Here is a 72,089-nt window from a genome sequence, read left to right as displayed (position 1 = left end):
CCCACGTCCCCCTTCAGCACACAACGTCCCCCGTTAAAAGCTGCCGTGTCCCCCTTCAGGAAACGTCCCCTATTAAAAGCTTTAAAAGCTCTAGACGGGATCCTCTAAAAGCTTCTTCCTGTCTCTAAGAAAAAGCGAGATCACCCAGCCCAGTGCAACACACCGCATCTCCCCGGAGACACATGCTGGTTTTGGCCTTTTCTTTTTTAAGTGCAGTTTCTGGGACTTCCCTGGTGGCCCAGTGGTTAAGATTCTGTGCTTCCACTGCAGGAGGTGCAGGTTCAATTCCTGCTCAGGGAGCTAAGATTCCACATGCCGCAAGACAAAGCCAAGAAAGATAAAAAAAGGGCAGTTTCTAAATAGACTTTGTAATTTTATGAACTAAAATGTTTACTGCAGTAGGCAAATAATGACTCAGTACAAAGCAACATTATCATTGCCTCTGTGATTAGTATATTCAAAAGTCATTTATAAATCAATCATTTTTCTGCTGCTATACATTTTAATTTCAAAAACATTTTGTTGTTCTTATGTTCTCAGACCGCATTACTGATAACACATTTCAAAATTTATTAGTCCTGAAATCTTCTATCCAAGGACTTATGTATCTATAAATATGCTAATTCATTTATTCATCCATTTTCTTAGATGAACTTACCAAGATGAAATTCAAGATGAGTTTACTCTGAGATTTACCAAAGAAATAGATGGCAAAAATTTCTTCAGTAGGAGCTTATAGGGTAGAAATGAAATAATGTCATTTTCAGCAACATGGATGAACCTAGAGATTATCATACTAAGTCAGTCAGACAAAGACAAATACCATATGATATCACTTATATGTGGAATCTTTATTTTAAAGACGATAAAAATAAGCTTACTTACAAAACAGAAACAGAATAACATGTCGTGGTCCGTGCGCAGGTTGGAAAAGAATTTCCAGACATGAGGCAGAATGAGAGGAAAATAAAGTTTATGAGATGGAGACACTCTGAGCACGGCAGGCCAGCTCAAGGGAGAAGCAACACTGAACAGGGTCCTTAGTCCACTTTTACACCCAGGGTACAAGGAGTCGGACAGGGGGTCTTGCGGGTCATTTGCTGATTGGAGGAGGCATGTATACTGGGTGGGGGAAGAGTAAGGCAAATACCTTCTCCCTACGGAGTAGGAGGGGAGACAGGTTACACTTTTCCATAGTAGTTACAACGTGGGGGAGGGAAGGACGACGAGGGTCAGGTTCCTGCATTCCAAGACCCTCCTTGGTTTTATCTGCTCTTTTGTCCTTGGGTCACCACAGAACAGACTTTTAAAACAAACTTATGGTCACCAAAAGGGAAATGTGGGGGTGGGGAAGGGTAAATTTAGGAGTTTGGGATTAACATTTACACACTACTATATATAAAATAGATAGCCAACAAGGACTTACTGTGTAACACATGGAACTCTACTCAATATTCTGTAATAACCTAAATAGGAGGTGAATCAGAAGAGTGGATGTGTGTGTACGTGTAACTGATCCACCTTGCTGTACATCTGAAACTAACACAGCACTGTAAATCAACTATACCCCAATATAAAATAAAAATTAGATTTAAAAAAATAAAAGGGACTTCCCTGGTGGTCTGTGGCTAAGACTCCATGCTCCCAATACAAGGCTCTGGGTTCAACCCGGGATCAAGGAACGAGATCCCACATGCCACAACTAAGACCCAGCACAACCAAATAAGTACATAACATAGATAAAATAAATAAATGTTAAACTTTTCAAAAAAATCGTTGGGTTGAAAAAGTAAGAAAAAAATTTAAAACAGAGCTGACAGGGTATATAATATGAAGAAATCATAATTTTAAGCGCTGTGTTTGCTGTTCAGTCACTAAGTCATGTCCAATTCTTCGCGGCCCCACAGACTCTGCAGCACACCAGGCTTCCCTGTCCTTCACCATCTCCCGGAGTTTGCTCAAATTCATTTCCATTGAGTCAGTGATGTCATCCAACCATCTCATCCTCTGTTGTCCTCTTCTTCTGCCTTCAATCTTTCCCAGCATCAGGGTCTTCCCCAATGAGTCGGCTCTTCGAATCAGGTGGCCAAAGAATGGGAGTTTCAGCTTCAGCATCAGTGAAGCTGATATTATTCTGAATATTATATATACATCATATATATGATATATATATATATATGTATATATATATATATATATCTCCAGTGAATATTCAGGGCCGATTTCCTTCAGGATTGACTGGTTTGATCTCCTTGTTGTCCAAGGGGCTCTCAAGAGCCTTCTCCAGCACCACAGTTCAAAAGCATCAATTCTTCAGGACTCAGTCATTTTTATGGTCCAACACTCATATCCATACATGACTACTGGAAAAATCACAGCTTTGACTATAACTTTAAGTCAGTATTTCCTAAATTAGGTCTTCTTACACTACAGAAGACCTGTGTCTTCCTCCACAACAGATCAAAAACTCACATAACATCAATCTGTAAAAAGGCTTTCAAGGAGCACATGTATTTGTCAGACTCTGGGTCACAACCTAATGGTGGACCCTAAAATCCATTGAGTCTATAGGAATGAGCATTTTATATATTTTTTAAACTAGAATGTTTCAGATGCAATAAGGCTAAGTATTGCTATGGAAAACCTGATTTCAGTGCAGGGTGATGATACCAAATGCACCTCTCACTGTGGGTTGGGGGGTGGCAGATGGGGCAGGTGGCCAGAGAGATTGCCAGAGTCTAGAAAGCCAGGCTTGAAAGCCCGGGTCACTTTTGGTCCAGCTGACGCTTGGCCTGGATGACTGAAGCTATCCAGTAGCCATGATTCAGTCCTCTGACATTATTTATGAAACGTATAGCCATACAGGAGTCTGTGGTAGCTGCTATGGCCATGGTATAGCAGAGAATCCAGCTGATAAGTGATGTTTTGGTTTACGTGGTACAAAACAACATTTTACCTAATTTTATTCTTCAAAAGTGTGATGGAACCTCAGTTTTGTTTGGGGCTCAATACAGGGCAGACCCTTACTACTCAAGACCTGGAACTGGGAGCTGGGCCTCACTGGAGAGCTTATTAAAAAGACTTCCAAGCCCCATTGCAACTCAATAAATAAGACTCTGCATTTTAACAAGGGCCTGGAGATTTGTGCATGCGTCTAATTTTTTTTTTTTTTTTTTTTTTTACTTTTGGCCTGGCCAAGAGGCATGTGGGATCTTAGTTCCCTGACCAGGGATGGAACCCCACCCCTGTGTTGAAAGCACAGAATCTTAACCCCCAGACTGCTAGGGAAGTCCCCCATGCATGCATTTAAAGTTTGAGGAGCTCTGATTTGGAAATACTGGTCCCCTTTAACTGACACTTAGCTTTGCTAGAATTTTCACTGGTCCAGTGTGAAATTTGTCCTTTGTTGGCAAGAACTGTGTTTCACTCTGATTTTATTCCCTTCCTACGTTTTAGGAAATGAAGGTGATTGTGATGGTGGATATAGTTCTGTTTTGTTTCATGTGTTTAGCAGACAAAAATAAAACTTGGGTAACAAGGCCTGACTTTTTGTCATCATTTTTCCTACCCCATGAACCCAAGGTGGCGCTAGTGGTAAACAATCTGCCTTCCAAGGCAGGAGACACAGAGATACTGGTTCAATCCCTGGGTAGGGAAGATCCCCTGGAGTTGGAAATGGCACCGCACTCCAGTATTCTTGCCTGGGCAATCCCAAGAACAGAGGAGCCTGGCGGGCTACATTTCGTGGGGTCGCAAAGAGTCAGACAATACTGAGTGACTCAGCACGGCGCCGCACAAGAAGCATCAGGGGCTTCTCAGGTGGCGGCAAAGGAGCACCGACCGGGCAGGAGATACGGGAGCTGCAGGTGATACAAGAGATGACGTTCTGAGTCCTGGGTCGAGCAGATCCCCTGGAGGAGGGCCTGGCAATCCACTCCAGTATTCTTGCCTGGAGAATCCCACAGACAGAGGAGCCTGGCAGGCTTCAGTCCATGCCCTCACAAGAGTCTAACTCTACTTGGTAATGAAACCACCACCACCAAGAACCATCAGAAGATGACGCCTCCATGGCCTGAGACACAAACATGTCCAGGTTTGCTTTCTCTGACACCCTCTCCTGAAACGGGGAGGGCCTGTTATGAGCAGGAACCAGGGAGGTGACGAAATCACGCCCCTGGGTAATAGGAGTGACTTTCCTGAAAAAGTGGAGCATTAGGATTCTACGATCCTCGAGAAAAACAAAAGCAGGGACTGGCCTGATGAGAAGGAAAGAAGCCTGAAAGGCAAGCAGACCCTGCAGACGGCGGGAGTGGCCGCGGCCCCAGGACGGAAGCCCACCTCCCAGAAAAGAATGAGCTCCCTGCATCCGGACAAGGCAGGCAGGCCCGCCCTCCCCCACCCCCCACCCCGCCCCCCGCCCCAGTCCTGGGATTCTCAGCATTCCAGAGCCCACCAAATAACAATGGCAGTGTTTGTGGCATCTCAGATCAAGCTTGGAAACTTTTAAATGTCAAAATGAATGATGTGAAAGACTTGTGGGAGCAGCGAAGAGGGAAAAGCTGAGCTGAGAAAACCGAGAGGCCAGGGGCGCCAGAGGGGCCGCTGGTTAACACGTCTGCGGGGCTCCAGAGCCTTTTAATAAAAGGGATACTCAGAAGCAGAAAAACATCTTGAGCTGTCACGAGAGCCAGTGATATGGCAAAAACGAGAAGATTTATGTGGTCCCGGGGGGATAGCTGGGCGCATGTTACTGACTCACAGAAGATCTACTGTCTGGGCCTGGGGATGGGCAGGAGCTGCTGATCTGCACCGAGGACGTGGCAGACCCAGCTGACCCAGACCTGGGGTCCCAGTCTGAGGACACCCCCAGCCTTGCTCAGAGCAGGGGGCCCCACGACTCTGTACTTCCCCACATGGAAGGCCAGGTTTGTCACTCAATTCCACCACCCACATCGGCCCCTCCAGAGAACAAGGGCCACTCTGGCCTCTCAGAGCCCCTCATCCGCTGGGTGGGGGTGCCCCTTGTACCACAATGGGGAAGCCAGGGCTCCAGCCCCACTCTGCCTGCCTCCCTGGTCAGATTAAGCATGCCTCAACAAAGACCAAGAGCAGTCAAATAAACATTAACTATTAAAAAGAAGAATAAGGAACCACAGCAGAGTAGACCCTCTGGAGATCAGGGACCACCTGCTCCTGGCTCTCAGGAAGCCATGTGTCCCCATCTAGGAGAAGCAATGTGGCAAATGAATCATTCAATGTACGTGGCCTGGGGATGGGTTTCCAAGGAAAAGGGGTTGAATACTCTTTCAGAATATAAGCTGAGCTCGGTTCAGTTGCTTGCCCTGAGTGAGGTCCACAGCCTGTCTCTCCATGGTCCAGACCCACACACAGCCAAGTCCAGATCATCTCCACACCTCTGGTTCTCCCAAAGTCAGGTTTCCCAGTGAATTCACTGAAAAGTCATCTTATCATAGAATAACATGAGGAGCGAGATGAGGATATATTTTACTCTACAGGATCTGGTATCTAGCACTCACAGGCGACTGGCAGGCTGGCAGCCCTCAGCCACCTGCAAGAGACAGGTCCATCCACTGAACAAGCCTGAGTGTGGGGGTACCACTTGGGTCCCCCCAGACCACAGGTCAGCACAGGACAGCATCTTCCTGATGGGAGGCTCGGCGTCTAGCACAGTCAGTCTGAGTAGGGAATGGATGCGAGAGGCGGGCACAGGCCCCTCGTGAGGCCTGAGACAATGAAAGAGGTGAGCAAGTCATCCCGCCCTGGGGTGGAGAGTGGATCTCCGAAGAGGGGAGCATAGGCTCGGGAGCCCCACCTCCCTCACCCCTCATCACCCCCTGCTGGGGGACCAGCCTATGATGCCTGAATTGATCTGGGGTTCTCCAGCAGCAGGTAGACAAGTGGGACGAGCCCGGGACCAGGTGAGCCTCGGTCTGCTGCTCACACTTATCTGGCCTCAGAGAACAAGCCCTACCGTGTGTACCAACCGCCACACCTGCAAAGTGAGGACCAGAGGACCCAGCAGTGCCCAGGCATCAGAGCCAACACCATCCTAGGGAAAGCGCCCCGCACAGCTTCCTGCACGCAGCAGGTGATCATAAGTGTTCATGCTGCACAGCCTGCTGGGCCAGTGGTTAAGAATGTGCTACCAATGCGGGACACATGTTCCATTTCTGGGGAAGATCCCGCCTGCCGTGGAACAACTAAGCCTGTGCGCCATAGCTACTGACCCTGTGCCCTGGAGCCCAGCAGCTGCAACCGCGCAAGCCCGGGGGCCCAGGAGCCTGCGCTCCACAACCAGAGACGCCCCCACAGCGAGCAGCCTGAGAATCGCGACAAAGAGTGGCCCCTCTCGCCGCAACCAGAGAAAGCCCTCCAAGCGATGAAGACCCAGGGCAGCCAAAAACAAAATTTAAGTAATGAATTACTAGCGGCTTAAGGCGGTTTCTCCAGTGAGGCGATGCCGACACGTCTTGCTTGAAAGAGCACCCCTACTCAGTCAGCACCTGGGAGTTCACCGCGGGAGGTGGGGGGCCGTGTGAGGGAGAGGGGTGACCTCGGGCGGTCTGACGGGGGGTGGCAGGGACCCTGCCAGGGAGCAGAGAACGCAGGAGGCTTCCTCCGAACCCCTCGCCATCCATCCTGCCAGGGCAGATGAGGAGAGGGGGCAGGGGTCTCCCACCTCGGGTCCAGCCCCCACCCACCCCACATCCTGGTTCCTCAGGGACACCCCCCTTCCCGAGAGCTCCCCCCCTTATCGTGGGCACTCAGGAGCGCCAGCCCGACCTCTACAGAACCACTGCCACACGCTGGCAGATGCAAGGAAGTCAGCCCAGCGCCTGGAGGACACGCCCACGTGTCCTTTGTTTACAAGATGTCAAGTCCAAGCAGGACTGAGGCCAGGCCTGCGGGGAACAGGAGGAAGGTCACCACCAGGGGCAAGGCAGGGCGGCCCCCTGCGGGGCCAGGGCTCCAAGGCCTGCTGCTGAGGAATGAGACTGGAAGGCAGGACTGTGGCCCAGCAGGAGGTTCTGATGGGCAAAGCGGGGAAGAAGCTGCCAACAGCCATGGAGACTTCCAGAAAGACTCGGGTCTCTGCCAGGAAGCAGAGCGGACCCTCCACGATGCCCAGCTCCCTCATCTCAGGGTGGACTTCCAGAACTAGCCCAAAGGGACCAGAGGGGAGCCCCCCGCTCCCGCCACGCTGACCCACACCAGGGCCGCCCCGGGGAGCCTCCTCCGCAGCCCTGCCCTTCTGTCCAGCCTCACCGCGGGGACAGCGCAAGGGCACCCGGAGCCCACACCGGCTCAGAGCTGGGCTGCTCAGCATCCCTGCCCACGAGCCCGACTTGTTGAGAGATATGGTCTCCCCCAGAGGACCAACAGACCTCGTGGGAGCTTGAAGCTGTGAGCGGTCCTGCCATCCTCCCCGGAGACTGTGGAACCGACAGTCTTTCTTCAGTGACAGGCCGGAACAAAGCTGCTGCCAGCATAAGAGCTGAGGGGTGGAATACTGCTCAGCCATAAATTAGAATGAAATAATGCCTTTTGTATCAACACGGATGGACCTGGAGATTATCATATCAAGTGAAGTAAACCAGACAGAGAAAGACAAATACCATACAATATCACTAATATGTGGATGCTAAAAAAAAAATGATACAAACGAACTCATTTACAAAACAGAAATAGATTCACAGCCATAGAAAACAAACTTATGGTTACCGAAGAGGATAACTGTGTAGGGGAATAAGTTAGGAGTTTGGGATTAGCAGACACACACTGCTATATATAAGGCAGGTGAGCAATAAGGACCAACTGTACAGCACAGGTCACAATAACCAATGTCTTGTGATAACCTATAATGGAAACGAATCTGAAAAAGAATATATATGTGTGTGTGTATATATGCATAACAGAATCACTTTGCTGTATACCTGAAAGTAATACAATATTGTAAATCAACTATACTTTGAGTTTTTAAACAATGAGCTGAGAGAGACAGCAAAAATTGATAGAAACACTTCTACATCCACCCGCATCTCTGTGAGCTTTCTGACATTTTCCCAAGAAACTCCTTTTTCCACTTACGTTAACCAGGTTTGATTTTTGATGTTCACAACGAAAAACTCAGACAAGTCAAGCATGTTACCACACTGGATTCCCATAACAAGCTCCCACAGCAAGCCTACCTGAACAATACTATTTTTTGCATTTCACACATAAGCAAATGAAGGCAAGGTCTCCAGAGCTCGGATCTGCTTCTAGACCTTCTGTCTCCAAAGCCCGCTGTCCTCCCTGTGGGACTAAGGGCCTCTCTGCGGCCACCTTGCCTCAAGCGTAAAGTAAGGAGACGGAAGGAGACCCAGCTGAGCTCCCAGCCACGCCCGCCATAGGATGCAGCCGTGGTGAAGGAAGCCAGCAGGGGAGGAGAATGGTCCAGAAGGCCCACAGCTGCTGGAGGGAAGTGGCCGTGACCCGGTCTGTCCAGAGCCAACGCTCGGTCTCACAGTGGTGACCCTCAAATCTTCCTTGTTCACCCCTTAGCTCCTTGAGCATGTTTCTCTCTTGGCCCTGGGCACGTGTGACTACGATCATCTGCTTCTCTTCCGTGTCTCCAGCTGGGCTCCGAGCTCCGTGAAGGAGAGAGACCACTTGCTGCAATGACTTGGGTACAAGCAAGCCTTCTCTCAATGTTTGCTAAGTGAATAAAACAAGCAGTGATGTACCTGAGTATAGAGGTCTATTAATATGTGCGTGTGTGCTCAGCCACGTCCAACTCTGCGAGCCCATGGACTGTAGCCTGCCAGGCTCCTCTGTCCATGGGATTTTTCAGGCCAGTATACTGGTGTGGGTTGCCATTTCCTCCTTCAGGGGATCTTTCCGATCCAGGGACTGAAACTGCGTCTCCTGAGTCTCCTGCATTGGCAGGCAGATTCCTTACCTCTGAGCCACCTTTGTACTCAGGGCATTAAATCGGTGATGGAGGTGCAGTACCTAAATCTGGCACTAGATGGAACCCAAGCTCACCAAGAAGATGCTTCTGAGACAGGTGGGAGGTGTGGGGTTTGGGTTTGGTTTGGTTTGGTGGAGAGGTTTTTTTTTTTTTTTTTTCTTTTTTTGATGTATTTCTCTCTTTTTATTTTTTTAGAAATCATTCATTTGTTTATTTTCGGCTGCGCTGGGTCTTTGCTACTGCGCACAGGCTTTCTCTAGCCATGGCAGGGGGGCTGATCTTTAATTGTGTGTGCAGGCTTCTCATTGCAGTCATTCCTCTGTTGCAGAGCATGGGCTCTAGGTGCCTGGGCTTCAGCAGCTGTGGCTAACGGGCTCTAGAGCACTGGCTCAGTAGTTGTGGCACATAGGCTTAGCTGTCCCACCAGATGTGGGATCTTTCCAGACCAGGGATCAAACCGATGTCCCCTGCACTGGCAGAGAATTCTTCACCACTAAGCCACCAGGGAAGCCTGGTCCAGGGGTTTTAAAGAAGACTGTGGCAGCTCCCCTTAACTGAATAGCAGTAAGCTTGCATAAATGATCCAGTCTCAGTAGGACATAGTGTATTAATCAGGGTTCTCCAGAGAAACAGAACCAGTAGGCTATGTATAGAAATGGATTTATTATAAGAAATTGTCCCCTGCAACTGTAGAGGTTGCCAAGTCCAAAATCTGCAGTGTGGGCTGACAAGCTGAAGACCCAGGAGAGCCAAAAGTGCAGATGAATTTCAAAGGCCATCAGCTGAGGACGTGCCTGGTCGTCCAGAGGCTAAGACTCCATGCTCTCAATGCAGGGGGCCCGGGTTCCATCCCTGGTCAGGGAACTAGATCCCACATGCTGCAACTAAGAGGCCACATGCCACAACTAAAAGAGCCTGCATATCACAACTAAGGCCTGAAGGAGCTACACAAATAAATATATATATATTTTTAAAGCCACCAGGCGGACACTCCTTCCAGCTTAGGGAGTCAGGTCTTCTTGTTCTATCCAGGACTTCAACTGATTGGGTGTGGCCCACCCACATACAGAGAGCAATCTGCTTTACTCAAAGTTCACCCATTTAAATGCTAATTTCATCCAAAACACCTTCTAACTGACACATAACATTAATCACCACATAATACTCTTTGAACTGTTGGTCCAGAGTGGCTGTGACCTTGCATGGAGACCTGCCTCTCTCTCAATGAATGCAAAGTGCTGGAATAAAGACCTGTTTCCTCTCCTCCCCAAATCCAAAGTTTAGACTGACCAATGTGTTTTTCCTGCAGGGACCCCACCCCTCCAGAGAAAGCAATGCTCGGAATATGAACCATGACAGTGGTTATAAGCTAACTGTCTGGGGGCGCCATCCTAACCTACGGGGCTTGAGTATACTATTTGAAAATTTTCAGTCAAGGTTTAAGAATTAGTTGATAATCCCTAAAAGCCTGTGAATTGACTGTAAGAAATTTAATTGGAGATGAGTAAGTGGGAAGACCAAGGAGAAAGTTCACTCTCTCAGCTGCTCAAAGCTAAAATCCCCAGCTAGGAAAGCTCTATGAGCAAATTCACTAAACGGAGTCACGTTTACCTTCCTGTTGTCAACTGGAAACATTTGCTTGTTTAAAGGAAGTCTCCTGCGTTCAGTGTGATCGTTATAACCTCTCTACTGAAGGCAAGTGCAGGGTGGAGACCCAGGCTCAGCAGTTTCATAAATGACCTCTTGTTAGGTGAGACACAAACTCACTTTAGCTGCAAAATTATTTTCTTTCACCATAAAACTGCAAATGGTTCTGCCATCAGTAAAATCACTCATGATCCTTCTGTATTGGTATTTTTAAACAACCCTTCTCAGAAAAAACCAGTGTTCATACATTGTCAGCCCAATAAAAGATATTTTATTTAAAGTGAAAATTGCCCATGTGCAATAGACTCATTAAAAATCACTGGGGTAAAAAACCATGTTAAATCAAATGAGATAAACTCTACTTTGCCATCCAATTTTTAAAATAAGACTTCTGACAGATACCATTAGTGAGCTAGTGGGGCTTCTGTCTTGAAAGAAAGCCACTGTGGCCTGTCCCTTGGTCCACCTGGGTGAGAATGGATAAGACAGCAGAGAAAAGGTTCTGTATAGTGGGGATGCCCTTCTATCACAACACACAACCTAGGCATAGTGTTATGTATGATCCCCCAAGAACAGACTGAAATACACTATCGAAAACAGTAGGGAGGTTCCTCAGAAAACTAAAAATAGAATTGCCATTTGTTGTTTGTTGTTCAGCCACTCAGCAGTGTCCAACCCTTCGTGACCCCAGGGACTGCAGCACGCCAGGCTTCCCTGTCCTTCACTATTTCCCAGAGTTCGCCCAAATTTATGTTCATTGAATTGCCATGTAATCCAGCAATCCCCCTTCTGGGCATATACCAGAGAAAAGACACATAATTTGAAAAGATACATGCATCCTAATGTTCAGTGCAATAGCCAAGACATGGAAGTAACCTGAATGTCCATCAACAGAGCAATGGATAAAGAAGTGCTACATATGCATGGAATACTACTCAGCCACAAAAATGGATGAAATACCATTTGCAGCAACATGGATGCAACTAGAGATTATCATACTAAGTGAAGCCAGCCCGAAAAAGACAAATACTATATGATATCACTTATATGTGGAATCTAAAATACGGCACAAATAAGCTTATCTATGAAAACAGACTCACAGACATAGAGAACAGACCTGTGGTTAAGGAGGATGGGGGAGACAGAAAGATGGACTGGGAGTCTGGGGTTGTGAAAAACAAAACAGACAATAAAGACTGAAATAAGGCCGAGACCAGTTCTGAGCAACGGTTCTCTCCGGAGGTGAAGGTGACTATTGCCCTATCACATCCATTCTCTGAAGTAAAATGAATAGATCCTCGACAGACCATACAACTCCAAGTTAAAATACTAAAATCCAGACTATAATAATAACACAAGGACTTCGCTGTGGTCCAGTAGCTAAGACTCCATGCTACCAAAGCAGGGGGCTTGGGTTTGATCCCCGGTCAGGGAACTAGTTCCCACATGCCACAACTAAAGATCCCACTTGCTGCAACTAAAACTCGGCACAGTCAAATAAATACATTAAATGTTTTTTTTAAAAAAGAGCAACACACTTGACAGATGATCCAGTAATGGTTCCAAATCATTCCATTTTCATTGTCAAATTGTTCCCCTATCTGGCTTTTCCAGGAAACAAAAAACTGGCAATTAAAAAGGTGCAAAGTCTTCCCTGGCGGCTCAGGGGCAAAGAATCCCCCTGCCAATGCAGGAGACACAGGCTGAAGCAATTTAGCCCCTGAAAGTGCTGGTCGCTCAGTCGTGTCCGACTCTTTGCCTCCGCATGGACTGCAGCCCGCCAGGTTCCTCTGTCCACGGGCTTCTTCAGACCAGCGTCTGCTACTGAGCCCATGCTCCGCAACAATTGGGGCCACCGCGATGAGAAGCCCGCACCCCACAACGGGAGAGCGGCCCGCGCTCGCCGCAACCAGAGAAAAGCCTGAGCAGCGACAGAGGCCCAGCACAGCCAAAAATACATAAATCAACAGCGCGAGTAAATAATAACGACCAAATAGAAAGGGCACGTCTAGGAGAGAACAGGGCCCAAGCAGGAGTTAAGGCCAAAAGGTGGCCCTCGCTGCCCCGCGTGGTGCTACCCTGGAAACCGAAGGCTAATGGGAAGCAGGCACCGGGGCGGCTCGTTACCCAGGCCGCCGCCGGGCGCCCCCCGCCCCGCACGTCTGCAGCCGCGGCCCCGGGAGAACCGGGAGAACCGGCACGGACGCCAGCACCACGCCCACCCCGGGCAGATGGTCTTCCTCCGGCTGTCAGCACAGGAAAAAGGAGGGAGTGTGAAACGCTCGGGATCTGTGAGAAACTATGTGGTCTGGGCAGAAAATCCCTGAAAATCGTTTTGATGCAAAAGACACTGGGCCGCGGGGCCCAGGGAGAGGAATCCTCCTTCCCCGCCGCGTCACGTGCTTCCTGCAGCCTCGGGGGTGCTGGCGGCTGACCCAGTGCGTCCTTCTGTAAAAGTCCAGGGAGGGTAGGTGACTCGAAAGAGAAACTGGACTAAACTCCAGGTCTCTTGACCCTTTGCCTCTGGTTGGCCCTCCAGGGGTGGTGGATTTTTAGCCTTTAGTTTTAAGGTGAACCCCTCTCTCCACCAGCATACAGAAAAGTTATCACCGCACTAGTCCAAGCCCCTGGAGGTCCTAATGGTTTCCAACTCCACCGACTATATAAAGAAAGGTCAACAGCCCATATGGTGGCTTCAGGCAGGGACAGGAACAAGGAAGGACATGTCTTAGCAGCATGAGAAAAAAGGTAAAGATTGCCCAAGAAAGACAAAAAGTGAAACAGGGAGTTCCCTGGTGGTCCAGAGGTTAGGACTCAGCTTCTCACTGCCAAGTGCCCAGGTTCAATCCCTGGTCAGGGAACTTAAATCCCACAAGCTGCACAATGTGGCCCCCACCCCCCAAAAAAAAAGTGAAACAGTAAGAAATATTGGAGGTGGAGAGATAAAAGAGCGGAAGAACACAGTTTTAACTGAGCATTGGACCCTCAGGAAAGTTTTATCATCAGAGTTGTTGATCCTAACTTGCTGTTAAATCCTGATGAGTTAACCTGTCCCTTTTTGCTCTGGCTGCCAGGAAACTCAGAACCAAAATCTGGGTTTAACTAGAGCAGCTTTCTTCAACCAAAGGATATTGCTTCCTGCATCATTGCTAATCCTTTCTGAGAGGAGGAGGCCAGAGCACAAATGATTTTCTGGTTATGCTCCATCTATTTCCCTCTTCCGTTAAACAGGCATCAAATTACCTCTCAGAAACCACCTCTCCTCCTAATCCATGTGCTCAGTTCCCACCTCCATCTCAGGGAACACGAACAGATCAGCTGCTCTATCCTTCTCACCCCAGCTTTGGTTTTGAGGGGAGTGTGTGAGCCAAGAAGATGCAAAGAACATTTTGCCAGCAATCATGGACCAGAAATCGTTCCCACTAGAGCTGATGTTGGAAAGATGCAAGTCTAAAGCCGCCACAGCTGTGCTGTGACCACAAGGGAGCATCTGCCTGAAAGTGGAGCCCACTCAAGAGGGAGACCTGCTGGATGAGAGAGAGAAAGACCCCCAGGCCCTTCGGTAGCCAGCATCCACCCCTGCTTGGGAAGCCACAAATTCCCCATGCACTACAGTGTGATCTGGACTTAGTCACAGCAGAACAGGTCGGGAAGATCTCCTGGATGTGGCATGGCAACCCACTCCAGTATTCTTGCCTGGAGAATCCCATGGACAGAGGAGTCTGACGGGCAACTGTCTATGGGGTCACAAAGAGTATAAATAAGAAAAAAAAATCACCCCAAACCCCATAACTTCGAGATGATGAGTTAATGGACTATCCCCTAAATTTACTTTGAAGACAGGGAAAAACCACCATCCCTGAGCACCTTCAAGCTTCCCTGGTGGCTCAGCAGTAAAGAATCTGCCTGCAATGCAGGAGACCCAGGTTCGATCCCTGGATGGGGAAGATCCCCTGTAGGAGGACATGGCAACCCACTCCAGTATTCTTGCCGAGAGAATTCCATGGACAGGAGTCTGGCGGGCTACTATCCATGGGGTCACAAAGAGTCAAGCTTGGGGCCACACGACTGAAGCTGCTTAGCATGCACTCATGGAGTTATCACATTTAAACCGCACACAGGGATGGGACTTTCCTGGTGGTGCAGTGGTTAGGATTCTGCACTTAGACAACAGGGGACACGAGTTGTATCCTTGGTTTTGGAGCTAATGCGCCACCTGGCCAAAAAAGAAGAGTCATACAAGGAGAGATTTTTGCCCAGCTCTGTTTAGCTTTAGAGGATTGTCCGAGCAGGGCTTTGACTTGGATTTAAGAAATATTTCCACCTTCCAAATCCCAAAGCCATAAATCTGTGCTCCTGGAAACCAGACACATGGTGTCGGAGATGCTCCCGACTCCGGTTTGGCCAAGCACCAAAGGCATTTTGCTACAACAGCTGAGCTGATTGAGGGCTGCCTGCCTCCCAGCAGCAGCTGGCTTCCTTTGGAATCGGCGTGGAGGCGGTGCTGAGCTTGCCAAGCTGCTGCGATGCATCTTTGCACAGCCCTGGCAGGTAAGCTGTGGGGCCCTTGCCAGGAGTCCAGGCCCAGGTGACTGAATCAATAACACCGTCAGAGTCCTGCTGCCACTAGTTATCACGATAACTAGTGCTGGGCTTTCTCTAGTTGCAGGGCGCAGGCTTAGTTGCCCCCGGGATGTGGGAGCTTAGTTTCCCAAGCAGGGATCAAACTTGCATCCCCTGTATTGCAAAGCAAATTCTTAACCACGGCCCACCAGGGAAGTCCATTATTATTAACATTTTCAAATGTACAGAGAGAATAGAGAGAATAGTGTAGCAGACACTCACGTGTGCCCTGCTTCAATTTCACAATTAACATTGTGCCAACTTTGCTTCATCTATTTCTCTTCTTGCTGAAGTAAATTATAAACATCCTATTTCACCTCTAAAAATTAAATTTCATATATATGGATATATATGTAGATTTATATAAAATGAAATGGTTATCATAATAATCCCAATTATATATTAAAACAGCTAATAAAAATAATTTTCAAAATTGTCAAATATCCAGTTCATATTCAAATTTCTCCAAATAGTACAACATTTTCCTTTAAAGCTGTTTTGTTCAAATAATCAAGGACCATACAATGTATTTGGTGTTTTATCTCTTTTCTTTCTTTTTCTTTTTTTTGACTGTGCCACACTCCTTGTGGGATCCGAGATTGAACTCCTCCCCGCTGCAGTGGAAGCACAGAGTCCTAATCACTAGACTACCAGGGAATTCCATCTCTTAAATATATATATATATAATTTTAATTGGAGGCTAATTACTTTACAATACTGTGGTGGTTTTTGCCATACATTGACATAAATCAGCCACGGGTGTACATGTGTCCCCCATCCTGAACTCCCCTCCCACCTCCCTCCCCATCCCATCCCTCAGGGTCATCCCAGTGCACCAGCCCTGAGCACCCTGTCCCATACATCGAACCTGGGCTGGCGATCTATTTCACATATGATAATTCTTAAATATATTTTCATCCAGGACTTTCCCACCTCCAACCAGCCTCTTTCTTAAAGATACTGACTATTTGAAGAAACTGGTCAAGTAAAATATCCCATCTCTAGATGTGTCTGATGGCTCCTTCAGAGTGCATTTTGTTCTTTTAATTTCCTGTTCACATTAGACACCTAAGAAGGCTAATGTAAAATAATAGCTACCATTTATCCATTTAGAGCCCTGGTGATTCAGTTGGCAAAAAAATCCAGCTACAGTGCAGGAAACCTGGGTTCCATCCTTGGGTCAGGAAGATCCCCTGGAGAAAGAAATGGCAACCCACTCCAGTATTCTTACCTGGGAAATCCTATGGACAGAGGGGCCTGGTGGGCTACATCCATGGGGTCCCAAGAGTCAGACACGACTCTGACTAAATCACTATTGCCACCACCATTTATTCAGTTATTAAACACTTGCTATTTGCCAATGGCTTTGTTCATTCACTCATTTGCAAATATTTATTGAGGACCAATTAGCCTTGAGGGCTTCCCAGGTGGTACAGTGTAAAGAATCCACCTGCCAATGCAGAAGACACAAGAGACACAGTCTATCCCTGGGTCGGGAAGATCCCCTGGAGAAGGAAATGGCAACCCACTCCAGTGTTCTTGCCTGGAGAATCCCATGGACAGAGGAGCCTGGTGGGCTACCGTCTACGGGTTCACAGAGTCAGACACAACTGAGTGACTGAGCACACACAAAATTAGGTTTGAAACCTTGGGGACATAGTAATGAATAAAACTAAGGTGCAAGGGGAAGCCAGCCCTCACGGAGTTTACATTTTTGTGGAGGAGATGGGCATAAAATAGATAAATAAGAAACAAAATATATAGTATACATATGGGCTTTGGAGAAAGGACCACAGTGATAGTTGATGGGGTGAGAAATGATGGGTTCTGCATACACTAGGAAGAGAGCGTCAATAGGATTTCCTGACAGATGGGATGTGAGGGGTGAGAGAAAAAGAGGGCTCAAGAATGGCTCCAAAATGTTTGGCCTAAGCAATCAGGTGGCTGAAGAAACTATTAACCAGAGTAGAGATGATCCCAAAGAGAACAGACCTGGAAGGGAGGGTCAAAAGTTCAGGGCAGGGACTTCCCCACAGGCCAGTGGTTAAGACTCCACCTTCCAACTCAAGGAGCACAAACTAAGCTCCCACAAACCACAGGGTGTGGCCCAAAAAAAAAAAAAGGTCAGGGGTGAGGTCCAGGCTGGTGATGCTACTCAAAAACACTCAGAATACATAGATGGCGTTTTCAGCCTTGAGACTGGATGACATCAGTGAAGTTCGATTAGCTAGAAAAGACATCCAAGAGCTGAGTCCTAGAGACTGGGAAACTGCTGGTGCAGCGTCTCATGGCCGGGAGGACAAAGGGAGAAGGGAATGAGCGCGTCAAATGCTGTCGATGGGCAGCAGAGATAAAGCCTGAGAACCAACACCAGGATTCAGCAGGAGGAGGCCACTGCTTTCCTTGGCAAGAGCAGCCTTGGTGAATGGGCCAGGGGAAGAAGTCTGATAGTCACCAGAACAGGAGAAGCAAAGGCAGTGGGTAAGGACAGCACTTGAGAGATGTTTTCTATGATACAAATGTGAGAAGAAAAATGGGGAGCTGGCTACAGGGCATGAGGAGTCAGATTTTTTGTAAGATGAGAGAAATTATACCATGTCTGTGTGCCAGTCAAGTTAAGGAGCGGAGAGGGGAAACTGAGGACGCAGAAGTCCTGCTGGGTAAAGTCCACGAGTGATCCAGAAAAATGGACATCAGAGCAGTGTAGACAGCTTACCTCCAGGAAGAGGGGGAAGGCAATAGTATGAGCACAGACGCCATAGTCTTAATTCTCTTTCTAAATTCTCCTTTTAAGAAGACACTATCGTCCTTTTTGGATAGGAGGCAACTGAGGGACCTCCCTGGTGGTCCAGTGGCTAAGACTCCATAGTCCCAATGCAGGGGACCCAGGTTCGATACCTGATAAGGGAACTAGGAGTTTGCTGCACTAAAGATTCTGAATGCCACAACTAAGACTGGAACAGCCACATAAATAGTTTTCTAAAAAGAAATAAGGCAATTGAGCCTCACAGAAGATAAAGTCCCTAGTAAGTGGCAGATCTGGGACTCAAGCCCAGGTCTCTGACTCTAAAATCTATGTTTTTGCACATTGATTATACAGAATTGGGAGTTTAAGAAAATCCCTGTCTCATCTTATTCATTTGGCATGTTCCCATATAAAATTTTAACTTATGGGGATCTAAAATAAGACTTGACAAAATGTCATCCTGGTACATTTTCCAGGATGAACTCTTCCCTGTCTAAATGTCCTAGCATTTTCCTTTCGCTCTTGGTGATCGCTATACATTATGGAGGGCTTCCCTGGGAGCTCAGATGGTAAAGAACCCGCCTGCAATGCAGGAGACCCTGGTTCCATCCCTGGATCGGGAAGATCCCCTGGAGGAGGGCATGGCAACCCACTCCAGCATTCTTGCCTGGAGAATTTCATGGTCAGAGGAGCCTGGCGGGCTTCAGTCCGTGGGGTCACATAGAGTCGGACACGACTGAGCGACTAAGCACGGCACATACATTATTGAGTCACATTTCCGTGCAAGGGGACGCCGAGGGCCCGAGCCCAGAGGCTCTGCGGCGATTTACTCCAGGTCCCCGGCTAGCGGGTGGCACAACTCCCCAGGAGGACCACCGGGCCCGGGACAGGGCATGGTCGAGTGCTTTGGCCGCCGGCAGAGACGCGGCCACCAGGTGGCGCCAGAGCGCTCCTTCGCCTCCGCTTCCACCTCCACAGGATTCTCCAGGCGCTGCGCATCACTCAGCCCCCGCAGGCCGCGGGTGGCTTCCTATCCCGGGTCCAAGGCCCCCGCCCCGGCGGGGACCCCGAGCGCGCCGCCAGTGGTCCTCTCCCTCCTCCCGACTCGATCAGGCCGGCGTCTTTCTCTGCGAGCGGGATCACTGGGCCAAGGGTAGCGCAGGAGTCGGTGGATGTAGGGAGAAGGCAGGAAGAGGTACTTGATTTCCCCTGTGGAGCAGCTGATGGCTGCTAAATCGTCTTCAGATGAGCTCACCTGTTACTTCTTTTGTTCCATGGTGACACGCCACCACTGCCCGAAAGACCAGCTTACAGACACTTAAAACAGCAGTCTGTAGTTGACAAGTCCATCCTTGAAAAACTCATCACTGAGACAAGTTAGGTGAAAGAGCTCCCTGAATATTATCTGCAATTAAACCAACCTAGAGCGCACCCCCCAACTCCCACGCCCCCACCCAGAGGGCTTCCCTCATAGCTCAGTTGGTAAAGAATCCACCTGTAATGCAGGAGACCCTGGTCCGACTCCTGGGTTGGGAAGATCTGCTGAGGAAGGGATAGACTACCCACCCTAGTATTCCTGGGCTTCCCTTGTGGCTCAGCTGGTAAAGAATCCACCTGCCATGCGGGACACCTGGCCCCTGGGTTGGGAAGATCCCGTGAAGAAGGCAAAGGCTACCCACTCTAGTATTCTGGCCTGGAGATTTCCTTGGACTGTACAGTTTGTGGGGTCGCAGAGTCCGACAGGAGTGAGCGCGATTGTCACTTTTTCAGACCCCTTTGACAATTGGTTAAGGGAGATGCTTTTTCCTGACTTGAGAGTGTATCTGCCAAGTGCTTTTCAGCATGGAATAAACTAAAAATTTTTCATCATAAACTGTTTTATAGTCAGAGTATATTATTTATGATAGGAGTCTTCCAGGCATACTGTAGATCTAGAGCTGATGTTTGCAGGGCTGGCTTAGATATTTCCTGGAATAATTTTTATCACACATCTTAAGTCACTCTGAGGAAGGAGTTGATCTGAGTATCTTTGCTTGGGGAAATGATAGCAGAGGTAAAAGGGTATAATATAATTGAGGAGATGTCACCTTTACTATGAGAAGTATTTCATATTGATTAGCACCCCTGGGAACCCATTAATAAGTTCCCTCTGTTATTATTATTTACTAATAACAGCCTTTTCTGTCCAACCCCATACATTTTTGTGTGGAACCTATGTCTCTTTAATGAACTCTTTTAGCTTTTATTGAGGTGTCCATCTTGTGCCAGAAACTATTCTAGGCACTGGGGATATAGCAATGAACCAAAATAGTAAAAAAAAAAACAAAAACAAAAACACAACAGTGCTGTGTTCCTCTCCTACCAGAGACCATCAAGTTTTTAGCCATGCATCCTGTCAAGATACTTACTAACTTACTGTCCTCAAAGCATCATGACGAAGCATGATCATCCGTGGTTCACATGGCTTAGGTACAAACCAGGAAGATAAGCCCAAACTCATTTTAACCACTAACTCAGGTGATTCAGAACAACGCACCTCACAGTTCTGTGCCTGTTAATACCCTCTGGTAACATGCTGCCTTCCTCACAGCTTCAAGAATTCAATGATAAAACATCCAGAGCTGTACAAACATTACACAAATGCAGATTTATGTCCTTTACGTTATGATACAGTATTTAAACAGAGCATAAGATAAGCTAAAACAAGGGAACACTTGATTACTGGTGATTTTTTTTTTTTCTTTTTTTACTGGTGATTCTTAAAATCAGTCAAAAGACATGTAAGATTAGGCCAGAACTCCCTCCAACAGAAGGTATCATTTACTTTCAGCTCTTATAAATCTCTCTTAAAGGGATCAGAGTTGAGGCACGTTGTCAGCCCTGAAAAGAAACCCATGAACCCATGAGCTTTTTTTTTTCTAAACCCATGAGGTTTAGGTGTCCTCCAGGTAGTAGACTCCCTTGGAGAGTGGCTTTAGGCAGATCTTCTGCAGAAAAGGACTGGCTCGCCCAAACATGGAGAATGAAAACCAGCCTTGCCAGCCCCAACAGCGCTGATTTGACAAAGCTCAAGTCCCCTGCGGATGGCCTCTTGCCTTTGGGGACTCTCCAACACTGGACAACCCAGAGCCTCTCCCAGGAGCTGTGGTGAATGTGAGATGCACAGAGAAGACAAGATGGAGCCTGAAGATGTGGTGTGGAAGGCTGTGGCGCCCGCCGGGCGTCCCACAGAAAGAACCCTTGGAGCTGAGTGACAGCCCCACCCCCGCGCCCACCCACAAGGTTCAGTGCTTTCAGCTTCCTCCCCTCGGCATGTATCCTGACAGTTAACCCCACCAGCGACAGGCTTCACAGGGACTGAGTTTTCTTTTTTCATAGGAAACAGATAGAATATTAATTCTATTTTTCTTGAGCACAGCAAAATCTGTATGCCCTTTTGCAGAAGAGAACTTACACATAGCAAAAGAAAGACTGTAAATCCTGCATATATATTTCCAGTTCAAAGTCCTTCTTTATTTAGAAAGCAGACTGGCTGGCCATTCTGTGTTTCTCCTGACAAACAGGAGAAATACACGGCACCCTCCTGCTCCTCACAAGCCCAAATGAAAGGACCATGGGCCAACAATTTCTCTGCAAGGAAATTAAACATTAGGACACCTCCCCTTCCACCTCCTCTACTCGATGCAAGTTTGGTGTGAGCCTAAAATAAATACTTGTGTCTACTCTCAAAATCAAGGAAACTCTGGGTCCAAGGGCATTAGGGAAAAAATCTCAAGTTTAACAGAGACCTGAGAAGATTAACAGAAATATCTGAATTTTGCTTGACGTTCTCTTTGGTAAAATAAAGGGGGTAGTAAAAACATTTTGGCTGACTTCTTTATCCCATCCTGAAACTTCTGTCTCTATTTAATTAAAAGAATCACTGTAAGGCCTAGCCCAGAAAGGAAAGCCATCTTTGTCAGGTGTTAAGAATATTTTAGTTCAGGCCAAGTTAACAGGTCCATTTGCCCTGATTTCAGTTAAATAAATATGTACTATCTGCCATTGACAAGCCAGAGTAGACAATGAGGATCCAAAGAAAAATAAGATCTAGCTCTGTATCAAGAAAACTCCTGGTCCATCAGGAGAGAAAACATACAAGCAAATTATTGTATCATTTTACTTTTTCTCCATTTTACTCATGAGAACCCAAGGCTAAGAAAGTATTTCTAAGTAATGAAGTACCCAAGATCAGACAGCCAGTACATGACAAACAATGTCTATGACGGAGCCTACAGTCACTCAAAATATTAGTAGTAGTAATTATTATTTAAATTGAGCTTGCTGAATATCTAATGTAGCACCTAGGAAGTTAAAGAAAATTTGTAACGTCTTTTGTCATCAAATATTTAGTGAAGACATGGTCATTTTAGCTAGTAACTTTTCCTGAATATAAAGTGAATTTCAAAATGAGTCATCTATTAAAGTAGGTTAGATTTCAAGTCTTCCAAGTTCTGTACGAGGTGCAACTCCGGACTGCTGTGTCAAGTTCTTCTTGTTCTAAGGATAGGTAAAAAAAAAAAAAAAAAAAAATCCTGTCCTTTCTAAGGCACCGGTCAGAGTTTGGACTGTCCACAGAACAGCAGATTCAAGTGATGACTCCACATAATTCACCCCACATTTGACAAGATTTTAACAAAAGGACAAAATAGTTTGGAATGACTCTTAGTTGCTTTTTATAATCTTATAAATGCTACTTCAATGTCTGCCAGATCTGCTTTTCAAAATTTTTTTGGCCTTTTCTTAAGCCAGGAGGCTGTGAAGAAATACGAGAAAACCAAGTATGTTCCCATCTATTCTCAAACTGTGTTATTTCTAATCCAGTGACTTAGTAAGCAGCTTTTAAAACAGACCTCTTCACGCCTCACAGTCATACTTTTTCCCTTCCACTTATCCTGCATGTGTCATGTCAAAGAATCTTTAATTTCACTGTGAAAAATTCCCAACTGACTTCTGCCCATTTGAATCACCATTCATCCATTATTTACTCAGCATTTAAGTATGCTTTATGCTGGGAAACCCAATGGTCAGTAAGACCTGTGTTCTGGACTTCACTGGCGATCCAGTGATGGGGAATCTGCCTGCCCATGCAGGAGACACGGGTGTGATCCCTGGCCCAGGGAGTGTCCCATGTGGGGGGGCTCCCTTGGCTGCAGCAGCTGAGCCTGTGCTCAGCGACCAGAGGAGCCACCGCCTGAGAAGCCTGCACATGGCCACTAGAGGGGCCCACTCAGCCCAGCTAGGGACAGCGCAGCAGTGCAGGCCCGGCACAGCCGAAAACAGAAATGAGAATAGCAATAATAAAAATAAGGAGTCTTCTCAAATTAAGTGCTTAAAAAAAAAAAAAGACACGTCCTTAGAAGTGGTCTGGAGGGAAAGAGGGACAAGTTACCAAGGAATTACAGCAACTTTGGTCGGTGCTATGGTTAGAACATTCCAGGGTCTTAAAGAATCTCCAACAAAGGGCACCTACTCTGGCACCCAGGAAGGCTTTTTTCAACCCAATGGTAAAATCGGGGGGCCAGGGACTGTCTTGTCTGTCCAGAGATCTTTGGTGGTGCCTGGCATAGACTCTGGCCCATAGCATAGGACACCTGTCACATGCAAAAGCCCTGAGGCAACAGATAGGATCATAGCTGGAAAGGAAGGCACTTCTGGGGGATTAGTTTGATTTGACCAGGACTTGGGTTTCTGTTTGGGCAGGGAGGAGGACATACGAGGAATGATGTCGTGGTGGTGGTGTAGTCACTAAATGGTGTTCGACTCTCATGACCCCACTGACTGTAGCCTGCCAGGCCCCTCCGTCCATGGGATTTCCCAGAGGAAAACTGTTAGCAAGTTAATCAGGTCAGATTTTAAGGGGCTTGGGCACCGCACAAAGGACAAAATGTTTCCAAACAATTCTTTAGGCAGTAGAATGGATCCAAGGGGATGAGGCTGTGCATTTATACAGATAAATGGCCCACAGGAGTGATAGTGAGGCCTGAGAGAAGTGAATGGACTGGGGACATGGTAATAAGAGGAGGGGGAAGTATGGACATTGATGGAATGTGGTGAGCAGGTAACAGCCAGGGAGAGGGCAGTTAAGAGGAGGCAGATTCAAGGGAATGAATTCAATCATCCACATGTCACCGGAGGCGCCTGAGGACATCCGCGTGATGCTGCGCAGAAAGCCAGACCCACCTGGGCTCAGGAGGGCTCATCAGTTGCCAGTGCCACTGAAGCCAGAAAGGATAAAATCACCCAGGAGAATTTCCAGGAGACTCAAAGAGAGGATCAAGCTCCGGCAGGGGTTCACCACCTGCCCCGAGTGCCAGCTCCCAGGGCCTCCGGTCTCGCCCAACTTCAGCCCAGTCCTCAGCCCCCCAACTGATCTGCTCTCCAGCCTCTGGTCCCATTTATCTGGCCCAGTCTGTGACAGAAGCTCAGAAGTCACAGCAACGTTCATTCCTGAAGCATTACCTTTATTTCAGTAACTTGGGAGATTTTTGTTAGACACTGCAAAATTACAAAGCAGAAAGCACACCAAAAAAGTCTCATTTTACAAAAGGTATAAGGGACTTCCCTGGTGGTCCAGTGGTTGGGAATTCGCCTGTCAATGCAGGAGACACAGGTTTGATCCCTGGTCTGGGAAGATCCCACATGCTGTGATGATTCTAGAGCCCTTGCTCCGAAACAAGCTGCAGCAATGCAGAGCCATCACAATGCGAAGTCACCGCGCCACAATGAAGAGCAGCCCTCGCCCACCACAGCTAGAGAAAGCCTGTGTGTAGCAGCAAAGATCCAGGACAGCCAAAATAAAAATAAATAAAAATTTCAAAAGATGTAAGATTTCAATGATGTGTCATGTTTTTAACTTCTCAGGCTCCGTTCTCACTAGAAATGGGCAGGCATTCTATGTGCAACTTGAGTTATATAGTGACCATGTGTCTCTCATCTTTGGTAAAAAGTACCCCCATTCTTTAAAAACATCAACAAAAATATCCCTAATGCCTTCATCCTATCAAATACGTAAGGTAGCCAAGTACAGCAGAAGTTACCCTTCTTAATTCAAGTCCGAAATCTTACAGTCAACTAACCTTCAACAAAAGTGCAAGAATACACAATGAGAAGAGTCTCTTTAATAAATGGTGTTAGGAAAACCAGATACTCACATGTAAAAAAAATGAAATCACACCCTTACCTTACACCAGATGCAGAAACTAACACAAAAAGGATTAAGGACTTACATATACATCTGAAACTATAAAACTACCAGAAGTGAAATTAGGGGAGAAGCTCCCTGACATCAGTCTTGGTGATTTTTGACTCCAAATGTACAGCCAACACAATAAAAAATAAACAAGTGGGACTACATTAAACCAAAAAGCTTCTGCTTTTTTTCCCTTTGCATAGCAAAGAAAACAAAATGAAAATGCAACTATGGTTAACCCCCCCAAAATATAAGCAATTCATACAATTTAAGAATAATAATCCAATTTAAAAATGGGCAAACAGCTTAGACAGACACTTTTTCCAAAGTCAGTCAAATGACCAACAAGCACGTGAAAAAGTGCTCAACACCACTAGTCATGTGGGAAAGTCATCGAAGTCCCAGTGAGCACCACACCTCTCATCAAGAAGCTATGCTGGTGAGGGTGTGGAAAGGGGACCCCCATGCACTGCTCGTGGGAATGTAAACTGGTGCAGCCACACAGAAAACAGCATGGAGGTTCCTCAGAAAACTAAAAATAATGCTAGCCGACCAAGAGTCCAACTTCTGGGTATACATCCAAAGGAAATGAAACTGCTATCTCAAAAAGGTATCTGCATCCTCATGTTCATAAGCCACATTATTCATAAGACTCAAGATATGGCAATAACCTGTCAGTGGATGAATGGATAAATGTGATACACATTCACACACAATGAACCAGTCACCTTTGTAAAAGGAAATTCTGCCGTTTCCAACAACATAAATGAACTGGGAACATTATGCTAACAGAAGAAAGCCAGACACAGAAAGACAAATACCACATGATCTCACTTAATCTCACAATGGCCACATACATCAGATGTCACACTGTACATATATTTAATTCAAAATACATATACAATTTTCATTTGTAAATCACATCTCAATTAAGACCACGGGAAAAAAAAATCCCTCAATCTTCCACTTACCATGAAACATTGGGCATACCTTGTAAAATAGTGAGGATTTATTCTAAGTTAATTCATTCCAGAGCTCAGAAAGGGCTTCCCAGGTGGCCCGAGTGGTAAAGAATCTGCTTGCCAACGCAGGAGACCCAGGTTCGATCCCTAGGTTGGGAAGATCGGCTGGCGAAGGAAATGGCAACCCACTCCCATTTTTCTTGCCTGGGAAATCCCATGGACAGAGGAGCCTATGGTTGCAAAAGAGTTGGACACGATGGGGTGACTACACCACCAGCACCAGAGCTCGGGAAGTGAGACTGTCATCACACTCACGTCTGCAGCTGCCAGAGCACAGAGCTCCAGCCTCCTCTTTGTCAAAATGAAAGAAGCACAGCGAGAAGCAGAGACGGAAGGATATCCAGGTTCTAATCAGAACGGTCTCCCTGAAAAGCTAACAAATGCTACTGTTTCTTAAGCTAATTCAAGTTGGGTTTCCATACCTGCTACTAGGGTCCTAATTCATACAGAGAACTGCAAAGGAAGCCTTTGAAAACCACTGCAGCGCTCCACAGGAATGGGATATGGATCAAACTGGTAAGAAATTTCCTAATGGTCCAGCGAGGACTCCATGCTTTCACTGCTGGTGCCCAGGTGTGACCCCTGGTAGGGGAACTAAGATTCCCACAAGCCTCATTACATGTCTCCCCCACACCCCCGAGAAAGAAAGAAAGAAAAATGGTCTATAAAAAATCAGTCTCTGCTCACAACTACAAAGTTATCCTCTTCAAACAGTAAGTAGGGAGAGCAACTGTGTGCGAACACCGCGCAGAGGTCAGAGTAGTACCTTCAGCCTCTACGGGTCCAGGGCTGTGTTCCTCGGGGTAAACTGAGACGTTCTGATTTAAAAACTTCAAAGGTGTCTGCTTGACCAAGGAAACAATGGAAAGGCCAGCGCAGTATGTCTGCTTTCTGATGTGACAAAAGGCAGGGTCAGCTGGGTTTGAGGACTTCTGCGGAATCCCAGCGGGACCTAGCTGCTGCCCCTGAACGTGCAGGCCACACGACAGAGGCGTGTGCAGCGCATCGGGCACCACGCCGCTTCTCAGATCAAGGCCCAGGTGAGCCACGGCCTCTGCCTTTGCCCCGCTTCACTCCCCACCTCTAGCCTGTCAGTACTACGTCAAAGTACTTGACTCCCTTATCAGTTCTTAGTGGGAATTAAACCAGGATTTACTACCTCAAAAATTACATGGTACAATTCATCACATAAACATATAACTTAGTTAATATAATTATGTATTTAAACATTATACATATAATGTCCCAGACAACCTCAATCTAAAAAGGGGGGAAAATCCATCTGATTCACTCCAAGATATAAATGTGGAGTAAAAACTTAAAAATGCACAACTAGAGTGCTTAGAGGATGTAATTTCTGCTTAGTTGAATTTATTTCCCCCCCAAAATTCCTGAAATACATCTAGTGGCTTGAACGCAGCCTGGTAAGTGATGGCCTGTATGGGGGGCTCCCATCACGTTCCACTACAGGGGGCAGCTTTAAGCATATCTCATTTTTAGAATGCTATAGTACATCATCTGTGACCTTAACACAGCTTAAGTTCTTCTCTATGAGCATTTCCTATTCACATTTTCCACTTCACCACTGAGCATCACTGTCTGTGTCACACTCCTGACTCCAACACCAGCAATATCACCAAAACCAGGGAACTTGCTAGAAATGCTGATTCATACATGTTCCTGCCCAGATTTGTTGCCCAGCAATCTGCTGTTAACAAGGCTTCCATGTGATTCTGATACATCTCAAGCTGGGAAAACATCATTACTACCTAATCCTCACTTGCTGACATGAAAGCAGGGAGGGGTTCTTAACCTGGGATCTGTGAATGCTCTTAAGTTGAACACAAATAAATGCCAACTGGGGAGAAGCTGCACAGGTGTCAACCTTCTCAAAGGAATGCCGACCAAGAAACTGAATTCAGCTTTGAATCACCAAACTCAGCAGAATTCACTTCTGCAAATATATGCCAAGATATTCTCCAAGCCTTAATAGCACTTAAACAGTTGTGGCACAAACAATAATAAAAACTCCATTTTTTGTTACAGAAAAAATTTTTTTGTATGGTAGACCAATTTTCTCAAAAATCTCTTGCATAGACCAATTTTCTCAAAAATCTCTTGCAGTAACATTAACAAACACTCTGGTCTACAGGCCGATTCAACAAGGTCAGAAAGGCAGGTAAATGATAAACTCCTGAACTTAACTGAGGAGTAAAAGGATTCAAATGTTTACTGACTGCCTACCACACAATTGGAACCAGGCTTCACACACTTTACATGAGACGTGAACCTAAGTTCTATTTATCTTAACAGAACAGCACTGATACTACCAGGTAAGCCCCCGTTTTAAATGCTCTTTAAGTACAAACTGTGGAGACAACGGTGGAGAACCTGAGCGTACCTTCTCTCATGAGTACATCAAAATCACAACTGCTGATCTGTCAATTAAAAAGGCTGGAATCTACAAAAAGATACTCTCCAGGCAAAGACATAATGAGCCCCATACCAGGCTCCCCAGACTGGGGGTCCAGCAATTAGAGGAACCCCCACAGCATCTGGCCTTGAAGGCCAGTAGGGCTTGGTCACAGGAACCCCCAGCACTGGGGGAAAAGGAGATTTCACTCCAGGAGGGTGCACACAATGTCCAGCAGGTAACAAAAGCGGCAACCCCACAAGACTGGACCAGACCTACCTGCTGGTCTTCGAGGGTCTCCTGGGCAGGTGGGGAGCAGCTGTGGCTCTCTGGGGTCATATAAGCTGGCGGCAGACACAGCTGGGACCTATGTTAACTCCATCTAGCAGACATTTTTTTCCATCTTTGGCTGTGAGACCTGGCCCCGCCCGACAACCTGGCTCCTATGCTGGGACTCACAGGCCAAACAACCCACAGGGCAGGAACAGAGCCCCACACCACCTTTAGACACGTCCCTGCCCACTAGAGGGCCAAGACCCAGCTCCACCCACGAGTAGGCGTGGGCCAGCACCTCCCACCAAGAAGCCTGAAACAAACCTCTAGACCAGCCTTGCCCACCAAGCGGCAAACACCAGAAGCAAGGCAACTAGCAATCACTGACCAGAACCCACCCGGGTCCTCGGCCCCTAGGTGACTAGAGGGAAGTGTACTGCTGGGACACAGAACATCTGCAGAGGGCCACTTCTTCAAGAAGCCTAACTACGCTACTATACAGACAAAAATACAAACAGAAATTTAAAAATGAGATGGCCACACAGCAGGTTCCAGATGAAGGAAAAAAATAAAACAACATAAAACCCAGAGAACTAAGTGAAGCGGAGGTGGTCAGTGGCCAGCCGACCGGAAAGCGTTCAGAGTAATGGCTGTAAAGGTGATCCACGAACTCGGGAAATGGACGCCCAGTGAGATTTCAAGAAGTTTTCAGCAAAGAGAAAATATACAGAGCAACCAAGTAAGAGTTGAAGACTCTAAGTACAAACTGTGGAACCAAAGGCATGTCCAAGGAAGCATGCCCATGTGCACTAACATTTTCATTTCCAAAGACGCAAATGCAACTTTAACAAATGACAACATCCAAGCTATTCCACTTGACTTAAATCTTGGGTTGAGCCCCATTTAGCCAGCATCCCCACCATTGCCTGTTTCCATCACTATGTGAATGTTCAGCAATTATGTGTCTAGAAGGAAAAAAACTTTTGGTACCAGCAGTAGTTTTTAACACAATATATTAGCTACAGCTTTCAAAAGTGGTATCTAATTTTTCATGCCAAACAGAAGGGGTAAAAGTGGGGAGTGACTCATTTTCTTGGGCTTCAAAATAACCCATGGCAAACCTAGACAGCGTATGAAAAAGCAGAGACATCACTTTGCCAACAAAGGCCTGGTTTTTCCAGTAGTCACGTACAGATGTGAGAACTGGACCATGAAAAAGGCTGAGCACCAAAGAACTGATACTTTTGAACTGTAGTGCTGGAGAAGACTCTTCAGAGTCCACTGGACTGCAGGGAGGTCAAACCAATCAATCCTAGAGGAGATCAGCCCTGAACATTCACTGGTAGGACCAGTGCTGAATGAAGCTGAAGTTCCAACACTTCGGCCATTTGATGCGAAGAGCCGACTCACTGGAAAAGACCCTAATGCTGGGAAAGACTGAAGGCAAAAGGAGAAGGGAGAGGCAGAGGATGAGATGGTTAGACAGCATCACTGACTCAACGGACATGAGTTTGCATGAACTCCGGGAGATAGTGAAAGACAGGGAAGTCTGTAGTCTGTAGTCCATGGGGTCACAAAGAGTCGGACACAACTTAAGTGACTGAACAATTTTTAAAGCACCAAAACTGTCATTTAATTAAGATGTACTGGGCAAAATCAGCTCTACTGTAAGCACTTTATTGCCTCTGCAGTAAGCATTAAGCAAAGCTGATTATTTTCCATAAAGCCAAGTGACACCTAGCTTGGGCTGCATGAGGGTTCACAAAGGCATACAGGAAGCATCCCCTCCTAAAATAAAACCTAGGCCGGCCCCTCCTCCTCTCTTGGCCAGCTGTCTGCCCCTTGCTCTTTCCTCACCTGTAACCCCTGACTGTCCCAGTCCATCCCCTTTTGGCAAATGCAGGACAGAACACCACTTCCTAGTTGCATGGCCAATCACTGACTGAGCACCACTGGACTATTTTGGATTTGGGATCCTACTAGGAAAATGAACCGATCAACAGGATTGTAGTGTTCACCTCATCCCACCTCACCCCCCAAAGAGCATGCAGGGTTGTCAGTGAAAACAAGCACTGTTTAAGGGTTCAGGATCACAAGCCTGAAAGGTTCCTGAGGAAGAGTTACCAGGAAGTGTGAGTGGCCTAGTCTGATGTTCTTACTGCCCAGATGAGAATATCGGAGTCCAGAGACGTAACATGGACTTGCCCAAGGCTAGGTGACTGTCCAGGTGCGGAAGCTAAAACCATCCTCCAAACTCTTTCTGCTATATCACAACCACCACAAAACCCTATTAAGAAAAAATGTCGAGTACATAGAAAAGGTCTCTCCACAGACTTTCAGACAGAATAAAGGCAATCTGTACAATGAGAAATGCCACTCAACAGACACCACTAAGTACCAAGGATCTTTATTCTTAGGTCTGATATTCAATCTGTGGCTGCAGATAATACGTCACTATTTAGAGAATAAAAGGTCCCATTATCTTCATTCAAGTCTTCAGCCACAAAGTTATACCTTATTCTCACACAAGATAAGGGCTGGGAGGGGATTAAGGAGGTACACTGAGGAGAAAAGCAAAAGGGAACAAACACTTTTACAAGCATATCGTCCCAGTTACCGTGAAGGTTACGTTTCAGGTTAACTTACAAAAGTAGTGACAGAACCATGATTTCAGTGAAAATCAACACGTTATACCTTTTAAAAAACCAATTCAGAAATACTAAGTCAGGCAAGCATGCAAAATTCAGAGTATAAAAAAATGCAAGGGCTGGCGGCCCAAACAGGTATTTCCCTCAGAAAGAGGGATCTGAAAACGCTGCACAGAACCAAAGGAATTAGAAGCTGAATTAGCAGACCCATTTCCTCAGTTTATATATGAGGCAAGTGGGCAGACATTAACTGGTAAAGCTTACTCAGCCAGATTAAGAATGTACAGACGTCTAATTCCTGGTGCTATCTGCAACTACATGTATCTAAAATACAACGAGATAAATATCCAGAACACATCAAACCCACTGATTTAAAGAAAACATTTCAAGGGTGGGGGTGAAGTTGTTATTATAGCATAGCAGCACATTACACATATTTAAGAGATTAAATGGAAAGAAATAATCTCTTATTTTAATGCTCAGTTTTGATCAACACAAGTTTCCAGCCAACTTTCTGATGAAGAGCAAAACAAGTATATTCTTCAGTTTTCTTCTACACTTTTTTGGGCCTATCTTTCAAAACTGAGCACTGGGTATTTTTAATGTAAGTAATGGGATGTTATATGTACATTCTAATTACACATTTTAGGAATAAACAAAATGCATGTTTCAGTAATTCATAGTGTATTTATAAAATGAAAAGCTCTCTATCAAAATACACTTTTCACTGGGAAAAATAAATAAAACAGACAAATGGATCTACACAAAGTAAAAATTAACTTTGGTAGACTTCACTGTGGAGGACAGTCCATAACAAGCTCATCTGCCCTTACTCCCCCAGAGCCGATCATCTTCCGAGTTAAGATTTTAAAAATATGTTTTAATTGATATCATTATGTTGATATTTGTTTCTTATTCCACATCATCTTCAGCCAAGCTCTGAGCACTTACAATTCTCTGAAAGAGAAAATATTTATAAATTTATACTTTTAAATTTTTATAAGTATAAGCATTTAACCAGAATTCTAAGTTCAACATAAAATGCTTTTTTGATCTCAGTCAAATCTCACTGAAGTTTACCCATATTAAAATGTCAATATTTAACACTTCATACACCATTTTTACTTAAGAAAATAATCTTTGTCAGCCCCATCTCAAAATTCAAGTCAATAAAATAAAGGAAGCGTAACATTATATTGTGTTATGTTAGTCAATTTTTTAACTAAAAAAAGAATTTAAGATTTCTATTCACTCCCATATGAACTAAAAATAATGATTAGTGTTTTAGTGACCATTCTATCCTCCAAACGTTTCCCTTTCTGGCCTGTAAATCGTCAGTCATTATACAAAGAAGGAATACAGTATTCCGAAATATTAGTATTTTGAAAATACTGCCACGTAACACGGCACAAGTGAACTAAGTTAAAAGAGGCCATTCTTATTGAAGAATTCAAGGTTCATCCTGAAATCACCCATATTTCAAAAGACATCATCCTCAGGTCAATTTTCCAAAAGCACTATGCTATGCTGTCTTTCAAAAGGTGAATAATGTTAAGAGGATTCTGACAACAGACTGGGAACCACATTCATTAGGATCAAAAAATAAAATAAAAAGGATCAAAATCCAGTTTCTTGCCCTTTCAATTCTTTCCTTTAGATCTTTGGGACCTTTTTCTTCTCAGTCTTTTTCCAATCCAGATGAGTAAAAGTTCAGTTTAAAGAATTAACCAGTCATTTTTATTAATTTTCAATTATATCAACCATGAAAATTCATTTAATAGACATAATATTCCAAAAAGTAGAGTCATTGGGGCTCCTTGAGTATTTAAAATGAATGGGATGTGTTTTAATCAACTTGTAAGTTATGTTTAACCTATTGTATCAATAAGGATGTATCCGAACAGCTCCTTAAACTCAAAGCCCAACTCAGTATTAGCAGAGACACTGAGGCCTTCAGCTAAGTGAAGTCTGAGGGAGCCACAGGCCTTCAAGGATCTGATTTCTAGGCTATGCCATCTTGGCTCCTTTGTCCTTTGCCACTTAACCGAGAGGTCTCACAAAAGAGGCGGCAGAAAACTAGGTTTAGAAAGCAGCTGGGAATGATCTCAATTTGGGGATCTGAACATCAAGGCGTGAGATTTAGCACTAAAGAGACTTACTTCCAATCATCCTCCTGGGCACGATCACTAGATTTTATGCCCCTTAGTTTGGATGTTTTTCTATTAGTCAAGCACTGACATCTCTAGTACTATTTTCATTACACGGAGGAGAGTCTCATGTCATCAATGTTCACTAGGCTCATTTTTAAATGCCAAACCCTCAGATTCTACTCACTTATGTAACAGTTCAAATCTTTACCTGACTAATTGTTGGGAGCTTAGTCAGAAGCATCTGGAACACTGGTGGTGGAAGAGTTTGTTGCAACACTTGCAGTAACTGCTGTGGCTGTCCACACACAGCAATTGCATTTGTCAGATGGTCCACACCCTTCTCATATTCACCTGCAAGATTTACATAAAAATACTGTGTAACTGGAAGAGCCTTTGCCTTTATCCAAAATTCAACCCTAAAGTCTTCACTATAACTCCAAGTGATAATGACCAAAAACATTACGCAGGTAAAATCTAGAAAATATAGTACACGCGTATAACTAAGAAGCCACCAACAAGAATAAGTCAGATTATGTGTACGAAGGGATTTCAACAACACTTTCAAAGGGGGAGAAATTAAGGTACAGAAATGTCTAAGTTTATTACTAGATATATACTGGCTATTTCTCAAAGATTACTTAAGTTGCTAACAATGAAACAGCACATTTTTATGAGGAGAGAGAACTGGAAGACTGGGGGACTGAGGTGGACAGGCCCAATTTCACTTTAAACTAACCCCTTATACTATGTGAATATTACCACATGCAAGTAGACACCTAAAGGCCTTTAATCTCTTCTGAACCTAGTCATCATTGGCGGCCATCCTCTCTTCAGATCCAACAGCAAGCAAAGCCTAAGAATCCTGTATATCCAGAATACACTGATACAATGACACAACCTCAATAGTGGTCAACCTGTCATCTTGAGCTTCCTTCACATGGAATGTTGCTACAACTTTCATAAAACTTCTGTTGACTGGATGGCCAGGTCTCAAGTGGTACCTTGAGAAACAGCATAGAAAGCAGAATTTAATCCACTTAGGACATAGCAGAGCAAGATCAAACCACGTGTTACAAGATGAAAGTCACCATCCGCTCCTCTGCTGGGCAGAATGCTCTCCTTTTCCTCAATGCCTAGGCTCTCTCTCAGGAAATTCAAAGTGCAGCCTGAAGGAGACCTGAAAATGTTTCCCTGGTTCATCTCATGTTCTCCTACACTTGTTATACACAGTTTCACTGATTCTCTTATTCATTGAGTGTTGATCTTTCTAGGCTTGCTAAGTAATTTAATGTAGGGACTGGACCATTTCTAACTCTTTAGGTGAAAATAAACAAATTCTAATTATGTCAAAAAATTATTCCTTAGGATTCTGGGGCGGTAAATATATCCAAGACTAGGAGGGTGGCACCTCCAGAGAAGGCATAAAAGTTCTCCACCCCCTAACCCTGTGTATCTCCTGCAGCTGGTTACTCCTGAATAGTATTATTTATAATAAACCAGTAAACACAAAAGTTTTCCAATCCTGAGTACAAATGGGACCAAATAAGGGACTGGTAAATGAAGAGGAACTGCCTGCTACCTAACATTTTGATTTAAACTACTCAAATTGAAGAAAGCTTTAATTCTACAAAGCAGCATTAAAAACGGAAAATATAAGGCACAGGTCTTCCACATAGGACTGGACCTCCATCAGGGACACAATAGCTCCACTGATTTGGAAATTAAGATGCCCCAATGGCCACCGAATCCTCAGGCCACTGAATTTATAGGCAATAGAGGAACTCACAGTATTGTCTGAGAATATTAATTCTGATTATTAAATGGAAATAAATGGAGCTGCTACCAGAGTGGCATGTGTAGAACCCAGGGGATCCTCAGTTGAGACACCTCCTAAAACTTCTAAACACACTGGAAACCGTTTATGAACAATCACAGCAATTTAGTTCAGAAATGAAACAATTTCCTCTCCCCACTGCAGCCTTGGTCCTCCTCACCTACCCGAGATACTGCTCAGTTATTACAGATGAAGACACCCGCACAAGGGAGGCCGTGTCAAGCAATGAGGCTCACTGTCTAAACTGCTTATGCTTTCTCATGGCTTACCTTTCCCCAATTCTAACCTCAGGCCGGTTCGGTGGATTCCACCAGAATAAAGGCAGCTTGGCAGCTGAGTTACATAACTCTTGGGGGTGTGCCAGGCTGAAATGTGGAATATAAGCTTGAAATAAAGAACGAAAAACACTTCCCTATCCTTTCCTGACCCCCTCACTTCCCTCACCATGAGTTAACTGTTCTTGTCAGTATAGATCTAACAGCTCAAATCAAAGAGAAACGGCCACACTAAGTGGCCGTTAGATAGTCAAGTAATTGGGAGAGCATTACAGTAGCTTAGATAAATTTTTCTTACATTATGTTAATTTTGGAGGCTAGAAGGAAAATTTGATAGTCATAAACTGACATCTTTATGAGTATGTAAAAATACTGACAGTATCTTTCCATAAATTGAAATATTACAATCTCTATCCTTAGACACAGATATCATTATACATGCTTTTTCTTTCGATATTAAAGTAATGAAATTATAGTCTCTCAAATGATCTTTATGAGGACTTAAGTGCTTTACTTTGCCCAATGATTAAAAATCTACAAACGACCTGCACCATGTAGTTCAATAATGTCAAAATCTATTATAATACAAGGGTGAGAAGAAAAACAAGTTAACATTCAATACCACTTCTACTAACGACAGCAACTGTTTCAAAGCTACTTTTGTGATAAAAGCTATTATGACAATAAAAATATAAATACATTTAAGACACTCAATTATTGAATGAATTATGGTTCTCAAATTTGAAAAATGATCATTTGAATTTCATAATTTTTTAGAAAGAATTCTTAATTCTATTGATGGAACACATAAAGCACAAAGCCTAAAGCCTAAATTTTGGATCAGATTTAGATCGCTGCGGTTTCTGAAAATCACCTTGAACTGGCAAACTAACCTTCTCTGGGATGTATTATATTAGTCATTCCTTCCTATAGGTACTGGGAAAGATCTGAAGATCAGATGAAGGAGTTGAGGAAATTATATTCCCAGATATTTCTCTCCGTTACTGTTTACGTATTACAATTGACCATATTCTTTTAAACTACTTTAAAAGCAACCTCATTTGTAAAGATTACTTATTTTCCTTGCATTATTAAAAGCCTCATATTATTATTAAATGCCTAAAAGCTTTTCTTGAAATATTTAGAATATCCCTTTAAAAAACATTTGTATTGAAGTATAGCTGACTAACAATGTTGGGATGGTCCCAAATGAACAGTGGAGGGACTCAGCCACACACACATGTATTCACCCCCCCAACTCCCCTCCCATTCAAGCAGCCACATAACATGAGCAGAGTTCCATGTGCTATCCAGTAGGTTCTTGTCAGTTATCCATTTTTAACATAGCAGTGTGTACATGTCCAACCCAAACTCCCTAATTATCCCCCGTCCCAGAAATTTTAAGACTATTTTTTAAAACTAGCTACACTGCACCAAAAAAAGCCCCTTATTACCATAAATTTAGCGTGAAGATTTTTATCTATTTTCCTAGTCTTTCAATGACTATTAATTACCTTGAGCTAGTAATTCTTCACCAAGCTGTATTTCTTCTAGAAAGAATTTCTGAACGGCTTCAGCATCTTTAAGGTCAGGTAACTGTTTGGAAATAGAATATTTAGTAACTGGTTTACTCCAGGGATATACACAACACAAAAAAATTATGCCATTAAAAAACCAGCTCATTATGAAAGCTGACAAAAAGAAATTTACTCTTCAACAACACTCAAGGATAGGAGTTTAATATCTACTTTCAAATAAATGCAAGAAAAAGTCCTTTTTGATAAAACTGGTGTTTGAACAGTTCTTAGAAAACTGTGAATCAAACCTCAAGTAAAAAGAGAGTACAGATATATCTTTACCACAAAATATGAACTTTAAAACTTACATTATTTTTTCATGGCCATTATCATAGATTTTTTTTTTTCATAGATTTTTATATAACTATATTGAGGAATATATAACTGTATAATCATGATCTATTTGTTGGGCATTTGAGCTGCTTCTGATTTTTTGCTATTTCAAACAAGCAGCTTGATTTAAATAACTGTGCCTGTGTTTTTGTTTTGTGGTTTGTTATATATTACCAAACTGAATGATTACAATATATAAAGTCACCAGCTACATGCATTATCTTTGTAAAAAATGTAAACCAAGTATTTATAAAGTCCCTTTTTATTTAAAAACCTAGACTACTAATGGAAGTTTCTGGTCCTTGAGTATTATCATATACACTCTTATTACAGGTGTGCACAGTTATCAGACACCATGCTATGTACACAGTACAGTGTAAATACAACTATTATATGGACCAGGAAACCAAAAAATTCACAAAGTCGCTTTACGGCAGTGGTCTGGAACCAAACCAGAAATATCTTTGAATTATACCCGTAATACATCCATTTTCTATATCCTTAGAAAGAAAAGACTACTGAAAACATAATGAATACATTCCATAGTTTGGACATAACAGGGAAACAAAGTGGCTGCCTCCCAGTTTCACCTTGCTATTACCATTATCAAGTCAGTTAGCTGTGTTAATTACTCAAATGTTACATTATGGACATTTGTTACATATGTACATAAATGTAAACTGATCTAATCTTTTCACTGCTTCAACTTGCTTTAAAAAGAACTACTACTGATCCAGTAGGTCAAAGTCCTGGATATACAGATGATGGAACTAATTTCAATTAAAAAAAAAAGCTATATGCCCAGTAATTAACATTTACCTATACATATCACATAACGCTCTTTATAAAATAAATAAATCTATGTAGTCATTAAAAATAATCATGAACATAGGATCTATGAAAAGAAAAAAATGAGTAAGACTTACATCTACATTTACATATTACAAGGTAAAAATTTGACAGGCAGTGGGATTGTGGATCAGTGGGTGTGAATAATCTTATGTAACTTTCAAAATGAGTAAAGTGGTTCTTCTAAAGAAAGTTTGGAGGAAAGAAAATTAGTAACAAATGTTTTGTTATTTGGGAGCAGCTAAGTGAAAAAGTTTGAACTTCTGCTAAGTGTCTTCAGAGCCTATCATCTTACCGCCCTCAAATATTGTTCACACAGTAAGTTGTCTGCTGAGGCTGACAAAGGGGAAATAAGGAAGGACTGGAAAATCTGCAGGGGAACAGATCTAGCAACTATTCTTATAAAGAAATTGTATTAAAAAAAAAGAAAGACATTGTATTTTAAAACATAAAATCAGTGTCTGATACCAATTAGCTTTCTCAAAATATATATTTGAAGCAGACTATTAAAAAAACAGATTATTACCTTGGAAAGCCCAGCTCTCTCCTTGGCAAGCTTTTGTTTCTTTCTTCCTGCAAAAAAGGGAATATTTTCATTTTATTATTATTAAAATGGGAATCAAAAGAAGTCTAATTGCTGTGGTACTCATTCTATTTGCAAAACAGGACCAACTCAGGCTTTTCCTCTAGTGATTTGTCAGGGTCATAAAAATAGTTCAGGTCAGCTACCGGCAATGGGACATTCCTAGACAGAAGCTTTGTCCTTCCCTCTGGGGTACCAGGATCGGCAGTTCGAAAAATAGAGATAATTAAGAGACTCAGCTGTTGGAACCATCGTAAGTAGAGAAAGTCTCTCTCCACCACCTCCAAAGGACAGGAAACATGACCAAGAATCAAGCCTCTGTTGTTATGATGGAGTTTTATTACTGAAATATAACTGGCCCTGTCTTTACTAAATTCTGAAAACTATCTGGGATTATTAAATAAGAAAAGAATTTTAAAAAAACAGCATTTGAAAAAGCTTTCTTTAGAAAAAGAGCACAGTATTTATGCATGTGGCAAAGGTAAGGGCGAAGAAAGGCAGCACTCAAATAATTACTGCCAGTTAAAGGGAAAAAACCTTCGCCCTACAGTCGGTAGGTTGTTTTTGTTTTTGACATGAAACAGTAATACTACAAACTCAGGAGTAAGTGACATTGTTTAAATCAATTAGTCAACCTTTAAAATCAAATCAGTAGTAAGACACTAACAATATTTTAAGCTGCTGTTTAATTGCCTGGGCTTTCCTAGTAGCTCAGCAGGTAAAGAATCCACCCGCAGTGCAGGAGACCCCAGTTCCATTCCTGGGTCAGGAAGATCCCCAGGAGAAGGGATAGGCTACCCACTCCAGTATTCTTGGGCTTCCCTGGTGGCTCAGCTGGTAAAGAATCCGCCTGCAATGCAGGAGACCTGGGTCCAATCCCTGGGTTGGGAAGATCACCTGGAGAAGGGAATGGCTACCCACTCCAGTATTCTGGCCTGGAGAAGTCCATGGGGTAGCAAAGAGTTGGACACAACTGAGTGACTTTCACTTTAATTGTATACTCCATGAGAAAGGGTGCTGGCACAAGGAAGCTTGGGTTTCCTTTATACCCCAGATCATCCACTGACTAGCAGTGTGACCTTGGACAACTTACAGTTAACTTACTATGCCTCTCTTTCTCCTCATGTAAACCTGGTTTAAGAACAATACCTGCTTCAGAGTTGATATGAGGATTAAATGAGTTACTGTATTTTCAGTGCCTGGTTGGCACTATTGAGATATAAGCACTCAGGACTGAGCTCAATACCAACCAACTCCTCAGCTAAGGAGTTGTACTATGCTAAGTAATTAGGTTCGTTTCATTAACCAGTAAAAATTAGCAAAGGCACTATGTGGCTAAGAAAGGTAAAGCTCTAATACTTATTACCGGGATCTTCAGCAAATAAATATCAACTCTCAAAAGATCAGACATACTTTATTACTGTGAGAAACAAAAGTCATAAAACAAGCAAACATCCTCTTAAAACCTTAAAGCATTCTATAAATCCAATTTTCAATGCATGAGTAGAGAGGTGCACACAAATGGTTAATTTACTCTGGTCAGGGAACCTTTTCTAACTTGTATTTACAAACTAGGTTTACCACCAGTATCTCTAGCAACTCTAGCCCCCAGATTACATAAAGTGCTACAACTCTAAGGCCTTAGCACTTTCAAAAATACATATATAGGTTAAAGCTGATCTTACTATTATTTTGTTCATCATTAGGCAACTGTGGAGAAACAGAATATATAACCTCAATTAAGGTTCAGCTCTCTTTTGGCAGAATGACACCAGACTATATTAACTAGTTACTATAAGATCATGATACAAACGTGCTAGGAAGATTACTAAGATTGGACATGGAACACTTGATGTTAAAGATAAGCACTTGTTTTAGATTCAAGAGACACTATCCTACATGTTACTAATGAGCTTATTTAGCCTCACAGCAACAGGAGGACAGGTACTAGTATTATCACCATGTTATCACAGAGATAATTTACCAAGATCACAACTAATGGGTGGTGGAGTGGCGACCCAAACAGGCAGCAGGATTTCAGCACACATGTGCTCAAACATTACACTGCAGAGAAGTGAGGATATGCCCATCAATATAAAAGGCATCTCAGAAAGAAACATGGCAAGTTTGTGGAATAAACAGAGATATACAATTTGCTACGTCAGAATTTACAGAAAATGACAAAAGTGATAATAGTAGAAAAAAGCCTGACTTCCAAACACACACACACACACACACACACACACACACACACATATATGTGTGTGGTTTTTTAATGGAGTGGAGAAGAACGTATTATTGTTGCTGAATGCTTGGTAGTTACCAAATTTTAAGCTTGCTTAGCTGCTTTAAATTTACAGCAATAAGATTATTCTCACTTTACTTTCCTAAGACAATTAACTTTTTACATCAACTTATTTATCAAATAGTATCTCTGACAAATGGGCAGATAACAGACTGAAAAATCAAGGAGCTACTACATATTCAATCAGCAGACTGACACAATATTTGCGATAAATCAGTCCAAGTGTCTCTGCGTAAACCTAACAAGTTAAAACAGACCAAAAAACTACACATAAAATATAAAAAGTCCCCAATCTAAAGCCATCATTTAAAGGAGGTTACTTCATATATTTTAAAACGAATCATTTCATACAGTGCTGTAAAATGAAAAACATCTGTAGTTGGTATTCTGTAGGTTACTTTTCATTTATTAGTGATTATTTAGATAAAAATTATGCTGTAGGAGTTTCTGGTAATCTCACACTAATGGAAGGTAAGAAAAAAAATTGAATAAATTAGTCTTGATTTAACTTCAAACCTATTTTAAACAGCCTAAATCTCTTTTCCTAAAAACGAAACCAAAAAACCTTCAGAAACACTGATTTGAAAAAAACTGTCCTCTTTTTACAGATGTCAGTCAGTTCGCGGCTCAGTCCGAGTCTTTTGAGACCCCATGAACTGCAGCACGCCAGGCTTCCCTGTCCGTCACCAACTCCCAGAGCTTGCTCAAACTCACGTCCATCTAGTCGGTGATGCCATCTAACCATCTTATCCTCTGTCCCCCCTTCTCTCCCCCCCTTCTCCTTTCTTCAATATTTTCCAGCATCAGGGTCTTTCCCCATGAGTCAGTTCTTTGCATCAGGTGGCCAAGTATTGGAGCTGGAGCTTCAGCATCAGTCCTTCCAATGAAGGTAGGGTGTGTAAGCCCCACCACAAAGCCACTGAGCAGACAACACACAAACTGGACAACAAGTATACCAAAGAAGCTCTTGCCCTGTTGGGAAAGTTCTAGGGTCTGCAAAAGATTTCCCAATGTGGGGATCCTGCAAAGGAACTGAGAAGCCCGGAGGAATTTGATTCTGGAGGCCAGTGGGATTTGATTACAAAACTTCCACAGGACTGGGGAAACAGACTCTTGGAAGACACAAACAAAACCTTGTGCTTACCAGGACCCAGAAGAAAGGAGCAGAAACCCCACAAGAGACTGAGCCAGACTTGCCCATTGAGTGTCCAGGAGTCTTCTGCATAGGCGTGGCCTGCTGTGGGGTCGGGGCACTGAATACAACAGTCCTGGCCTAAGTCCTTTTGAAGGAGGCCATCATTACCCCTATCATAGGTCAAACTACCTAGAGGGAACACAGTCCCACCCATCAACAGAAAATTGGATTAAAGATTCACTGAACAAGACCCAGATTCCCCCCAATTAGTCTCTCTCAACAGGAAGCTTCCACAAGCCTTTTATCCTTATCTAGAGGGCAGACGAATGGAAACCACAATTACAGAAAACTAACCAAACTGATCTCGCAACAAACTGTGGATCACAGCCTTGTCCAACTCAATGAAACTATGAGCCATAGGGCCACGGTAAAGTTTTGACAAAATGTGGTCCACTAGAGAAGGGAATGGCAAACCACTTCAGTATTCTTGCCTTGAGAACCCCATGAACAGCATTACAGATATAAATATTCTATTAGAAATTAAGCTAAGAAAATGAAAAATTAACTAAATTAACTAAACTGAAATCAATTACATCCCACAAATACAAAATACCCTCAAGTTCTTAAAATGAGTCAACCATACAGACTTTAAATAGACTGCAAAATCACTCTTTACTTGCTAAAGAAAATACAAAATAACAATTATATTCATAAACAATCTTTAGCATTCATCAATTACCATGTGTCAGGTACTATACTAAATTCTACATTATAATTTTTCTTTTTAAAGAAGGAAAGTAAAGCTTGAAATTTGTTGCCCAAGATTATCCAGCTACTAATTCAAGCCTGAACACTTTATTAGGCTACTACTGAAACTAGAAATTCATGGATGATTTAAAAAAACAAACGTGAAAATAACAGATTTCTCAATTTGTTCAAAATGACACCTTTTATTATTTCTTCAACCAAAAATTAGTTTTCTCAAGGTTTTCAGTAACAGGATTCCAACGACCCCAAAGGAAGGGTTAATCCATTCTTTACAGAGATCTACTACCACACCACCACTGCCCAACTATTTCTTGGAAGCTACAGGAAAATGATAAAAATTCCAATAATTACATTTACAGCAGGAGTTTACAGGACCGTCTCCATGTCAAGAATGGTGGCGAGCACATCAAACATTTTAATCCTCACAAAACCAACAAGAGGCAATACCTGATTTTGCCAGCTAAGAAAATTAAGACTCAGAAAACCCAAGATCATACTGTTAATCTGTGACTAACCTGGGTCAGGAAACTCAGTGTCTGAATCCAAAGCAGCATTATTTCCATTAGTCTACCTAACCATAAATAAAAAAAATCACCTCTATATCCTTTCTTCCTGAGACACAAGAGAGCCGGAATCAGATATCATATTGCAGATGGTGTAAGAGCAGCAGTTTCCAGTAAGGTAGTCCTAGCCACGTGTGACCCAACTACACGTGAAAGGCTAATCATTTCTTTGTATTTTTCTGGGCTTTAGTAATTGACCTATACATTCTAGTTTCAGGAACTATTCTGACCGAGCAACCCAGGTAGATTACAAAATTATTTCTTAATGCAACAAATTTTCTCTTCCGTTGCTGCGAACGAGCATACCTCCGAAATTCAAAGATCACGAAAGGTTTCGGCGACACGATTTCCTTCTTGTAAATCTCTTTTAAAAGATGTCGCAGGTATGAAATAAGACTGAGCCACAGGAAACGTACAGCCTTTTGGACGCCCCTGCGATTTCTATAGCATTCACTCATATCTTGGAAGCCTTTACAGTGGAGCTACCAAGAGGGTTTAAGAATGCATGCAACCTCATCGTTTGAGAATGATACTGAGTTGGATTTGCAGGTTCAGTCTAAGCACAAATTCGTAAAATAAAAAAAAAAAAAAAAACCCACAACAAAAACCCAAAAAAAACACCCCCCGACTTTCGAGTTCGGATGAGGTGAAAACAGATAAACAGCAAAAAAGAGCCACAACCCCCTAAATTATAATACAAACGAATCTGCACTTACACGGTACATGTTTAGGAAAAACAAAATGGGAAAAACCGTTCCTCCAAAATGGAGGGACTCGTTCGCTGGCACACGGGCCGGGAGCAACCCTGGGAGCGGCGCCATCACCTTTCTCGAGAGGGCGTGTGCGCTCAGGGCCCGAGACCCTGCAGCACCACGCGGCCGCCCAGCACGCGGCGGGTCGGCCGGCGGGAAGCAGGGGACAAGGGCGCCGCGGGGGGAGGGGGAGGGAGGCCCAGGGAACCGGAGACCCACTCACGTTCTCGCAGCCTGTTCTTGAAGTTGGGGTCACTCCGTCTCTTGCGGTCGAAATAAATGCAGTAACCGATGAAAAGGGCCCCGCACACGCCGGCGGCGATGGCGCTGTTCCGGCCCACCATCGTCTCTCCACCCGAAGAGCCGGGTCGGCTGCGGCGGGGCCCGCAAACAAGCCGTTGACCGCGAAGCCTCGGATCCGAGTGCGCGGCTCAGCCCCGACGCCCGCCGCGAGGGACGCGGAAAGGCGGAACATGCGTCACTTCCGGCCCCTGTCGCCGAGGCCCCCGGGGATGTCCGCAGCAGTGCCTGAGCGGAGGCCCCCGCGCCGCCTCTGCGCCTGCACAGGTGCTTCAACTGCCCTGTTCGCGTCGGAGTCGAGATTTTGCGCGAGGTCGCGCACGTCCTTAAGAGCCTTTGAGCTTGACGTAATGAGGGCGGCACGTGGCCGTCGTGCGCACACTCCAAATTGTGTGTAGCTGACTTCCTTGCTTGTGTCAAAGATGGAAGCAAATGCTTCATCTTTTTATGTTATTCAGGCACCCTGTAACTCTTGTTTGAATTCAGTTTCATTTGGTTTTCAAGCTCAGTCACAATCTGTTTTGCAGCAAGGACCACATCTAGTGATTCGATTTCAAAAGATTGTTATGGTATAGTCTCAGGAGTGGAAGAAAATTAAATGGGGCGATCCCTGGAAAAGGATAACGGGTAAGAGACACAATGGAAAAAAAAAGGTTGAGTTGTCAAGTTGTCATACCCACTGAAGACATTATGTGTGTAGTTTAAATTTGAAAAGACATAGATGGGATCCTCTGAAACCTTTGGGGTGATAGGAATGTTTATTATAGACTGTAGTGTTCTGACACTTTACGCTAAGGAGATGGTTCATGATGGGGCTACCCTGAAAGACCAGGATTGTGATTAGAGGGTTGGGACTTTGATCTGGGTAGTATCAGCCCTATTTCTGGGGGAAAGAGGGGAAGGAGGCTGGAGAACAACTTGCTGGAGTTCAGCTTCATGACCTACACGCTGCTGCTGCTACTACGTTGCTTCAGTCATGACCGACTCAGTGCGACCTCATAGATGGCAGCCCACCAGGCTCCTCCATCCCTGGGACTCTCCAGGCAAGAATACTGGAGTGGGTTGCTATTTCCTTCTCCAATGCATGAAAGTGAAAAGTGAAAGTGAAGTCGCTCAGTCGTGTCCGACTCTTCGCGACCCCTTGGACTGCAGCCTACCAGGATCCTCCGTCTATGGGATTTTCCAGGCAAGAGTACTGGAGTGTATTGCCGTTGCCTTCTCCATCATGACCTACATTCAGTTCAGTTCAGTTCAGTTCAGTCGCTCAGTTGTGTCCCACTCTTTCCGACCCCATGACCTACATAGGGAAGCCCAAATGAAGGCTCTGGACACGGAAGCATGTGCACTTCCAAGGTTGGCAGTACTCTGTCTACCTAGGAATCAATGTGCCATGTACCTGGAGGGTGAGGTGTTCTGTCTTCTGGGAGGTGTTCAGGGAGGGAACAACAGAAGCTTTGAATCTGGGGCTCTCCCATACCTTTCCCTTGTGCATACCGCTCCTCTTTCCCTTTGGCCCGTTTTGGTTTTTTTCTTTTTTGGCTGCACAGCAAGGCTTGTGAAATCTTAGTTCCCTGACCAAAGGTTGAACCCAGGACTTCAGCAGTGGAGGTGCTGAGTCCTAACCACTGGACTACCAGGGAATTCCCTGGCTGCATTTTATTGATATCCTTTTGCTGTAATAAAAACTGTAATCATAAGTATAACATGTTCTTGAGTTCTGTGATTGCTTATGGTGAACCTGAGAGGTAGCAGGAACCTCCAAATTACTGGCTGGCTGGTCAGAAGAGTCGCCTGGAGACACGTCTCCCCCCGTATTTGTGGCTGGTGTATTCTCATACAGCCATCTTGTAGGGGACTGTCCCCATAGCACGAAGTCTGGCTCACCTCTAGGGTGGATGGTGTGTATTGCAGGGCACTTATGGAGACATTTAGCTGACATTCCTAACCTAGTCCAAGAGCTTGGGAAAGCCCTTTTGCTTGAGTGATAATGAACCTGTGCATGCTAAGTCACTTCGGTCGTGTCTGACTCTCTGTGACCATGTGAACCCTCCAGGCTCCTCTGTCTATGGGATTCTCCAGGCAAAGAGCGAGCACTGGACTGAGTTGCCATGCCCTCCCTCCAGGGGATCTTCCCAACCCAGGGATCGAACCTGAGTCTCGTATGCCTCCTGCATTGGCAGGCAGTTTCTTTACCACTTGTGCCACCTGGGAACCTGAGATCCTGTAAGACTGGAAATTTGATCAAAGGTACATGTACACTGCCTGGACTGGGGTGAGATGTGAAGGTGCATATGTATCACAGCAAAGCAAATGACTGCTATCAGGGGATTGCACACAACAGAAAAAAAGCTTTTCCTTATATCATGCACACACACAGATTCTTCCTAGCCTTAACAGTGCACCTCTATCAGTTGAGAGAGGTATGTCCTGAGCCACAGGTGGAACAGAAAGACTTGTAAGGCCACACAGATGACCTGAGGTCTAGAACTTGACCTGGGGCAATCTGAGATTTGTCCATTACCTTAGGACACTAAGAAAGGAACATGCTGTTCTGGTATCCCTGTGGGTGCATCACAGAATGCCATGTAAGTGGAAGGTCATTGCTATGAGATAAGATAAACCATTGATACAACCTGTTGATACAAAGAACAGTTAGTGCAACTCCTGTGCCTCTGAATCTCTCAACCACTACAGTTTTTCATACTTTTTTTCTTCACTTGTAAAACATCTATAAGCATAGAATCCTCAAACAGAAACAGACTGTAAATCCCTGAGGCATGTTGCTTGTAAGTGGTATCTTTGATGGGTTGTGGGTTGACCTTAGTGGATCATCACCAGTGTTGTGAACAGAATGAAAAGTTATCAGAGGGCAACATGGGTGACAAGGACTGGTACTGTCATGTGAAACTTGTGTGTCAGATAAACATACCTATGTCTGTGCTGATCACAATGAAAAAGTAAAGACTATCACAGATCATAGTCAAAAAAGTGGGAAACCACTGATCTAGTTTTCTCAGTCAAGATATTTAGATAAAGAGGTTGAGGTTTGTCCAAGGTCATGCACATACAGCCAGAGGACTGGGTCAAGGATCAGATGTCCCTACACCCTAGTCCAGGGCTCCTTACATGAAAACCTAAAGACCAACACTCTATGTTAAGGACACTAAAATTACATAAATTTATATACACTAAAAAGCATATACAATAATATACAATAAAATATATACTTTAAAGAAAATACAGTGCAATTAAAGAGGTAAGTGTATGTAGTCTACAGATAAGGCATCTTTATAGATATTTAACTGAAAATATATGCAGAAATGTTCAAGAGCTATCAAGGGATAAATATTAACTGAACCATACTTAGGAAAAACAAACGAACTTCCCTAATGGTCCAGTGGCTAAGACTGCACTCCCAATGCAGGGGGCCCAGGTTCAATCCCTAGTCAGGAAACTAGATCCCACAAGCCACAACTAAGGCCTGGCACAATCAAATAAATAAATATTGAAAAGCAAGGTTCAAAGTGCCATAGAAGATCCTAAGCATAAAATATCCAGTCTTTGGATATCTGAAAATGGAGCTTTCTGCTTTCCACAGAGCTACATTTTAAAGACCTATTTAGGTTTTCCTTGTGCAATGCCTGAAAGACAAAATTTTCAAAATAATGAGTAATAACTCACTGTCCTCCAATTCCCTTACCCACTTGTAAGTAATCAGTTGCACGTATCACAGATGAGCCTGCCTCAGATCAGCTCCCCGGTTCACTCCCACTCCTCCCTCCAGGACACAGCTTCAGCTTGGTAAGACTTGTGAGCAGGGGCACCAGCTATATGTCATAAGGGTAAATCTCAACAGAATGCAATGCTATTCTTTCCCCCGGTTGAACTTTACACTTTGTGACTTCAGTACCATACTTTTCCAGGAAATTGTTTCTATGATTTTTTTAAACTTATTTTTTGGTCACACTGTGTGGCATGTAGGATCTTGGTTCCCTGACCAGGGGTCAAAACCTGTGCCCCCAACATTGGAAAGTGGTCTTAACCCCTGGACCACTGGGTTGTTTTCTTGTTGTTGTTTTTTTAGTCACTAAAGTCAAGTCTGACTCTTTCCGACCCCGACTGCAGCACACCAGGCTTCTCTGTCCTCCACTATCTCCCAGAGTTTGCTCAGATTCATGTCCACTGAGTCAGTGATGCTGTCTAATCATCTCATCCTCTGCCACACCCTTCTCCTCTTGCCTTCTATCTTTCCCAGTATTTGAGTCTTTTCCAATGAGTCGGCTCTTCACATCAGATGGCTTCCAGTTCAGAAAATGAAAAGTGAAAGTCTTAGTCGCTCAGTCATGTCTGACTCTGCAATCCCATGGACTGTAGCCCACCAGGCTTCTCTGTCCATGGGATTCTTCAGGCAAGAATACCAGAATGGGTAGCCATTCCCTTCTCCAGGGGATCTTCCCCACCCACGGATCAAAACCAGGTCTCCCCACTGCAGGCAGATTCTTTACCTTGCCACCAAGGAAGTCCAACAGTCCTTGGGAAGTCCCTAAATATGATTTTTTAAAAATAGTTTCATTCTATTGGGTGACATTAAGTATCACAAGTTTTCCTGGGAGAATATTTTTCAAATTAAAAATAGAAGTGGGACTGTCCAGTAGTTAAGAATCCGCCTGCCAATGCAGGGGACACAGGTCTGATCCCTGCCCCAGGATGATCCCACGTGTTGTCGGGCAGCTAACCTCATGCGCCACAACTAGAGTCCATGCGCCCTTTAGCCTGCTCACCACAACCCGCTTGCTGCAACCAGAGAAAGGGCCAAGACTCAGTGCAGCCAAAGATAAATAAACTTTAAAAAAAATTAGAAAGTAAAAATCTGCCTTAGAGCAAATTTACCAAGGACTGCAATAACCAATCTAATCACCAATTAAGAAATCAGACCTACATTTGATATAAAATTCCTGTTTAGTTATTAGGTTGATGAAATGAAATTAAAACCTAGAACTCCACTTATTGTAAGTGCAAAAGAAAGGAAGAAAAATGACTAGCTATCATATACCAGCCCTCAAAACTTTATTTCTTAGGGATTATCATTTGACCTCAGATCAATCAGTATTCCCACTTTTATTTAGATACTTTGTCTAGGTACAATAAGTATTATGGTTGTTTCATTTTCCTTTAAATTTACTCACTTTTAAATTTAGTCTCATCCCAAGTAATTCTTTAAAATGACAGGTATTGTATATTTGCAACCTATGGTAGAATAATACATAACCACTAAAATTCTAAATGTTCACCCTACACTTAAAATCATCTCTCATACCATCAGCAGTATTACATGATGACTGAACTGCTGCATCTTAAAATAGTTGCTTCAAAGGTAGTATTACAACATGAATAACTGAAAAAGTGTCCATCTTTCACATATATAAAAAATTCCGAAACTCAGTACATGGATTTATCACAATTTTATTACCAGTAGTTAGTGAAAGAAAAAAAAAAAGCTTCGGGTTGTTATTTCTGCTTTTTCTGTGTCTTAGTGTGTCTACTTTTCTTCTGTCCTTTTTTTTTCTTCTTCATGAGAACAGCTTTTTCTCCAATAAACAAACCTTTAGAATTTTGCACACTTTTTGAAGCACAGTTAAGTCCCCGCTTAGGTTTACTGACATTCTTCAAACTAGGACTTGAATTTTGTTTTAACTTTTCTTTATGGACAGAAGGCATGACTCTAAGTTTTCTTCCCATCAATTCAGAATTATTTAATTTCAGAGCAAGATGAACAGCATCTGTATTCTGTAATAAAAATCAATTTATTACATTTTACAGAAACTCATCTGCAAAGAATCTAGCAAAATTACAACTTTTATGGATTAGAATAATTTTCAAGCTTATAATACAGAAACCCCTGTCGGGAATTCCCTGGCAGTTTTCAGTGGTTAGAATTCTGTGTTTCCACTGCAGGGGGCACAGGTTCCATCCCTCGCTGGGAACAACGATCTCACCTGCCTCGGTGTGGCCAAAGAAAGAAAAAGTGGAAACCCCGCTCACTTCCACAGGTAGGAAGTCCAAGCCCCAGTGTTTCAGCAGCTGTGCTTGCAGTTTAATCATGCACCCTCATGTGTTTCTCCCAAGAAGCACTTAGGCTGCCTTCTCAAATGACCAGGTAAGGCCACAATCAAAGAGGCTTCATTTTTCTCAATGAAAAATGAGCTTTCAACTAAGTAGATCAACCCTATGTGGCCTTTTAAACCAGTGAAGCTCCTCCTCACGAGTCTCTTCCTGCAAAGCCCCCGCTGTACTGGTTCATTTGAGAACAGAGATGTCAGACTAGATGCCTTCAGGGTGCCATTTAAACCCCAAATACTGTTACTCTTTCATTCTAACTCAGTGTTAACAACTCTAAATATTCATGACATGTTGGTGATAGGGGTTTACAAACTTATTAGTAGTCAGAAGACAGAGAGCAGAGAGACAGTGAGATTGTTACACCACAGTCATGATGGAAGCATCAGGCTGTGAGTCCCTTCCTTCAAACCCCTCTGGTCCCACATACACAGAGCCTTAAAAACAGTCACATGTCTTGATCTGGTTAGTGATAACCCACTGGGGAACTTTCCTAAAGAAGTAATCCAAAAATGGAGGCAAACATTCGAAGGAAAAAACAATCACTCCAATTTCATTATTATAGGGAAAAAGAGAAGACAGTACGTATGTGTGACATTCGGGAAACACTAGGGAAGACAGTATAAATTATGTTACATCCCTCAATGGAACATACTTACACAACAGAGAACAGCATAAAGGCAGGTTACAGAACCTTATGTTCACAAGTATTAAGTATGACCATAAAAAGGCAGAGGTGAAAAAAAAAAAAAAGCAGAGGTAAACACCGAGAGGAAATGTGTGAAGGGGTGATTGCAGAGGGAAGAAAAACTTAAGTGTCTTGGGTTGTACATGTATTCCAGTAATTTCAGACACAAGGTACTGGCTAATGTTTAGCAAACGAAACATAAACTGTGTAACAAAAACTACAATTTTCTTCTAGCTGAGTGAATAGTCAATTTTCTCCTTTTACAGAAGGTAGAGGTTTGGAGCTTTAATACCTTTAATGTTGTTGTTTAGTCACTAAGTTGTGTCTGACTCTTGGAGACCCTGTGAATTGTAGCCCACCAGGCTCCTCTGTCTGTGGGATTTCCCAGGCAAAAACTAGAGTGGGTTGCCATTTCCTTCTCTAGGGGATTTTCCCCAATCCAGGGACCGAACCTGCATCTCCTGCACAGCAGGTGGATTCTGTCCTGCTGAGCCACCAGGGAAGCCCAGTACTTTCAAAAGCCAGCATCTAAAACATTATTTAATGAAACAACTGACAAAGGATTAACTTCCAAAATATACAAGCAGCTCATGCAGTTCAATACCAGAAAAACAACCCAAACAAAAAGTAGGCGGAAGACCTAGCACACATTTCTCCAAAGACATACAGATGGCTAATAAACACATGAAAAAGATGCCCAACAACCCTCACTATTAGAGAAATGCAAATCAAACTACAATGAGCTATCCCTTCAACTGGTCAGAATGGTCATCATCAAAAAGTCTACAAACAATAAATGCTGGACAGGGTGTGGACAAATGGCAACCTCTTTGCAACAAATGGCAACTGTTGGGAATGTAAATTGATGCAGCCACTATGGAGAATGATAGGGAGATTCCTTGAAAGACTAGGAATAAACCTACCATTTGACCCAACAACCCCACCACTGGGCATAAGCCCCGAAGAAACCATAACCGAAAAAGATGCGTGTACCCTAATGTTCAGTGCAGCACTATTTACCATAGCTAGGACAGGGAAGCAACCCAGATGTCCATTGGCAGATGACTGGGTGAAGAAGTTGTGGTACATGTACACAATGGAATATTACTCAGCCATAGAAAGAAAGCCATCTGAGTCAGTTTTAATGAGGTGGATTAAAATAGAGTCTATTATACAAAGTATGTCAGAAAGAGAAAAACAATAGAGCATATTAATACATATATATGGAATCTAGAAAGATTGTACTGATGAACCTATTTTCAGGGCAGCAGTGGAAATGCAGACATAGAGAACAGAGTTATGGATGCAGTGGGGGAAAGAGAGGGCCTGAATTGAGAGAAACATACTACCTGGAAACATACTAACACATGTAAAATAGCCAGCCAGTGGGAATTTGCTGTATGATGCAGGGGGCACAGAGTTGGTGCTCTGTGAAAACCTAGAGGGGCGGGATGGGTGGGAGGTGGCAGAGCTTCAGGAAGCAGGGGACATGTATACACCTGTAGCTGATTCATGCTGAGGAATGGCAAAACCAACAGAGTACTGTGAAGCAATTATCCTCCAGTTAGGAATAAATAAGAAAGATACAAAAGTCAACATCAATCAATAAATAAAACATTATTTCATGACATCAATATGGAGAAACAACCAGGACATCACATGGTTAGATGCAGTTTTAGAAACAGTGCTCTATTATGGCAGGTTATGAATTTACTTAAGGTGCAATTTGAGGGTAACAGTAAGAGCTACGGCTGAATGATGGGACAGCCTCCCCCAACATACTTCAAGGACAGAGACGACACATTAACCTCCGTACCTCAAAGAGCACGTAGCCAAAGCCTCTGCCGACTCCAGTAACTTGATCCCGCACAATCCTCACAGCCACAACGTTCCCACAGGCCAAAAAGTGCTTCTCAACCGCAGATTCTTCAACTTCTAAAAACAGGTTCAAGCAAAGGGGAAGTGAGGACCTGGCATGGCCTCAGGAAGTTCTAGATGTTTAATCATATATGAAGGTAAGCACAGCCTCGCAGTAATTAGTCAAGTTACACTCCACACTTTCTAAAGTTAGTCTTAGAGCAAAACACTGAGCGACCACTCGGGTGTTATCTGCATTACTTCAATGACAGACAGATACTCTTTTATTTAAACAAACTTACTGTATGGGAGATTCCCCACAAATACGGACCTCTTGTCCCTCTGAAACACAAAATAAAAGTGTCAGTCATGAAAGAGGAAACGGAAGTCACCACGAAGTCCACTCCTTCCCTCACCGCACAGGTCTGACGGGGCTCCACCTCCTGGCTCCCCTGCCTCTCAGGCCCCCGGTGGACTCGGCTTCTGCCATCCTTCCCGCAGGGGCATGAGCCCGAGACCGAGAAGTGGCTTCTGCTCACGGCTGGCACGGCCAACGTGGCGGTGCTCGAGGAAGGCCTGCTCCTCTGGGGGTGGGCACGCCTCTTCTATAAGGGCCAGAAAGCGACTATTTCAGGCAGTCTCTGCTGTACCCCTTGCCTCTGCTGTTAAAGCAAAATAACACAGAACTAATGGGCTTCCCAGGTGGGTCAGTGGTAAAGCATCCGCCTGCCAATGCAAGAGATCTGGGTTCGATTCCTGGGTCAGAAAGAGTCCCTAGAGGAGGAAATGGCAACCCACTCGTGTTCTTGCCTGAAGAATCCCACACAGAGGAGCTGGCGGGCTACAGTCCACGGGGTTGCAGAGAGTCGGACATGGCTGAGCTCGTAATGGGTATGGTTGTGTAGCAATAAAACTTTATTCACAAAAACGGGGAGCAAACATTGGGCCCCTCAGGCCAGTTTGCTATTTGGTGCCAGGTCCACCATCAAAGCCAGGACAGTCAGCCAGGCCTTGGTCATTTCTCACCTAGCCACCCTGACACCGACAGTAACACATTCTGTCTCTGCAGTGAGTTCTTACCAACTCATGCTTCATTCATTTTAAGAGACCCCAAGGAAAAGCTTCTGAACAAAACCCAGACTCCTCGACGTGGCAGGCCGGGGTCATCATGACTGCCCTCCACCTATTCCTCCAACAGCAACTCTGTGGCCTCTCTTCACACTCTACCCACTAATAACTTCATCGAGCTCTTGGAACCCCCACAAAGGATTAGGTTTTGGTCCCACCATTCACAGTGTTCAAAATTTTTTTGCCCATGCAACACTGATAGAACACCTGTTCTCCAGGAAACCCTCCTTTGTCCCTTCTTGCTGGCAACCTCCCACACTGAGTGCCCATTCCTGAGCTGATGTTTATGACAGAATTTATCATAAAACAGTGCCATGGTCAGCCCATCTGCTCACCTGTACCTTTACACTGCGAACTCCTAGACAACTGAGACTGTGTCTCAGCACTGAACCCCTGACACAGAGCAGGAACTAAACACTGTTAATGAGTAATTTAACTCCAGACCTTAGTCTATAAATAAGGTGCTGGCTCCGATGCTCTTTAATATACCTTCCAGCCACACTCTCTAGGATTATTGGATCTGATGACTTAGGAGTGGGAACCACTTTTTTAAAATTAATTAATTAATTTTAATTGGAGGCTAATTACAATATTGTGGTGGTTTTTGCTAGACATTGACATGAATCAGCCATGGGTGTACATGTGTCCCCCATCCCAAACCTCCTTCCTACCTCCCTCCCCATCCCATCCCTCTGGGTCATCCCAGTGCACCAGCTCTGAGCACCCTGTCTCATGCATCAAACCTGGACTGGCGATTTATTTCACATATGATAATATACATGTTTCAATGCTATTCTCTCAAATCATCCCACCCTTGCCTTCTTCCACTGAGTCCAAAAGTCTGGGGAACCACTTTCTTGAAGCTAATGCTGACTTGGACTTCCCTGGTAGTCCAATGGTTAAGACTCTATGCTTCCAGTGTAAGGAGTGCAGGTTCAATCCCTGGTTTGGGGAACTAAGATCCTCCATGCCGCATGGCACAACCAAAAAGAAAAAAAAAATCAAAAGCTAGAGGCTTCCCAGGTGGTTTAGTGGTAAAGAATCCACCTGTCAATGCAGGAGATGTGGGTTCCATCCCTGGCTTGAGAAGATCCCCTGGAGGAGAAATGGCAACCCGCTCCAGTGTTCTTGCCTGGGAAATCCCATGGACAGAGGAGCCTGGCGGGCTAGAGTCCATGGGGCTACAAAGAGTCGGACACGACTGAAGTGGCTGAGCATAAGCAGGAATGAGCAATGCTGACTTAAGCCCTCGCCCACCCCAGGTGCCCACGCTGAGACCACAGAGGGCAGAGGCGGTTTCCTCTAATTCCCTCACGCTCCCGGCTAACCCAACTCCTCTCCCAGCACAAGCTCAGAAGAAAATGTTCTTCAGACAGGGCAAGAACTACTTACGGAGGAGGTCTCGGTTGCAAGATCCACTCTAACACGAAATCCTTCTGCAAACTGGGCCCCATTTCTATTATAAATATGAAGGGAAAATGGTTATTAAAAGCAGGCACTGAGCTACTGGGGTATTTAATCTGAAGTGAATCCAAAGAATAAAGACAGAATGGACTCATACTTGGAATAATTCTGCTCAAACATCAAAGAGACGAAATTACCTTTCCAGTGCTTTTGTAGCAGCACTCTCATCCTTAAACACAACATAAGCATTAATATTTTTCTGATCGGGATGAATTTTACGCCTACATTAAAAAAAAAAAAAAAGACTGTAAAATTTGCTAATCCCAAAGTCACTAAAATAAATACAGCTCGTTTTACATTCTCAATCAACACCTATGACAAGAATTTCTGGGAGGATTTTCATAAATTCTTTTCATAAACATTTAGTAATAACCCAAAAACTAACACACAACTGGTACAGATAATGGTGGAACACGTGACCCATGCCCTCTTCCCGGTCATCACTGTCAGAAAGCGGGAGCCCACCCCAGGCAATCCCACCTCATCACGAACTGTCACCTTAGCTGCAGCTCTGGATCTAATACACACACAAATGGGAAAAACAACTTGCCTTTTCCTTTTTACTGTAAAATAAAAGCTGTGCAAACCTGTAAATGTGTACAGCTAAGGAAACCATTAACAGGGTAATACCCAAATAGCAACCCACTCCAGTATTCTTGCCTGGAGAATCCCATGGACAGAGGAGGCTGGCGGGCTGCAGTCCATGGGGTCGCCAAGAGTCGGACACGACTGAAACAATGAAGCGCTTAGCACCCCCTTAGCCTCTCTGTGGCCCCAACAACCGCAGCCCTTCCCCTTCAAAGGCAACCACCACGCCCACCTTTATAGGAACTACTTCCCTGCCTGTCTATGTGCTTTTATCACCCAAGTGTTGACCCCGAGGCATACTGTGGTTTTGTACAGTTTTCCACTTGAAAAGTCTTTAGAATCCTGTTTAATCTGATTCCCCATTTATCTTATAGTTTGACCTAAAGAATTCCCCTGGAAAAACCTGGCCAGCCAATAGCAATCATGAGGCACCTCTGATTTGAAGACGCATTTTGAGCTTAAAAATGTTAAGGTACAGGAAATGTGTGCCTTAGCACTGATGAAATGTGATGCTTGTGATTTATAATAGAATATTTAGATGCAAAACTTTCTTTTCCTTTTTTTTTTTTGCAAAACTATCTTATTCTCTTCACACACTATGTCTGATTAAACATCTCAGAAATTTCTCATTGCTCATGAATCATTTTAAGTTATTCTGCAATTCTTTCTGTGACTCTACAACTTACATTGAGGCTTGAAGACACACATCTGACAAATTTATATGTTATTATAGACATCAGAAACAATAAACCATGATGGTTCATCCAAATATAAACATCTGTGAGGTTAAGAAATTATCTCATTTTTCACCAAAATGGAAGAGAATTTATAAGTACTCCCTTTCTCTAATTATAAACTTACTTTATTGCCGCCAACTTTTTGGACAAAGTTCCCTCTGCTGGAATCTTTAAGAGAAAAAAAGAAGTATTACAGGAAAGACATCATTTGACATTATTTCAAAATAATTATATTTTAATTAATTGAATTACAAATACCTAACTCCGATATGGAATTAAAAACTAAGGAAACACTGGATCAGAAACAACTTTCCTAGCGCTGCATGAATGGGTCCTTGTGGCTGAGGACAAACACTTCCAATGACACTGCCATATTCAGATTTCATAGGCAGCGACTCTCAAACGAGGCGGAAATAACGGATGACTTGAAGGGGTTGCTGGTCATATGAGGGGACAATGTTGCTGAAGACACATGTGAACAGTGTTAAGGAAAATTGTTTTATAAAGTGATCATGGAAAAAAGAGATATTTCTAAGTTGACATTTTATTGAATATGCTATATGATTTTAAATATGTCTAACTTAATTGATAAATAATATAAGAAAACATGACTTCACTCATATCTCTAAGAGTTTATGTAAGTCAACTGGCAAAAACAAAGCAAAACCCTTCAGTATCTGTCCTTGGACAAATAATGGAATCTGCCTTTTTTCAGGATCATGCTATTTTCAGTCATACATAGTACCTAAGAGTGATGGGAACAGGTAGGGAAAACTTTACGGAGAAGGTGGGAATCCCAGTCAACAACGGTGCCTAACAGCAATGTGCCAGATACCACCAGGTACTGTGAGCAGGAAGGTAAAAAGATACAAACTGCCAGGCTCACAGTCCAGGGGTATCTATAAATGCCCATCTCATTTAGGGCAGGCACTATAAATCTCCTCTGGAAAACTTGTCTTTTAGTCATTTGATAGTTCACATAGTAAAAGTAAGAAATTTCAACTACTACTTCTGAGTTTGTCTTGCTCAAACTAACAAATGGTAAAACTCTCAGAATATAGACAGAAATACAGCACAAGACGTGAGAAATGCCCTCATGAATAACCAACGTGTGAATGCCAGGCATCAAAGCACATCTGCTTGGTGCATTCCAGGAGCTCTCGGGGGCCTGTGGCCTGCTATCAGAGGAAAGCATGAACAGACAGAGCAGAGGGCAGTAAATTACAAAAGGGATTCAGAGGGAAGAAATACCACTTGATGTTATAAAGTTATCAAAAAGCCTTGAATAAGTGACATCTTAAATGCCTTCTGAAAAATACATATTATCTTGATGGGCAAAATGAGAGTTTAAGAAGGACTGCCAGAATATACATGGCAATGTATACTCTCAGTGAAATACTCCTCAGCCATAAAAAAGAAGGAAATCTTGCCATTTGCAACAACATGGATACATGCTGAGGGTACACTAAGGGAAATAAAGACAAATACCCTATGATGTCACTTATACGTGCAATCTAAAAAACAAAACAAAAAAATAAAAAACAAAACAGGGAATTCCCCAGTGGTCCAGTGGTTAGCACACGGTGCTCTCACTGCCAAGGGCGCAGGTTTGATCCCTGGTTGGGAGACTAAAATCCTACAAGCCTCACAATACGACCAAATTAAAAAACAAAATAAAACTCAAGAGATACAGAGAACAGACTGGTGGAGACCCAGAGAGAAGGGCGTAGAGAGTGGGCAAAATGAGTGAAGGGGCCAAGTGCACAGTGAGAGACGGTGACTGGACTCATTGTGGGGACCACTCCGTAGTGTAAACAGACGCTGACTGTTACATTAACACCTGAAATTAACATAACGTCACATACCAATTTTACCTAAGTTAAAAAACAAAGAACTGAGCAAAAGGCCGAGGGTGGATATGATCTGCTGCAAGCGCAGCGCCCAGGCTGCAGGCAGGTCACGAGGGGAAGAGTGCAGGGCGCCAGGGCCACCCCGCGCAGACCGTCAGGATGTCGGGAAGAACGAACAGCTAAAAAAATGACAAGATTTTAGGCACCTCCATACATATTTGATGTGAACTAGGTGCTGGTGACCCCAGGGGCAGTTGGGCTCACAGCCTGGGGGAGCAGGAGCAGCATCACAATGTCACGGCCGCCTCCTAAGGACCGCAGTGAGGTGCCGGGGGCCGGAGGGCAGGTGGCAGGCTCACCTCACTCACCAGGGATTCAGGGATACTGAAGAAGCCGGGCTGGCTCCTCAAGGAGAACACCAAGCCGAGGCAGGGGTGTGTGTGTGTGTGTGATGTTCACGGGAGGGGAGGTGGAGGAGAGGGATTTCGGGTTAGGAGTTCCAGGAAGAAGCGCTTTAGGAAGATTAAGTAGACAGAGGTGTGTTGGATACATGTGAGGCAGACTGAAAGCAGGAACTCTAATAGGCCTCTGCAACTATTTTGGCAAGAAGTGAAAACTTAGGGGGGACAATGGAAAAAGAAAGGAATGACTCATTTTCAGAAGAAACCACAGCTGAAACCCAGGCAGAGATGACAAGCAGCAGGCGGGATGGGCTAAAGAAAAGAGTCCAAGGCCGGCAGTCTGAGCGGTACTAAAGAACAGATAATCAGCAGATGGCATGGAACGGGGTACGGGAGCGATGCGGGTGAGGTGAGCACAGAGGGCTGAAAACGGGGTGCTGGCAGGACAACCCCGTGGATGTGGCAGGCAAGGATCTGACCCGAGGAGACAGGACTCAAAAGGGCTGACAGAAGACACACGTGATAAACGGGAGAAACCATCACCATGAGAGTAATCATGGAGACTGTGCCAAAACCTTAAGAAAGGTCCACTTTTAGAGAAGTGGGCAGTTCTGCCTGCTGGGGACGTCTGGCAATTGGCTGTTACCACTGGGTGGGAAGGATGCTACCGGCACCTAGCGGGTAGAGGCCAGGGATGCTGTATTGCACAGGCCAGGGCCCAACAACACATAATTATCCAGCATCAAATGTCAATGGTATCAAGGTTGAGAAACCCCATTTTAGGGAACCACGCTGAGAAAGAGCAGTTTGAAACAAGGAATAAACATTTCTTATATTCTAATACATATTAATTATATTAAAAAAAAATCTATGAATGATGCTTCTTCATGTACCAAGGAACATGGCTATAACTGGTCTACAGAGCACTCAATTGGTGAAATCAGATACCATTTACTTCCATAAAGTTTTAACATTAAACTGATTAAACATACTTTATCTTTCTATGTCAGAGCATAAGTACTGCTCTGCAGAGTCAGGCAAACCCCCCATATGAACAGCTGTGATTCCAGAAATGCTACTCAATAGGTTGAACGTCTCCACCTGTTCAACTGACTCACAAACAAAAGTCACAGATGCACCCTCCAATACTTAGGAAGGATATCACTTTACTATGTGAACTCATTAAATTACCTAACAAAGTCCAAGGGTCAGTAATAGACAGCAAGTGTGACTCTGCTTTGGCGCTCGATTTGAGCCTGTTGATTCTGAAGGTTAAAGTCAAGGGCTCCTTCATCTCACTAAAACCAACACATGAAAAAGTCTGATTCACATGCAATACATTTTCAGATGATGTACTTTCAAGGAAGGAAAACATACCAGAGAACGAAATCGTACAGATTCTATCTGTCCATACTCTTTAAAAAATGACTTCAGCTTCTAAAATAAAAAAAAAAGATACATATATTTTAGTCCATTTTAAGAAAATCAAATAAGTACCATGAAACAGAATTAAGTAAAATGGTTGGATAATCTTTTCCTATCACATTTCAAGAATATTTCAGGAAAAGTAAGTAACTATTCAGTTAGAAGACAAAAGTTTTTACTGAAACTTATATATATAAAAAACACAGGTCATGTTACTATCCCTGAAATACACATTTCTGCCTTTCAATCTTTCATAATCTTTTACTACATGTAAACTAGCATTATGTGCTCCCCAGATTCTGCCATCTTTTCACATTGGCTTATTTAAACCAGAAATGGATTTTAAGGATGCTTATGTCACTATGGGAAATTTCCCAATTGTCTGGAACTGAGACCATCAGATTCAAGAAAAACCTTTGGGTAATTGTATACATTATTCTTTTGACTGGCTCAGGATGTGAAGAATGTGTATATTTGACAGCTCACACAATAATGTCTATAAGCAACTTTAATTCAAAAATAACTTATTTAACATGTAAAGCTCCACAAACACTCTCTTCCCTTGAGCCCTTATAATCTAACACGAAGAAAAGTAACCAAACCGAAACTATGCTACTATGGAAAATGGATTATATTCTACAAAATAACCACACATCAAAAGCTAGGAGACAAAAGGCCAAAGGGGAAAGGGAAAAATCAGAAAGTAAGCTTCTTGTACTGTTTTAAGAAAGCGGAACTGAAACTGTTCCTCAAAAGATAAGCAGGATTTTGACCCAAGGGATTGCCATCAGGGTGACTATCACATGAACACACACAAAGAACAGGGCATGTCTTGGTTGAGCAAACTCCACATAATGGAGGACACTTAGGAAGGATGCATTCACACCAGACACTGTTTCAAGTGCTAGTGACAGAGAAGTGAAGAAGAAAAATAAGCATCACTGCACACACCGCGCTTCTGTTCTTGTGACATGCAACAGAAGAGAAAGCTGGAGGAAAAAACCAGGGAGGAGAGCACTGCGACAGTTCAGACAAGATTTGCAAAAGCCTGAATTAGAGCAGAGACTCTGGGAATGGAAAGGAGCAGGTGGATGCTGGAATGAACCTATCAAGTGATTTACACAGTCACTTATAATGAAATTATATATTAGTGACTTATTAATTATGTGCTTATTCCATAAAGTGATAATGGCCTTCTCGGGCGGCTCAGACCATAAGGAACCTGCCTGCAATGTGGGAGACTTGGGTTCAGTCCCCCGGGTTGAGAAGATTCCTTGGAGGAGGAAATGGCAACCCTTTCCAGTATTCTTGCCTGGAAATTTGCACAGACAGAGGAACCTCGTGGACCGCAGTCCATGGGTTTGCAAAGCCGGACATGACTGAGCCCGTAACACACAAACACAAAAACAGAATTATGAATTAATAATTTCTCTGCATGTTTATAACATACAGACTATACACTCACCTTCTTATTACAGGTGACAGGCAGATTCCCAACAAACACAGTTCTCTCATTCTTTAATCTCTCTTCTTCTTGGTTGATCTGAATTTTCTTTCTTCGATTTACAACTGTCTCATCTACATCATCAAGTACTTTTTTATCTGCGACTGTAACACCAGGTTGAGAATTTTTCCTTTTCTGTCCTTGTTTCTGGTGAATTTCTTCTTCTAAATCAGCGCTTGCTAAAGCATCTTCTCTTTTTAAGCCAAAAAAAAAGAGGGCATGGAAGTCAGGTCTAGCATCTGACAAAGCACAGATTAGGAATACTTCCCACCTCCTTCTGGCTTTCCTATACATAAACTTACCATTCATAATTACATCTACATTTAAACAGCATTATCAAAATGTGACTTGTATCTTTAGGAAACTCAAGAGTTAGCAAAAGTTAAGGTCAATTTCTGAAGATAGGTTAAAACTGCCAACTAATAAAGTAACAAAAGATCACTCAAACAAAAGCTGGTTCACGTGAAGCTCTTGGGGATTTAGTTTACCTTCTACCAGTGTCAACAAAGGTCCATCTAGTCAAGGCTAAGGTTTTTCCAGTAGTCACGTATGGACCTGAGAGTTGGACTATAAAGAAAGCTGAGTGCAGAAAAATTGATGCTTTTGAACTGTGGTTTTGGAGAAGACTCTTCAAAGTCCCTTGGACTGCAAGGAGATCCAACCAGTCCATCCTAAAGGAGATCAGTCCTGGGTGTTCACTGGAAGGAGTAATACTGAAGCTGAAACTCCAGTATTTTGGCCACCTGATGCAAAGAGTTGACTCATTTGAAAAGACCCTGACATTGGGAAGGATTGAAGGCAGGAGGAGAAGGGGACAAGGGAAGATGGGATGGTTGGATGGCATCACCGACTCAATGGACATGAGTTTGGGTAGACTTGGGGAGTTGGTGATGGACAGGGAGGCCTGGTGTGCTGTGGTTCATGCAAAGAGTCGGACACAACTGAGCGACTGAACTGACTGACTACCAATGCCTAATTTCATTCTCTGTTCTAGAATTCTAGAGTTACTGCAGCACTCCCAGGTGCTCTATTAAGGTTAATAGATCAGCAAAGTACTTAACTTTGTAAAACCAATCTGACTAACAGGAGAGACCAGATTTCCTACTGCAATATTTAAAGGACTGCTTATCAAAATTATTGGCTTGCCCAAAAAGGTCATTTGGGTCTTTCCATAAGATGTTATAGAAAAACCTGAACGAACTTTTTGGCCAATCCAATAAATTCTACCAGTATTGTAAAGTTGGAGAAGGCAATGGCACCCCACTCCAGTACTCTTGCCTGGAAAATCCCATGGATGGAGGAGCCTGGTAGGCTGTGGTCCATGGGGTCGCTAAGAGTCGGACACAACTGAAGTGACTTAGCAGCAGCAGCAGCAGTAGCAGCAGATCAATAAGGACCATGCCTGTTATGCAAAAGTGCTTAGATTTTATCCCACAGAAGATGAGGAACCCCTGAAGACCCTGAAGGTGCCTGAAAAACGTCATTTGGGCAGCAGCTGCTCTTCAGTCACTCAGTCGTGTCGATTCTTTGGGACCCCATGGACTGCAGCATGCCAGGAGGCTTCCCTGCCCTTTACTATCTCCTGGAGTTTGCTTAAATTCATGTGCATTGAGTTGGTGATGCCACCCAAATATCTCATTCTCTGTCGTGCCCTTCTGCCCTCAATCTCTCCCAGCACCAGGGTCTTTTCCAATGAATCGGTTCTTCGCATCAGGTAGCCAAAATATTGGAGCTTCAGCATGTCTTTTCAGTGAATATTCAGGACTGATTTCCTTTAAGATTGACTGGTTTGATCTCCTTGCAGTCCAAGCGACTCTCAAGAGTCTTTTCCAGCACCATAGTTTGAAAGCATCAATTCTTCAGCACACAGCCTTCTTTATGGTCCAACTCTCACATCTGCACCTGACCACTGCAAACACCATAGCTTTGACTATAGCAGAGCAAAGTGATGTCTGATTTTTAATACGCTATCTATGTTTATCATAGCTTTTCTTCCAAGGAGCAGTCTTTTAATTTCATGGCTGCAGTCACCATCTGCAGTGATTCTGACGCCCAAGAAAAAAAAGTCTGTCACTGTTTCCACTTTTCCCCCATTTATTTGCCATGAAGTGATGGGACCAGATGCCATGATCTTAGTTTTTTGAATACTAAGGTTTAAGCCAGCTTTTTCACTCTCCTCTTTCACCCTCATCAAGAGGCTCTTTAGTTCCTCTTTACTTTCTGCCATTAAAGTACTATCTGCGTATCTGAGGTTGCTGGTATTTCTCCTGATAGTCTTGATTCCAGCTTGTGATTCATTCAGTCTGGCATTTCACATTATGGGCAGCAGAGCAGAAGATAGTTATGAATGTGGCAAGGCTGGGTAAGGGAGACCAGTAAGGAGACAGTTACAACTGCAGGCATCTCAGAAGACAACAAACCCACCAGAGCAAGAGAGGTGGTGGAAAGGGAAAGCGGATTATAAGAGATAATTAAAAGATAGCATCATGAGGACTTGGCAACTTATGAGATATGTAGGGAAAAGAAGGAGTCTAAGATGACTCCCAAGTCACAGGCTCAGGCAACTGGAAGGCTGATGGCACCACTCATGCAGAGAAACAGGTATGATGAGGATAATGAGATCAGTTTGAAGCATCCTGAATTTGAGGTGTATATGAATAAGCCAATGGGCAGCAGAGCATCGCATGATTTGACACTGCCAAAGAATTGATGCTTTCAAACTGTGGTGTTGAAGACTTTTGAGAGCCCCTTGGATTACAAGGAGATCCAACCAGTCAATCTTAAAGGAAATCAACTCTGAATATTCATTGGAAGGACTGATGCTGAGGCTGAAGCTCCAATATATTGGCCATCTGATGAAAAGAGCCGACTCACTGGAAAAGACCCTGGTGCTTGGAAAGATTGAGGGCAGGAGAAGGGGACGACAGAAGATGAGATGATGGATGGCATTACCAACTCAATGGACATTAGTTTGAGCAAACTCCCGAAGATGGTTAAAGACAGGGAAGCTGGCGTGCTGCAGTCCGCGGGGTTGCAAAGAGTCGGACACCACTGAGCAACTGAACAAACAAGAACAATGAACAGGCTGACAAACAGACATACAGGTTTACAGATCAAGCAACAGAGATCAGGGGATTTCCCTGATGGTCCAGTGGGCTTCCCTTGTGATCAGACAGTAAAAAATCTGCCCTCAACGCGGGAGACCTGGGTTCAATCCCTGGGTCGGGAAGATCCCCTGGAGAAGGAAACGGCAACCCACTCCAGTATTCTCGCCTGGAAAATCTCATGGACAGAGGAGCCTGGAGGGTTACAGTCCATGCAGTCGCAAAGAGTTGGACACGTCTGAGCAACTCTCACTTTCACTTTCACCAGTGGCTAAGACTCAGCGCTCCCAAGGCAGGGAGGCCATTTTCCATCCCTGGTCAGAGAATTATATCCCACGTGCTGCAACCAAAAGACCCCTCATGTGACAACTAAGACCTGGCTCAGTCAAATAAATCTATGTTTTAAAAAGAGACAGCAAGATCAAAATGCTAGAGCCACAGAGACTGGGAGACTGCCCAGATAGATGGGTATAAAAAAGAATCATGAGATGACCCAGAACAGAACCCCAAGCGAAATGAACATTTAAGGAAGGAAGAGTCAGAAGGAACGGTGCCTGAGATAACAGTGAGAAGGAACAGACAGAGAACTGGAGACTTGGAAGAGGTTGCCATCAAAGAATGCAATAGCTTCAAGAAGAATAGCAACCACGTGACATGTAAAAGAGAGGGCTACAGTTAGAGGCAGTGCTCCCTATTAAATGGGGCACCTAGGTCAGAATGGCTTCCTTGAGCACTGTTTCAGAAGTATGGTCAGATCAAATGAAAAATTAACAACCAGAGTGCCAGTGTGTGGAAGAGAAGATAGATCAAGAAAAGGAAGAGAGAGCAAGTAGAGACTTCTTTTTCTAAAAGCTCAATGATGAAAGACAGATTTGGGGTTCACATATGTCTGTGGACAGGGGTTTGTTGGATTCCTTTAAGATGAGAATCTTTAAGAGAATGTTGAGTGGACAGATCAGACATAGGAAAGAGGAGAAATGGATGTAGGTATCTGATGGCATAACCTCTGAGAAGGCAGAAGAGGTACGTGGTATATATAAACAGTACAGGTGACTGCAGTAATCTTGGACAGGGAGTAAGACACCCTTCTCTAAAAGGGGAAGAAACTAAAAATGTGCATAGCTGCAATCAGGAGGAGGATGAAAGGAGTAATTCACAACTGTTAGCAATTCATAACTCTCAGAATAGGTAACAAGATCACCTGCCAACAGACAACAGAGATATAAAAAGCGTGAAGAGTGGTCTGAGAGACTGAGGAACGTTAACTAGAAATGTATTTGGTACTGTTATATGGATCTCAATTCAAATAAACTGTTTTTAAAAAAATTGAGCTAATGGAGGAATCTGATCTCTGACTGAGTAAGTTTAAGAAAACCAAACTCACCTTCTATATACATGCAGTAATATTTACAGATGAAACCTAAGTGTTAGGTTTGCTTCCAAACAATGAGGAAGATATGAACAGGGTAAAGATGAAACAAGATTTGCCAAGTATTAATTACTGCTGATGCTGGGTACATGGGGTTCTTTACTCTTTTCAATTTTTGAAAATGTATGGGACTTAACATAATAAAAACATTTTAAAGAGAACTATAAAGTGAGGAAAAAAACTGAAATGAATATTACCAGTATAAGAATCTCAATTTAGTTACCATCTGATTTCTTTACCATCAACTTAAAAGAATTTCACCAACCTGTTTGCCAACTTCTTCTCTGCATCAGAAAGTTTCTTCTTCACTTTCATTTTTTTGGCAGGTTCTTGCAAAAGTGGCCTTTGGATTTGGGGTGAACTTTCTTCCTCCTCATCTCGTTTCCTTTTTTTGATGGCTTCCTTTTAAAAGTTTCAAGTTATGTTTGAGACCTCATCATTTAGTGGTCTTTCTAAAGTAGCATCTTTTCTCTCTCACTGGTACATCCAGTAATGGAAAGTTACTGAAAATTGATCCTATCTGCCCCAGTTTACAAAGCATCCCCTGCAAGGTAGGTAGGGTGTTTTAAAGTTGTTCTAATGGGCCATTCGGAGTAGAACGCAGTGACTTACTTTAGGCACAGGCACGTACACGGGTTGAAGCTGAGGCTTCACAGAGCCGAAGAGGGAAGCCAGCCGACCCGTACTGCCCCTGGAGGGTTGCTTGCCGCGGAATAAACTATTGGCGACTTGTCCAACCTCATAGTCTCCTTCCAGATTCCCACAAGCGCCACCGTCCGGGTTCCCTCTAGACACAGACGCCACAGACTCAACGACAAGATTCCACGCCCCACCCCTCACGCCCCGAGCTCCCAAACGCATTCCCGCCCAGGCAGACGAGCCACGAGCCACTCACCTCTCCTGAGCACTCTGCTTTTTCTCCCGTTCGTTTTTCCCTTTCAGGGCCATCCTTCACCTAAAAGCCTCCCAGCCTGCAGCAGCAGCACGTGAGCCCGCACTTCCGGGTCTCGGCTGCTCGGCTCTCGGAGCCACGCCCCTTCCGCCCCAGGAGTCTCTGTGGACGCGCTAGGGGCGGAGACAGCAGGCGAAGGGGCGGAGATAGCGGATGGGGGCGGACACAGCGAGCCTCCCGGTCGAAGCCAGACTTTCGAATCGGTTCGCACCTCTCTCTCTCTGGCTAAGACCTATGAGAGTAGGTCAGGTCTGAAGTAGGAATAAGAATCAGCCAGGCTGCGAGTGGGGTATCAATCCAAGCAGAGGGAAAACACAAACGAGAATCTCTGCGTTGTCAAAGACAGAGGCGGTTTGTCAGGAAATGAGGTTACAAAGATGTACGTCAGTCAGTATTAACAAATGATGAATCGGTGTGAAGGATACATGGGGCTCCTTTGTGCTGCTCTTGCAACTTTTCTGAAATCTGACATTATTTCAAAGTAAAATTGAGAAGAAATTGTGGGAGACCACAGCTCTAACCTGGGCTTCGCTTGTGGCTCAGACGGTAATCTGCCTGCAACGCGGGAGACCTGGGTTCGATCCCTGGGTTGAGAAGATCCCCTGGAGGAGGGCATGGCTACCCACTCCAGTACTCTTGCCATGGGCAGACGGAGCCTAGCGGGCTACAGTCCATGGGGTCTCAAAGAGTCGGACAGGACTGAGCGACTAAGCGGAGCATACGCACAGCTCTAACCTGCTCGGCGTTATCATACCAGGAAAAGGAGATCCTTGGCTCTCAAAGCCTGAAGAATCCCATGGACAGAGGAATCTGGCGGGTTACATCCCTTGGGTCGCAAAGAGTCGGACACAACTGCGCGACTAAGCTCACTGAATTGGCTCTCAAAGCTAATGCGATTTTCTCAACCAACTCAGCGTGCGTGGTAAGTCGCTTCAGTTGTGTCCGACTGTGCCATCCTATGGACTGTAGCCTGCCAGGAGTCCCTGTCCATGGGATTCTCCAGGCAAGAATATTGGAGTGGGTTGCCATGCCCTCCTCCAGGGGATCTTCCCTACTCACACGTCTTTGTCAGCTGTATTGGCAAGCGAATTCTTTTACCACTAGCGCCATCTGGGAAGCCCCCATCTCCTAGGTCCAAGCCTCCAAAGCCTGCTTTTTCCCACCACCTCGTTATTCCACAAGCTTCTGTCATTCCTTATTTTTGTTATGCCTTCCTCCACTATTGCCCTCCTCTTTACCCCTCATTGCCACCAGCAAAATTGTACCCATCCTTCAAGGCTCAACTCATTTGGGAAAATTCCCTGCTATTTTCAGTAGAGATGAAATAGTGTCTCTAGATACAAATTGGTGTCTTATTCATCCTGTATTCTGTATCCCCACTCACCAGACCTAGTGAATATGTGGCAAACAGACTTTGAGATAAATATTAGATTATCATTAGGTAAATCATTGACTTAGTAGTTTGGGTGGTGAAAGCAAGCGACCTTGAATCTTTGGGGACAGACTTGCTATTTTTGGAGAGCTGCTTAACAAGTCACTGGGAATGTATGTGACCTTTTTTATAGTCCACATCAGATAACATGATGGAAAAGCATTATTTATTTGCTTGGCCCTGGTTTTGCTTTGAGTCCCTCAGTTTGACTTCCCATAGTTGTGACCTTGTAGTATCTCAAAAAGAGAGAAAAACTGTCCATATCTGCAACCCGAGCATCTCCATCTATTCTATACTGTCCAATGAAGATATTCAATTTTCTTTCAGAATGTCTTCCAATCAGATTCCTCCCTCACTCTAACATTCCAAGAATCACTTCCTATCTGAAGCACCGTAACCTCACTGAATCTGGCCTTCCTGACACTACCTCTCCACACTAGCCTACGCATTCCACTTCCAGATCAATCTGTTAAATGCTAAATTAAGATTTGCATCTCCTCTATGTCACCATCACACCGGTCATCGCATTTCTTGTATGCTCATATGCTGCCCTCGTTAAAGCTCTTATGCACATGTTTTCCTCAACCATATAATTTAGTGCCTAATTTTATGATCATATATATATATATATATATATATATATATATATATATATATAGGCTACCCAGGTGGCCAATGGTAAAGAATCCACCTGCCAAGCTGGAGACACAGGTTCAATCCCTGTTTCGGGAAGATTCCCTGGAGAAAGAAATGGCAAAATGATCCAGTATCCTTGTCTGGGAAATCCCATGGCGGGCTACAGTCCATGAAGTCTCAGAGTCAGACATGACTTAGGGACTAAACAATAACAAGAAGTATATATTACTTCCACAATTAAATCATGAAACTATTCCTCTGGGAAATTTACCTCTTATACATACAAAACCCATCATACAATGTTAGACAAAATTCCCTAAATAGTAGCTTAAGTTTAGACAAAAGGTGGAGAAATGGCCTTTTGAATTTCAACAAAGAATGAAAGGCAGCCCACACTTCAGAAGGAAAATGGTTAAGTATGAAAGAGACATTGGTTGGAGATAGTTAAAAAATGATCCACACTGCTATTAAGAACTGTTTTTTTTTTTTTTTTTTAACCATTTAGAGATCACCAATGCCTTTGAATAGCTTCTTAAACTTACAAGGGCTCTTTTCATTAAAAAATTAACATTTTTAAAAAAACGATAGGGGTTTCATGAAATCTACTCCACTGTCCCTAATCTCCCCAGGTTATTAAAATTACCAAGATCTCACCCTCAGGTTATTTCAGTAGAAAAAAAGGTTTTGGAGAACACTGTAAAAAATGTAGCATCTTAACTTTATCTGAGATTGTAAACTAGTTTGGTAAAATGTAGTTTAGCTGATCAGTGGGAAAAAAAGTCAAATTCCAGAAATGCCATGAAATTCTCAAACTCTCTGGAGAAGCTGGGAAGAAATAGGCAAGCAAGAGGGCAGAAAAACCCACCGATACAAAACATCAATTCCAAAGCTGATCATCATTGTCCTTTAGGGCACTCTTTCTCTAACACACCAAGTAGATGATATTGGGAGTTCCTTGAAAAACAGGGTTTCATGATCAGGTAAAACTAAAAACAGTAGGTTAAGGAAAACACTTTCCTAAAGTTTAAAATATGCTAATATTATAGCTCTAAGGGCTTCCCAGGTGGCACAATAGTAAAGAATCTACCTGCTAATGCAGGAGACCCAAGAGACCTGGGTTCCATCCTTGGGTTGGGAAGGTGCCCTGGAAGAGGAAATGGCAACACACTTCGGTTTTCTTGCCTGGAGAATCCCATGGACAGAGGAGCCTGGAGGGCTACAGTCCATGGGGTCTAAAAGAGGTGGACATGACTGAGTGGTTAAGCACACACACTGAAGCTCTAAGAAGGAAATGTGCTATATATAAGCATTTCCGAAATATATTTGATAACAAATTCCCAGAGCATTTCCAGGGAAATTCCAGGAATACCAGGGACTAGTACTCCAGAATCTCATTTTTGAGAAGCGTTGTTCTATAGATTTAAACACTCATCCCTAGAGTGTTAAATTAACTTCTGTGAAAAGGGTCATCACAAAAGTGAGTCAAAAATAAACGTTTGGGCTTTGGGGGCCATAAAAAAGTTTCTTTTTGTTTTAAAGAAAGGATTTTCTCTTAGTGGAAAGGTCATTAAATGGGGCAAAAAACCCTAATTACTGATTTTAAAGGTCTGGAGTAATACAGTGGTTCTCAACCTAGATGCATACTAAAGTCACTGTCCACCACCTTAAAAAAAAAAAAAAAAAAATCAATATCCAGGTATCATCCCAGACCAATTAAGTATGACTTTTTGAGGGTGGACCCTGAGTACTGACTATTGTTTTAACAATGCCCAGATG

The 72,089-nt window shown here is 43.8% G+C and overlaps 2 protein-coding genes and 1 non-coding gene across 4 annotated transcripts; all 3 read right to left on the bottom strand.

Moving 5' to 3' along the window:
• Positions 1–31,320: 31,320 nt before the first annotated feature.
• On the bottom strand, positions 31,321–45,278 carry TOMM20 (translocase of outer mitochondrial membrane 20). Its single transcript, XM_043926259.1, has 5 exons — positions 44,925–45,278; positions 39,122–39,168; positions 37,351–37,432; positions 33,936–34,078; positions 31,321–32,534 (listed from the first exon to the last, which is right to left on the bottom strand). Exons 1-5 carry the CDS (start codon positions 45,043–45,045, stop codon positions 32,490–32,492), a joined length of 438 nt encoding a protein of 145 aa, XP_043782194.1. The 5' UTR covers positions 45,046–45,278; the 3' UTR covers positions 31,321–32,489.
• On the bottom strand, positions 44,322–44,456 carry LOC122709754. The gene has a single exon (XR_006345716.1). It is a non-coding gene; the product is annotated as a small nucleolar RNA SNORA14 (small nucleolar RNA).
• Positions 45,279–50,448: 5,170 nt separating the features above from the next.
• On the bottom strand, positions 50,449–68,321 carry RBM34 (RNA binding motif protein 34). 2 transcript variants are annotated; one of them, XM_043924951.1, is made up of 11 exons: positions 68,189–68,321; positions 67,906–68,080; positions 67,559–67,695; positions 62,722–62,953; positions 61,209–61,268; positions 57,705–57,748; positions 56,393–56,476; positions 56,184–56,247; positions 53,966–54,005; positions 53,623–53,741; positions 50,449–50,788 (listed from the first exon to the last, which is right to left on the bottom strand). In XM_043924951.1, exons 1-11 carry the CDS (start codon positions 68,239–68,241, stop codon positions 50,510–50,512), a joined length of 1,287 nt encoding a protein of 428 aa, XP_043780886.1. In that variant the 5' UTR covers positions 68,242–68,321; the 3' UTR covers positions 50,449–50,509. The 2 variants fall into 2 exon arrangements, with proteins under 2 accessions (XP_043780886.1, XP_043780887.1); XM_043924952.1 differs by having other exon boundaries at positions 50,650–50,788; positions 53,589–53,741.
• Positions 68,322–72,089: the final 3,768 nt, after the last annotated feature.

The sequence above is a fragment of the Cervus elaphus genome, chromosome 15 (assembly GCF_910594005.1).
Source record: "Cervus elaphus chromosome 15, mCerEla1.1, whole genome shotgun sequence".
NCBI classification, from domain to species: Eukaryota; Metazoa; Chordata; class Mammalia; order Artiodactyla; family Cervidae; genus Cervus; species Cervus elaphus.
The sequence above is the reverse complement of the archived record's forward strand: the minus strand, read 5'-3'. Positions and strand labels throughout refer to the sequence as shown.

What these genes read in the sequence shown, in the direction of transcription:
- RBM34 (XM_043924951.1), bottom strand. Translation starts at nt 68,241, where the DNA reads ATGGCCCTGAAAGGGAAAAACGAACGGGAGAAAAAGCAGAGTGCTCAG. An exon ending in CTGTACGATTTCGTTCTCTG is followed by an intron (nt 57,749 to 61,208) that starts GTATGTTTTCCT and finishes TTTCTCTTAAAG; the next exon opens with ATTCCAGCAGAGGGAACTTT. An exon ending in AAAAAGTTGGCGGCAATAAA is followed by an intron (nt 56,477 to 57,704) that starts GTAAGTTTATAA and finishes TTTTTAATGTAG; the next exon opens with GCGTAAAATTCATCCCGATC.
- TOMM20 (XM_043926259.1), bottom strand. Translation starts at nt 45,045, where the DNA reads ATGGTGGGCCGGAACAGCGCCATCGCCGCCGGCGTGTGCGGGGCCCTT. An exon ending in TGAAGAATTACTAGCTCAAG is followed by an intron (nt 34,079 to 37,350) that starts GTAATTAATAGT and finishes TAAATCTTGCAG; the next exon opens with GTGAATATGAGAAGGGTGTG. An exon ending in AGCTCCCAACAATTAGTCAG is followed by an intron (nt 32,535 to 33,935) that starts GTAAAGATTTGA and finishes TTTCTCTTTCAG; the next exon opens with AGAATTGTAAGTGCTCAGAG.